Here is a 72,089-nt window from a genome sequence, read left to right as displayed (position 1 = left end):
CCATTTCAGCAACAGCACAAAGCTTTGTAGAGCCTTTGCCATCTCCGCAGGGGCCTCAAGGATATTCATCATTTGCACCAGGTGTGCAAAAATCTTCAACATCTACCACAGGACATGTGGTATCTGGTGGCTCACCTCTGGAACTTTCAATATCTGCCCACCTTATTCCCTTACTTTCTTCCCTAAGCCTTTCGGATACTTCCCTTTCTGTAGAAGGGACTTTTGATCTCTCAAAACGTACAGAGGGTACTCTAGGACATTCTTCTTCATGCCAGGGACCAAATGAGTCTTTGAATTCTGCTCAAAGAGCCCTACACACAGATCCACCTGCTTCAGAATCTTCAGGATCTATGCATTCTTCCAAAGGTCCTATGGTAATTTCTTTATCTGGACAAGGAACACTAGGATCTGCATCATCTTCCCTAGGGCCTTTGACAATGTCTCTATCTGTTCAAGTGAATCCAGGACCGTTGTTATCTGTTCAAGAAGCTGGAGGCCCTTGCCTGTCTTTACAGGGGAATCTGGAAGGTTACACCTGTATGCATGGCAAGCCAGGAATATCCAATTCTTCAACAGATTTCAAATTTTCAGCATCTACTACAGTGAGTCTAGGATCTTCTCCATCTGTCCAATTGGATTTGACAGTGCCACAGCCTGACTTATTATCTCTCAACTCATCCCTGTCTGCCCAGGGTGTTCTAGGAACATTGACATCTACCCAAGGGTCTCCAGAAACTTCCTTGTTATCCCAAGAGCCCCCAGGAACCTGTTTGGATAAAGAGACTGTAGGATATTCACCATCTAATCCAGAAGATCTTGGTCTTTTTGAATCTGCCCTGGGCAAACTAGAAACATTGCCATGTGTGCAAAACACTGCGGAAATAGCACCTGTTGCCCAAGAAATTATAGAGCCTTTGTCACTTGCAAAAAACTCCCTCAGGTTTCAACCTTCTTCATCACTTAGTCCAGAGTCAGAAGAACCCCTGCCATCTACCCAATGCATTTCTATGAGTTCAGATTCTGTGTCAGGGACTGTAGAATCTTTGCCATCTGTGCCAGGGGCTCTGGGGCTTTGAAAACTAATGAAGGTGCTCTGGGTCTTTTAGTATTTGAAGAAAGGATTCTGGGAACACCCACATCTCCACAAGAAACTCTAGAACATTCTCAACCAGCCCAGGGGCTTCTAGAACCTACGCCATCTATCCAAGACACTGTAGAAACTTCCTGTTCAACAGAGTTTCTCGGACTGTCCCTTTGTGCACGTGATGACTTTGTTTCTATCTCTCCTTATAAAGAACACCAGAGGCGTTTCTCTTTTCCCAAGAAAGGCCCTAGACTTTTCAATTCTACCAAAAGGGTATTGAAATCTGTCCCATTTCCTGAAGGGTATATCCAAACTTCGATTTCAGAACTTGATGTCTTAAAACGTATCTCTTCTGCTGAAAGTAGCCTCACATCTTTCAAGTATGCCAAAAAAGACTCAAGTCCCACTTCCAGTTCCCCTCCTAAAGAAGGTGTCATTCCTTCTCCCTCTCCAGGAGATTGCTCCAGACATTCTAATATGGTAGAAACAAGATCAAGACATGCCTCTTTAGACCAATCAGGATTGAAATCTGTGCCATCAGAAGATGAGGGCTGGGAACTCTGCCATTCTTCCAAAATGGGGTTAAGAGGTTGCAATTCTGACAAAAGGGGTGCAAAGCTTAAAACTGAGACCAACAGAAACTTCACCATTTCAGATTCTGCCAAAGGAGCCTGTGGATCCTCACCATCTCCTGAGGAGGGCCTCAGAAGTCCCCCACCTCCCCAAGGCATTCACAGACAGTCCAAGTCTACTAAAACCACATCAAAAGAGGCCCCTTCTGACCAAAGGGACACTCAAGCTTCCAATTCTGAACATGAGAGTTGCAAACCATCTTCTTTGTCAGAAAGAGAGCTCAGATATTCTTTATCTTCCAAAAAAGATAAGAAACCTAAAGCTACTCCCCAAGAGGGCATAGCATCCTCATCTCTACTGAAGAGTGCACACAAACCACTAACTCTCATGAAGAGAGCCTCAGGCATTCCACCTCTCCTCATGAGATTCCCAGACACACTACTTTTACCAGGAGAAGAGAGAGGAATGCCTCTGAAACCCATGGAGCCCTGGAAAGGTCTGCTGCAGACCAAGAAGGCATTGAGTCATCTCAAGATGAAGACAGTCCCCATGGGGGTGTCAAACATTCATCATCACCCCAAGAGGATACCAGCCACCCTGTTTCTACTAAGGAGAGCTCAAAACATGCTCCTATTGTCCAAGAAGGAGAGAAACCTTCCATTAGTTCCAAACGGGAGCACACAGCTTTGGTTCCTATCTTATGAGGATTCATCCCTCCACCAGTTCCAAAAGGGAGTACAACATCACTCCCTGTTAGACAAAGAAATTACAGTCATATCATATGTCAACCAGAGGACATGGTACCTTCCCTCTCCTACCAAGGGAGAGACCCAGCACTCCAATATGAATCTGGATACCCCCTTTATAACCCTTCTAACCTTGGGGGCCACAGATACACACATTTTGTTCGAAGCAATCTCAAAAGGATCCCACTTCAAAGTAGGAGATATACTGGTTATATCTTCTCTTCTAAAGGAGCTATCAGTCCTTCTCAAACTGAACAATATAGATTAAGACTTTCTAGTTCTTACCAAAGGGACATTGGATATGTACGCCCTGTTTCAGGCAGCCTCAGAATGTTTCAGGCTGAAAGAGATAGACTCTCAAATGCCCCATCTAAGACACTGGGTCTTAGAGAAGCTTTTTATGACAGAAAAGTATTCAGAAATGTGTCTTATAATCAACAGTGGGTCACACCTTCAAGTTCTGCCCTAGGAAGCCTCCGAATTTCCTCTTCTTCCCAAGGAGGCATTAGAACTTCCCAGCCTGCCAAATGGAAGTTCTAAGGCAGCCCATGTCAAGAGGGTGGCCTGGGCCCTACTCTCATTTACCATGGCTTTTTCAATTCTTTTTTTAATCTAAAAGTCACCCTTATATTTTCCCACTCTGTGCCCCATATAAACAGCAGGAGTTTAATACTTTTTCTTCTCATCCACCATCTATCAAACTTACAACTTCTATTTCTAGCTGCCTCAGATACACATTGAAGCATCAGGTAAGTTCTTCTGACTAAAAGAATGCTAAGTATTCCCCCTTCTGATTAAGAGTAGCTCACAATTTGTAGTCAAAATGGCATGCTATAAAATGTGCTCTTCATGGAGAAAAACATGTGCTTCTTCTGACCACTGTATATCTAGGCCTACTTGAACTGACCTAGTTGGTGAAAAAAACAACTCCCTCTATTAAAGTTGCACTGAGTGCATCTTATTCTGATCTGATGACCTAATGACCTCCATCCAAATAACAGGACATGGATGTCTGAGGTCCTGATGCCTAAGAGTAGCCTGCAAAGTGATAAACCCAGGAGAATATATATATTTAAATATATTTTATATATTTATATATTATATATAATTATATATGTATATATACATATATATATATATATATATATATATATATATATATATATATAGATTTATATTAAAATTGGTCAGCAGAAATAACAAACCATGCGATGTTCAAAAATAGGCAACTGAGTTATCAGGAGACCTAGCTAAGTACTGCCTCTTAGCGTGTTGGAGATTGATTACACTGCTCCCTGGCCTGCATGATAGGAATGATCTTGGTTCCCATGAAGACTAGATAAGGAAATTTTCAGGCCTTCTCTACTCTCCAACTTGACTCTTGATCTTCCTCTGACACAAGAGTCTTTGCAATTTCTGTTTTCCCCTACATGGTATGAGACTTTTGCCTCTAAAGATTGGTATCCTTAATAGTTTTGGGATAGGTCAACATTCTCATTCTGTCCATGGGTCCTTCAAATTGTGTTTCTGACACAAAAGCAGGAAAACACACACTTCCCCAAATCTCTGAATTGGAGCTCAAATCATTCTCAAGGTTCTCAAGGGGTCCTCAGGCATACTCTGTCTTAACAAGGAGGCTAAATGCACTCCAGTCATTCTCAAGTAGGCATCAGACCTACAGCTTAAGAACTACTGATATTCCAAATTTCTGTATGGATCAAGAGGGACTTTTGACCTGTCCATTGTGAACCAGGGATACTCAGATCTTCCCCAATAGCCTAAGTGACCTTCATCTTAACTGTATAGGACCAATGTGCTTCACAACTTTCAGCAGTAACTCAAGGGTGGTTCAGTTATACCCTCTCAACATCAAATGTGTAACAAATTCCCCAGTGTTCAAGGGAGCATTAACATACAATTCCTTTGAGAACCTGAAACCTCAAACATTCATTAATTGCTCAAATTGACCTCAGAGTTACCACTTCAGAACTAAGGTGTCCCATAAGTCCTCAATGACTTGAAGAGGTCCTAAGACCTATGACATAATAAGCAAAGGACTTCAGACCTTGACAAGAAGGCCACAGATACAGCCCTTTTATGATCAGCATACAATAGAACTGATGAAGTCACAATGGGGCCTCAGATGGACCCTTCTAGAACAAGGACAATTTATGTCTCCAGCTAATAACTCCATCAAGCCATGCCCCCTCAGAAGTAAACAAACCCATGATGACAAGGAGCCTGATACCTAGTTGGAATATCTTCTGAAGAGGGCCTTAGCCTTATTTCCTCTAACCATAGTAGCCCCTTACATTAGGGTATGCCAAAGGGGTCAGCTGACCTTGAATAAATATATTTTATTCTTCCTCTGTCTGCACTGGAGATGTCTGAGACATGCCCCTCTGATGAAGCAAGCTACAGAACTGACTTTGTCACTGAAGAGTGTATCTCAAACATTCAGGCTCACCTGTAGTGTGACCTACAAGGATCCTTGTGACCTAGAATTCACAGGAGCTTCTCTCTTTGTTCAGGGCTGACTCAGGTTTACCACTCAACTAAGAGAGACCAGAAATTCTCTCTCAGATTTTATTGGTTAGGAAATACACCTTAAACCACCAAAAAAAAAAAAAAAAAAAAAAAAAAACAAAACAAACAAACAAACAAAAAAAAAAACCAGACAACCCTGGATTCAAGTCCCATGGCCACTGAATCAAAGGCTCAGCCTGGATCCAAGGCCATTTATATATAGGAAACACAGCCAGGTACTTTGGCCCAATTTTTAGAAGAAACCTCAGATCGATGTTAAGTCAACAATGGAGTCCTCAGAGACAAGAATTTTCTAGAGTTATCTGAAGACGTGGAAGCTTGGATTTCCTGGACCAACCTCCTCTACAGAAGGTAAACAGGAATATTCCCCTACTGTCCAACAGGGTAGAGGGCCTTTCTCCTTTTCAAAATGGTGGTATTTTTCTTCCTCTGATGATTGGGGCCTTCAAAGTCAGCCCTTTGACTCAATAGGCTCTCATAACAATCCCTACTGCTCAAGGGCCTGTGGGATATTTTACCTCTGACCAAGGTGCATTGCTCCCTTTGGTCAAAGTTCACAGAAATCAAGAGGAGAAAGCAAATCCTGGAACCTTATGCTACTTCCTTGAGTAAAGTCACATGACCTGCTGTGAAATCATCTGTCTAGCATAGTTCTGGTTGGTTGGATATAATTCTTAGGAGGCAATCATGCTGAGGTGTGATCACATACCCATGGTGATCATGAATCATGGTAACTCTATTTGCTCTCCTGCTGCTTCAGCTAAAGGTATGGATATTCTAGACTGAAGAACAGTTCGAAGGTGAGGCAATGCTAAGGCCTCATCAGCTAAGGTAAGCAATTTAATTTTTCCATAAAATATTATGGAATTTTTTATACTCGGATCATCTCTCCCATCACAAGGATATCCAGGACCTCCTTTCTTCCCAGGGGTATGCACTCTTTCTACCTTTGATTAAAGAAGCATCATATTTTCCCACTGAAGCAAAGGGAGCCTCAGATCATTCCAGTTTGTCAGAAGTCTTAAACATTCATTTAGTTTGAGGAATCCCATACAACTTCCTGAACATCTCTGTGAGTTTTCATGTCAGTGACTTCTCTGCAGGATCTGTAATCAGAAGAATTTGTGTTAAGTCCATTTCAAATTGGAGGGTGTCTAGATCTCCCTTATTCCAAGAAGATAGAAAGTTTGCTTTTTCCTTGACAGTGTATGTCAAAGATTCTTCATTGCATCATTACTGAACCTACAAAACTGAGCTGAAAGGGAAATCTGGGAAACAATAAGAAAAATATCTGAGGCTCAGTCTACAGTATCAGGAAGCTGTGAACTATGGTTTCACAAACTTCTCGTTCAGCTCAAGGAAAACTGTAGTTTCAGTAATGATGCAATGAAGAATCTTTGACATGCATACTTTGTCAATGAAGAAGCATACATTCTATCTTCTTGGAATAAGGGAGTTCTAGACACCCTTAAATTTGAAAGGGACTTGGTACACATTCATCTGCTTACAGAGCTTACAGAGAAGCCACCGACATGAAAACTCACAGAGATGTTCAGAAGTTGTATGGGATTCCTCAACCTAATTAAACGAATGTTTAAGCCTCCTTTGGACAAACTGGAATGATCTGAGGCTCCCTTTGCTTCAGTAGGAAAATATGATGCCCCCTTAATCAAAGGTAGAAGGAGTGAGTACCCGAGGGAAGAAAGGAGGTCCTGATATCCTTGTGACAGGAGCGATGATCAGAATATAAAAATTCCCATAATATTTTGACCAAGCATCCCCTGACAATGGTTTCCTCAGAGAATCCACTTCTAGTCATAGAATTCTCAGTGCTATTTCTCTAGGAGGTCTTAATGTTTCCCTTCTGATCTGGATGACAAGTCATCCCCAAGTGACTGAAGGGATGGCAGATCACTCTGAATGGACATCCTGGGACATAAAATGATATCCTTGAACCTGACAGTAAAAATCTGAGCCCAGATCTAACTTCTATCTTTAAGATTGACACTTGAAATGGAGCAGGTCCATCTTTGCTGCCCCTGCCTGTGCTGCTGTTGAACACCTTGTGGAGAACTTGGAGCCAGAGATTACCAACCAATTTGTAAGAAAAAAATTTCTCTGTTTCCTGGGAAGCACGCCTCAGAGTCCCAGAACACATGGGTATTCTGGACTGTGAGGACATTTGCACTTGATAAGGTATTTTCTGCACCTTCTTTCAATTCCCATGGTAACCTATTGCCTGAGTGATTATGTGACCTTTCTGCTCTTCCCTATCCTCCCAACATATTTTCTATCTCAAAGTGAGACCCATGACCTTTTCACAAAAGATCAATGTACTTTTTATAACTAACTGATCAGGCATAGTTCCAAAGGTGACTATTTCTGTAAACAAGGGACCCTAGTCCACTCTGATTTGAGGTCCAATAGTTCAAGTTTAGAATCAGAGCCTAGAACCTGTGCCATCTGACACAAGGCAAGTCCACAGAAACGTAATAACTTCCAACATTTCTGCCTAGATCTGGACAGCTGAACAAACTAGATGTAACCTAGCCAGCAACAGTCATCCAAACCCTTGGGAAAAAGAAATGAGTTTCTGCCTGCTCTCTCCCGGAATGAACACAAGCGATACAGATACAAAACTCTGAATTGGAAACGTATAATTGCTGCCAGAAAATTTCTCCACTGTATAAGGTACTGTATAATGGCCTTTACAATTGACAGAAGTGTATATGGCACCTTCACTCTGCCTGAAGAAGATTCTGTTCTCCTTTTTCAACAGGGCCTCAGGGTTAATGTTAACTTACTCCTTCTCACTACAGCGAACAAAATGGCAGAACTCTCCTAGGACTAACATTGCCCTAGACCCCATTTGCCAAATGGGCCCTTAAAACACCTATTATGCCTTACGTGTTCCTTACAAATTCCTATTCCTATAAAGTTGCTTTGAGTCTTTTCTCCTTAAAGGGCTGTCAGATCAAGGGAGCTTTATACCACTCATTCTACATAAAAGAGCATCTAACATTCCCTGTCTGTCTTCCCAGTAGGATTTTGGGCCTATTGTTGACCTCCACCTGCCAAATAGATTTTAGACCTTCAATTTCTGCAAAGGGGGCCCTGGGAAATCAAAATCTATTCAAAAGGGCTCTCAAAACTAGCCCCTGTGTAAAAAGGCTGTTTCAAACCTTCATCCTCTACACCAGGGGACTTCATGTCCACCTGTGCAACTAAAGAACCACCAGACCTTCTCTTCAACCCATGCCTCACAAACACCCCATTAATGAAGTTTTCTTTAAAGCTAACCGCTCTGTCCAAGACATCTTTACAACACATTTGCAAACAATGGTACCTCACATTTCTCTGCTTTTAGATCATAGGATAGAAGATATAAAGATGAAATCGGCTTTCATACCTTGTGCCTCAAAATTGGGCATCAAAAATGCAGAACTGACCTTAATAGTCGCTGTAGGAAGCTGCTGTTAGCTGCGCAGTTGCTAGGCAGATAGGCGTGCCTTAGCCACTGCCAATCCCGAGGCATATTGGGTGGTGAACGAACAGCCAATCAAAAAGTGAATACGTCACTCTAGACTGCACTTAAGCGGGGGACCCGTTCCTCAGTGCTCTCTCTGACTCTGGCACTCTCTCTCTCTGACTCTGACTCACTCTCTCTCGCTCTCTGACTCTGGAGCTCTCTCTCTCTCTCTCTCTCTCTCTCTCTCTCTCTCTCTCTCTCCCTTCCTTCCTTCCGCGTCTCTCCACGTTTCTCCACGTGGGTGATAAAGATTAAAAGCCTTGTTTACAGTAACTACCTGTTCTCTGTGTCTCGTGATTTCTCCGCGGACGCAAAAGCTCCAGGGGGGCTCGTTAGATCTGGTGCCGAAAATCCCGGGATAAGTTCCAGGCGCGAGAATCCAAGCGCGCACAGATTCTCCACGCGAGCGAAACCCACGCGCGGTTTTCCCCGGCGGCAGATCCCTACGCATTAGCCGAAGGAACCCTGAGCTTCGAGAATGGTTAACAAACTGTGGATGTCGGGGTCACCTCCGGAAGGTATGCTTGGGATAGAAACCCTCGTCGCGGGTGGATATTCTCCCATTGCCACCTCAATAGCTAGCTTCTTGTTTGCGTTGCTTTCAGCTATTAGGGCAAGTCAAAAGGTTTCACGAGAGGTCCGTTCCAAGCTATCAGAACCAGAGTGTGTTAGTTTAAGCCGGCGGCGGCATCGCGCACAGGCGCGGCTGCAGCGGCGAAACATGTAGCTGCTTCTCGTGGGAAGGGAAGCCTGAAAAATTGTCTGGGCGCATTTTGCGGCCCGGGAGAGGGTCTTTTTTGTGTTTCTTTCACAGGCGAAAACAATCTAATTCGGCACGTGGCACAAGGCAGTGCGGGCGCGTTCGCGATGGCGGACCGCGGCCTGGAGCCGCTGGCCCCCCCGTGGTGCAGACGCAGCTGCAGAAGCGGGAATCTTCGGAAGACCACAAAGAAGGAAGCTGGATTAGAAGATCTCGGCTGACCCTCCTGCCATTGTGGCTGAGTATATCGATGTGGGATTTAATAAAATCTTAAATTATTCCAGAGGTTTTTAGTTCAAATTTAAGGTTTTAAATAAAAGCAAAATCTCTCAGTTCAGAACTGCGCCTAAACTGGCAGGCAGGCAGGCAGAGAGAGGTTAAGTGCATTTACATTTGAATTAAGACCTGCAGGCTGCGACCAGAAGAAGCAGTTTTCGTTCTGAGTCTAAAGACCAGATCCTAACAAGATAACCTATATTCAAAGCTGTTAAAAATAAGATGCCTTAGATTCCTTTAAAATGTGTAACAATTATTAGAGAATAAAATTGGCTTTTATCCGAAATTCTCATGAGACAAAAAAGATTGGTTATTAAATTAATCCAAAATAAAGTTCAAATTTAAGTTTTATACAACCTAACTTGTCTTATCCAGCTACCATTTCAATAAATGTTTACATAAAAAATATTTTTATACCATTCCTTTACATTTTTGGTAAAGGTAAAAGGTTTATAGGTAATAAATTTACTCATAATGTTTAAGAGCCCATGAAACAATATTTGTTAAAAAATAATTGCTTCAGAATATGGGTAATGTTTTATACTTTACATATATATACAAATTTTGTTGCCTTAATACAAAAAGGGTAAGAGGTTAAATCTTTTGGTGTGTATTATATTTGATTAGTGGATTTTTCTAAAGAAAATTTTTTCTACAAGCTATTGCCTCAATATAGCGAGCTTTTAAAATTTTTAAAATACTTGTTACTTCAAAAAAATATTCAAAGACAGTGTCTTTCAACGTTTGAGTCAATTTGACTTTAGAAATAACTCAGCCATTAAGGCTGGACTTAATTAAAAATATAAAGGCTAAACTCCCAGCGGCCACGTGGTGTCTCACAACCATTTGTGGTGAGGATCTAACGCCATCTTCTGGCCTATGAGTGTACATACAAAGAAAAATAGTTTACTTTAATCTTGAATGACTCTTAATAATTTTTAAAGGTTGTTAAGAGATATTATTTGACTAAAACCTCATTTTAAGCTTACCATAAGAGGATTTAAAACCTCTGTTTAATGTTTTCAAAGGGATACAAGTCCAAAATTAAATCATATATATATTTTCTTGAGTTTATCTTGCTTCAACACAATTTATGTGTTGTAGTCACTGTTTTAAATGTTAAAAGGGGGTATATCTACCTTTGTCTTGTTGAATATGCTTCATAAGGTGCAGTATGTTTCGGCTACAAGATTTAATATCTCTAGCCATTTAAATAACATTAAATTTAATAAGGTGTCTAAAAATACATCTGCACAACCGGTGTTGGTGTGTGTAGACCCTTCATTTTTCTTTATGTTATCCAACCTTCAGAATAATTCTGATATCTTGGATTATAAGAATGTTACATGCTTTTTAGCACAAGGCTAGAATGGATCACTAGATCTAGCCTTGGTTGTGCATGTGCCTACCTTTGTGCCCATCTCAGTACATCGTTATAGAGACTTAAAATAGACTTTGGTCAATCAGAGAGTTGATTGGCTCTAGCCCATGTGAAGGGGCTCACAGATGTGGCTCAAATAAGCTGTGTCAACAGCCCCACATCCAGGTGTTACACCTCTAAGATTTGTGAATGATGCATTTACTTAAAGCCATGATCTTTCTGCTTATTTAAAAGGAAAGTGAAATGGGAAATTGGACCAGATACAGCAGTGATTGCAAATCCGGATTTCCAGCCTTGATGGAGTGTGGATGGAGCCTGTTTCCTGTGGAGATTTTACTTCTTAAAAATAAATTTCTTCTGCCTTTTCTTTCTTTCTTTCTTTCTTTCTTTCTTTCTTTCTTTCTTTCTTTCTTTCTTTCTTTCTTTCTAAAGAGCGGGAATAGGCCTGCTTGATATACAGCTCTATGATGTAAATTAGTATTCATAAATGGTTGGTTTGTAAGCTCAGAGCCCAGCAATATAAGTGACAAGGTAGCTTATAGCCTAAGCACTTGCAAACCTTGGAGCAAGCATCCCTCCCTCAAATTTGACGATCTAGGCTAAAAAATAGCCTATGACAGAGACACTCTCAGTCTATGCACCCCAAGAGCTCAGCTCATTTGCACTGGGTAGATGAGAGGTCTTGTCCAGTCAGCTCTTGCCTAAATAATTGTGATACCTAATAATAGGTTCACAGCCCTCGCACCCCTGGGAGCTATATATATGCTCCATTGCACAGGGATGGGTGTCAATGCCTCTTTACATTTCCTTAGCCCATGCACCCAGAGGACTGGTTTCCATGGCACCTGGAAGGGTAAGGAAAAATCTTCGGGCTATAAGCTCTTGATCGCTTACTCCCCCCCAAGATGGAGTTTGCTTGATCGGGTTTGAGTTCGAATCTTATTTGGTACTACATTTAATAGGCAAAAGGCTGTTTCATATTAATAATTTAAACAGGGGGAGATGTAGGAAGCTGCTGTTAGCTGCGCAGTTGCTAGGCAGATAGGCGTGCCTTAGCCACTGCCAATCCCGAGGCATATTGGGTGGTGAACGAACAGCCAATCAAAAAGTGAATACGTCACTCTAGACTGCACTTAAGTGGGGGACCCGTTCCTCAGCTCTCTCTCTCTCTCTCTGACTCTGACTCACTCTCTCTCTCTCTCTGACTCTGACTCACTCTCTCTCGCTCTCTGACTCTGGCGCTCTCTCTCTCTCTCTCTCTCTCTCTCTCCCTCCCCCCTCCTTCCGCGTCTCTCCACGTTTCTCCACGTGGGTGATAAAGATTAAAAGCCTCGTTTACAGTAACTACCTGTTCTCTGCGTCTCGTGATTTCTCCACGGACGCAAAAGCGCCAGGGGGAAGTGTTAGAAGTGGCATGTAATTAAAATGTTATAAAAGCAAAATAGGGGAGGGGGAATGGGATAGGGGGTTTTAGGGAGGGGAAATGGGGAGAGGGCATGACATCTGTTTTGTAAGTAAAATATCCAACAAAATATTCTAAATTAAAAAATTCATGATGCCTATCAATTATTTGCAGATGTGTGCAGTTTGAACACAGATTTGGGGAAACATCAATGCTTGTTGGAAGATTGAGGTGATCATTGCCTGGACTCTCACAGATTTCACATAGGGTATGCATCTGGGGTGAGGCAATCAGAACATTCCTCCAGTGCACAATGTAGTCTAGAACCTTCCCCTGCTGACCATGGGTGAACTGGATATTTCTGTTCTACAAAATAGGACTGGGGACCTCTAGCTTATGAACCAAGACATTCAGGATTTCTCCTTTGCTGAAGGTTGTCTTAGAACTTCTCATTCTGGGAAGAGGTTCCCAGACTCCTCTGTTGCCCATTTACTTTCACACTCCTTGTTTTTTGAAGTTCCTGAGAGAACTCGGCCTCTGCCCTTCCCTTCACCAACAATGTGGCCTTGGATCTTGTCCACTTCTGCAAGGGAGGATGTGAGCCACTGTCTTTGACCAAAGGAAGCTCCCACGTTCCTTTTTTCCAAAGGTGACATTAGATATGCTCTTTTGAATAATTGTGTATCGTGCCTTGTATCTTCAAGAATTCTCTTATGTCTTTGAACTACCTCCAATGTATACACTATAATAAGAGAGATCCAAGCCTTTCACCTTTCACCATGGTGGCTAAGGAAATATATTGTTTCACTCTAGTTTGAGGTCCCAGGACCTATGTGGAGAATTATTGGCTGGATCCTATGTTATGCTCCATAGCCTAATCACATTGCTGTTGCCCATACATGGACATGTTAAGACAAACTGAAGGAGGCAACCCAGCCAGGGACAGGCATCCAGGGTGTTTGAAAAAGGATTGTCTTGTTGCCTGAACTCCCCCAGACCAAACACAAGTTGTGGAACCTCTACCAACTAAAGAAGAGTTAGAAGCTGAAGAGCAGTGCTGGGACCTTCCTTTACTGAATAAGGTAACAGGGTCATTCATGTCTATCAGGATGCTGCATGGTACTTACCCCTCTCCTAGGGCTTTCTAACCCATCCATACCTTTGCACAACCAGGTCTCAAAGTTTTCTCTTTCTCATAAAGGCCCGAGCACTTTCTTTCTTCCCAAGTTACCTCAGTTTTTTTACTTTACTGAAGAGAATGTCAGACCTCCCTCCTACGACTAAACCTACTGCAGACCTTCCCCATTTGTCCAAGGTGGACTAAAGTACTCATTTAGAGGAAACACCCTCAAACTTTCTGTTTCTTTGAAAGCAGGCCTAAGTCATTTGTCTTCTGGCTAAAGAGGCCCCAGGTAGAGTAAGGCTTATGCCATCCCTTATGTAGAAACCAGAATCAAATCTACTCACATGCAGCCCAGTGTAGTGTAAAAGGAGGCTATGATTTCCTCCTTAAACAACAAGGACTATAGACATCCAGTTCCTGGACAAGGGTGTATTTCTCATGAAACAATGATGACAGAGACCACAGGTTTGTCTCCTATGGCCAAGTGGGTCTCATTCATTCCATCTGTAGTCACAGGAAATTCAGATGTAGCCTCTAGCTATGGGACACCCTAGTTCATAGCTTCATTCCAAGGGCACCTTACACTTGACTTTAAACTCGTCTTACGTTAGTGCCATTCTCTCTGACCAAATTGCCAGGCAAACACAATTGCAACCTCAGAGTGGGACCCCACAAGTTTCTGGGTGTATGACAGAGGGTAGAAAATGGAAAGTGAAAACTAACAGATATGCGATCTATAGGTGGTTGTCAGAAATGCAATGTTCCTGTCTCTCATTTAAGGATATGCACAGACCAATACCACTTTGAGGGAGCATCAGATTTCAGACCACTTCTCATCCTGAAGAAAGAGCTTGCTGATTGTTTCTTGTACTCTTCCCAACAGGATGTACAATATATGGATAATGAAAGCTGGGAAGACTCTTTGGACGCAAAAGATGCAGTACCATACTGTTCTCCCACTACCCAAGGTAAGCTAAATTTCTCCCTTCTGCACAGTAAGAGGATTAGAGCTTGCTATTTGTTTAAACATGGCCAGGCACTTTCTTTCTAAGCAAAGCAGTTCTGGATGACTCCAGATGTTCCATTTATGAATACAGACTACTCAAATTGCATCTATTTTCCAGGCATCACATACCATCTCCTTTGGATGAAGGGTCATCAGCACTTGACTTGGAATGGGTGGCCTTCAGGCCTTTCTGCTCTTACAAATACTACCCTAAACCTTCCCCTTCTGTCCAAGGTCAGTAATAAAAATGACTGGAGTTCACTACTGGGATCTCAGGATTTTCATTGTGCCTAAGGGGACCAAGATCAAAGGGTCCTCAAAGCATCCCCCACCTATATATGGGCCTCAAACATAACCCTCTGATGATGAACTTTAGATCATTTCCCTCTAACCATGGCCACTAAGAAAATACCTGTGTGACCACAGGGGCATCATTTAATTCTGCCCTGTGTTAACAGAGCCTGACACTTCAGTCTTCTGTTTTTCATACCATCCTTCATGCACTTACCCATGTAGCTGATGACAAACTTCAGGAGGACTTAGAGACTGACAATCATGACTGATGAATAATTCTTAGATTGCTGCCTACCACAGTGTAACTGAGGATGCAAATCTTCTAAACTGTGAAGCAGTCCTACCATCCCTGCTCAAGGTAGGCTAGGACATTTTTTCATCCTTAAAAAGGTTTGGGACTTTAAGCAGACTCTAAGTGTGCTTTAATCTTCTACTTCTGAACATCATTGCTTTAGACAATCAAATTCTGTCCATTATATATCAAATGCACCCTCTGCATATAAGAGGGTCCAATATCTATCTTACAGGATGGACAGGGCATGAGATAATCTCTCCCTGCCCAAGGTCTCAAAGTCCACTTTGAGTCAAAAAGGTCCACAATAATTAGAAGGATTTCAACTTCATTTCTGATGAAGGAGGGCACAAAAATTCCACTTAACTGTATCTCACATCCAACACCTCTCATCTGAAGGGGACATCAGAATAACTACTTTTGTTACAGTAGTCCGCAAACGCACACTCTCTGTCCAAGTGGTCTGTAAATGTCATCCTTTCATAGTGAATCTTTGGTGCCTTTCTCTCTGCCTATAATGAGGAGCCTCAGACACTCCATGCCTGCTCATAAATATTTACTCTTACCCTTCTGTCTAGGGGGCAACAACATTTTCTCCTAATGCCCACAGTTCTTGAAATCGTTTAGCCCAAGGTGGACTCATGCCCACCCTCTTTTGAAAGGTGTCAATTGATCTTGTTTTACTGACTTTGTGTGCTGGCTATATCCCAACTGTCTAGGATATCTTCCAAGCTTATTCCTACTACATATATTCTGAGACATTCCTCCACTGAAGAAAGAGGCCTTGGACTTATTTCCTCTGACCAAAAGTTTCATAGCCTAAAGATAACCATTCAACCTGTTGGAATATTGAAACAACTGCAGCCTGGACTTTCCCACAGCACACAAAATATATGGACACTCTAAATACTGAAAAATAATTGGAAAGTAATCGAGCAATACTGAAATTTCCTGTGGTCCACAAGGTATTTACATTTTCTCCAATGAGAAATGGTCTTTATTATTTTATTGAAAATAGAAAGAGATTTTACCTCTGTGACAAATAGGTATAGAATTTCACTTTTCACAGAGTTTCTCAGAAATCCCACTTATGACTAGGGTGCTGTGACACTCTTATTCCCATGAAATCTGGCACATTACCTCGTAGAGGAAGGGCACAACAGTGCTACTTCCAAGCAAAGCTGACCAAGCTCCTCCCCCATTCTACACAGGAAGATTTAGACATTCATAAGAGGCAGTGCTCCAGACCTGGCCTGTGTGATCGAGGAAACACCACAGAGTCACCATCTTCCCAGTGCATCTCTTACACACAACTTCTAATTTCAGAGGTCTGGGAAGCACTGTTCTCACCTAAGAGATCTAAGAGCACTGTGGAGTGAGGTCCCCCTGAAAAGAATATCAAGGCAAGGGTAAATGAGACTACTTTCTTTGTTTTGGTCCCACAGACCCAGACAGTCTGTCCTCCATGCAGAGAAATGCGTGGATGGACATATATTTGAGGAATACACTGAATATGAGGCTACTGCATTCCAGGTTCTTAGAAGACTTCTAAGACATCTGTCATGCCTAGCACCAACTATCGGATGGTATGAATTCGAGATTGTGATTTCAAGTTTGGAGCTAATAAAGGAACATTCTTTAATTCTCAAGGTATCAATCAACCTTCAACTTCTGCTCAATAGTGCTCCAGACGTAAAGAGTAAGAAGGCTGAGCCTCTTCCATACAATCCTGGGGACCTCCAATCTCATCTTTCTACTTAAGAGCATCTTGGATCTATCACATGTCCCCAGAGGGGCAGAAACAATTCCTCCTCTGCACACAGGGAGATTAGATATATCTCCCCTTACCCAAAGTTCTCTTAGTACCCTCTATTACTGCATTGGCTTCTAGACTATTTCCTCTCCCTAATTATACCTGAAATATTCCTCTTCTCACCAAAGGATTCCATGCTGCCTGTTCTAATAGAGAACTACACTCCACCAGTATCCAAAGGGTTCTCAGAACTTCAAACTGTTTTCCTGTGGGAGTGTACTCACTAAGTCGTTCATTGGGTCTCAGATCTTTCCAAACGCCTGCCTCTGATTTTCCAGTGGGTCTCAGATTTCATTTTCCCCAGGCCATCTTCAAATATGCCTTTCTAACCAAGGAGGACATCACATTGTCCTCCTCTGGTGCAGGGTCCTCAGACATTCCCCACCCTATCTTTAGGACCTATATTATTTCCATCCACCCAAAGGGACCTCCAGACCTCCCAGGCTGTAAGTTCCAGAGCCCAAGCTTAGCAAGTGCAGCCCAGAACAGAAGCTCACTGCCTCAAGGCAGAAACCAAAATGATGTGTTCCCCACATTTCATACCTAGACCTAGCAGCTGAACATATGCTTAAGAAGGAGAACCAGTGTGGGACTGTCAGCCAGGTTTTCTGATGGATGCTCAGACTGCTGCCTGACCTAGCACCACATTCACTACAAGGAACTGATATGTCTCTGAGGAGGAGTATGCAAATTTCAAAATCTACCCAACCAAACATGCTAGTTTACCTCTATAAAATGGTCACAGATTTCCACTCTCTTCCCAAGAAACCCTCAAATATTTCAGCTCTGATCCTAGGAATCATGTATTTTCTCCATGGTTTTGGGGGTTTCACTTCTTTCCCATACCCCTCAACAAGATTCAGACTTCTCACCTCTGACCCACTCATCCCTGGTCATACATCTCTGACTAGTCTTGAGGGCATTCAGGGTCTGCATATGAGGCCTTCAATAATGCCCACATTGTCTCACACATACTCTTTCTGACTAATGGGATCTTCAAACTCCACCTCTGGCCAAGGAAACTTCACACAATCCTTTCTCATTAGCTGGGGTCTCTGTAGTGATATCTTTATCCTCCATGCAAACTCTGGTTTTACCTTCTGACCATGCAGCTTTCCCACTTTGCTCAAAATATGTAACACTTACACAATGTGGACAAAGAGGCCTTGATCATTCTCCTACTTATCGATATAGCATTCCTTCCCTCAGGTATGAGATCTCCAGAGGAGCAGAAAGAGGCTGAAATACCATTCATCATCTTCAGAGCTTTCAGCATCAGTGGAGTGGTTCCAACCTTACTGCCCAGACATGGATGGTTGAACTCAAACCTGCTGCTGAATGCAACCTTACTGCAATCACTACATCATCCCTTTGGCAATTTCTGTCACATTATATTGTGATTACACTTTTTCTATAGAAATTAAATCATTTTAAATCACATATCTGAAATGTTTACTGATTTCAACCTGCTTTATGTCTGGTTTTGTTATTTGATGTGCTAATTTGTGGACTTAATGCAAGTGGTCTGTATAGATAACTAAAGCCCAGTAAATTACTCTTCAATCTCAGGCTACTATTCCATGCTTGGAATGTTTGAAAGAAAAAAATACATGTAACATGTTTCACACTTCTGCACCTTCTTCTAAGTATATCTGTGGATGATTGAATGAGGAGTGAATGAACATGTTTCTTTTACTGGCATACCAAGAACATACTTGTGGTTAAGGTAAGTTGACAATGTGATGCAAAGAATAGTTGTCACCAACTCATTTCTTTATGATGTATAATGGAAAATACATTTTGTATACACATTTAATTCTGTAAATGGATGCATGATCAAAAGATCTATGATGGTCTTGTGATCTTAACCTAATATACTTTAGATATTTTAATTTTCCCTCTCAAGGAATACATTTAGTACGTGTAGAAAGATACTTCATGATATTTTCATATAAGATTATATAACTTTTCATACATAAATATGAAGTTCGTTGTAGAAAGTTCTTTAAACCAAGCATTTACTCCACTATTTCAATTTAATCTGTTCCTTGAGTCTATTAATATGTGGCCCTTGGGAATATATCTCCCAAAACTCCATTGCTAATACAGCCATAAAAATACTTTGGATACTGACAGAATCCTTGGAGTGTGTACATATGAAATCACAAAATTTTGTTTATATTCTTTCTGGAATATGTTGTTCTACAATCCAGAATGTCTTTTCCATCATTTTTTAAATCAGTGTTTCCGTCGCTTTGCTGTACTTACAAGAGTTGCTAGAAATGACTGCTGCTTTAGGGGTTAAGTATTTTGTTAGTGGAGATATAACCAGAACTCTAAATAAAACTTTCTGACTGAGTGATAGGTAAATTTAGTTGCGCTATATTCAAAGTTAATTTATCATTGAACCATACCCTTTGTTTTACTGGAAAAGAAAAAGTGGTTTGCTTTTTATGGCTGGGTCACAGTTTGTATAGTAAAGAAATGTTGTAACCTTTATATCTCAATTTTAAGGTTTCCTTATTTGTATTATAGGAAATTGATGATTTTGGAAAAAACACACATATCTTGGAGCAGAGGTTGTACGACAAAATATGTTCAGCAGCACAAATACCTTCTGTAGAAGAAGTGTGTGTGGGAACAGGGACTCCGGTAAAAAAAGCTGGGTCTGCAGAAAGTGATTGACTGACTGGAAATTTAGTGCTTTGGAGACAAGGGACATTTTTTCTCTGTGTAGGTCATTAAGGGTTAAATTATGACCTCATGACATTCACAGTGAGATGCCAGCATATGTTAGAAGGACATGTGGTATACAACTTTCTACCCCTGCATTGCTTGCCTATTGTCATAATGTTGAGGCCTAAATGACTCCTGTGGGATCTGGAAGGGACTAATAAGTTAGTTAAATCACTTATAGCTGTGATGATATCTTTTCAGTGTTAAAATTCTATTGCTACTTCTTCAAAGGTGATCTGGTGTTTAGTACATTGCTTCTTTATTCTCCATATTGATTTATATCCCTATGGCTCAGAATACCCATGTTTTCTCACACTGTTACCCATTCATATTGCCATTCTATAGTTTGAAGCTCAGTTTGACCCAGTATTGGCCAGTGGAATTCATGGTGTCTTCATCTGATGCCTCTGGAGTATTTCCTGAGTCTGAACATTTCACTCTGTGTCTTTGTATAGTACATGGAAAGGTGGGGCACCTGGAAATGTAATGGTAAATGGACAAGCTCACACTTCCACTTTGTGTATATATTCCCTGGCATTGCTGGGTGTGTTCAGGGTTATCAACTAGGAAGAAGAAAGGGATCCTGTATTCCTTCTACTGAAGTAGTCTGGCCAGACAAGCCACCATCATTCCATCCTCTGGGATTTAGCTGCTTTCTCCTCCTGGTTTCCTCTACTCCATGTTTATTTCCTGTGTGTTACCTTCCAGTGTGACAGAGAAAGGTTTGATCTCTGTATCCCAGAAGCATGAGCTCATTGAGAAGATTGCAGTGTTCTGTGGAGATTCCCGGTCCGAATGTATGTATAGAATGTGTGTTTGCTCTGGGAAGGCTTTTTCTCTTCTACCATCCTATCCTAATTAACAGGTTATTCATATCCTGTTTCATGTTCATCAGCAGTCTTTTGAGGTTAAGTGTGATTCCATGTACAAAAACACTGTGCCAACTCAAAAAGAAGGAGGGACAAAGACTCTCTGGAGTAATACTTTTACAGCAGGTGTCCATGAACTCAAGGGTAGTTCCTAAATTAGTGGTCCTCACATGTGGTGTGTGCTGCATGTCTAGCTCTTTCTGGTGTCATTCTTAATATTGTTCCTTCACAATCTTCCCGTGTAAAGTTGAGTTCTTAATACACCCCTTTATTCTCCACATGGGAAGTACTTCTAACTACTTGCCCAGGAAATCTTTGGGATCTTCATATTGAACACAAACACACACACACACACACACACACACACACACACACACACACACACAAACACACCAGTTAAATGGTAATTGCCTTGGCTACCTCAAAGGCAATTTCTAAATGCACTCATAAATCTACCCTTGCTACTCCATGTCCAATCAGGGAAGTGGCCAGTGGCCACTTACCAGAAATTTCATATGGCTCTTTGGCCTTATCTACTGAACCTCCTATGTCCATCCATCATTCACCCCCATGTCCTTGTGATTCCTTTCTCCTCCCTCCTGATGCCTAGCATTTGCAACTCTGTGGTCCTGACCCATCTCTCTTTCACAGTTATTGAACCCTGGCATCTTTATTGATCAACCGAAACCCCATTGGGAACAAAGACCTTTAAATTTTGGACACACATTTCCAAGTTGAATTAAGCATTAGAACCAGTCTCCAACAACCCATGTAATAGTAAAGTCTCCAATTCATATAATCTGTATGTTTAGAGAACAATATCACATCATACCACACCACCACATATAATCACACCAGACCATAGCACATCACCACACACCAAAGCGCACCAGAATGCACCACAACACACCAGAGCATATCACTGCAACACATTACAGCACACTGCATCACACTATAGCACACCCATGCACACCACACTACACCACACAGCACTACAGTATATACATTCTTGCTCCAAACAACACACAGATTGATATAAAGAGCAAATAAAATTTGTACATTGTTAATGCATTTTCTTCAGTCTTTATGTTATAGTGTCTTCCAATATTTCTCTTTTCCCTCTATAGACTTGTCTCTCTTTTAAGAACTTCCTTTTGTCCTGATGAAAACTATGTGTCATGTTAACAAACCAGTTTTTCTTTGTATTTTGTGTGTTAATTCCCTTAAAGTCCTAAAGAATAATTTATCTATACATAGAAATTCAAGGTGGACAGCTGGTTTATTTCAACATTTGCTGTGCCACATTCTCTGGACTATGTGACTTCTTGAAATAAAATGTGTGTGTGTGTGTGTGTGTGTGTGTGTGTGTGTGTGTGTGTGTGTTTATGTATGTGTGTGTGTGTGTGTTTCTTCTACCTGAAACAGGGTAGAACTTTTAACTTTTAAATTTACTCCAAAATTTTCAGCATATCTGTTTTTCTATTGTGTGTCCTTTCACACCTAAATGTACCTTCTGCTTTAATGTCACATATTTTATTGTCCTCTCTCTTTCTATCCTCCTCAAATCTTGTCTACTTCTGTTAGTGGTCCACTTTCTTGATTCATGACCTGCAAAAACACACACAGACATACACACAGACATACACACACACTCGTCCATACACACACTGAAGCCACACTCACAATGCACATATAGTTCTTCATTCAATAAACGAGAAAAAACATGCAGCATTTTACTTTACTGTGTGTGTTTTATCAGTGAGCATTTTGAAAGTTTAAGCCCTGCACTACATTTATTTCTGTATAAGATCATTATTCTTTAGATATTTTTCACTTTTTGTCTCATATGAAGTTAATGTTGCTGTGATAAAAACACAATGGCCAAAAGCAAGTTGGGAAGGAAAGGTTTGTTTGGCTTACACTTCCACATCACTGTTCATCATCAAAGGAAGTAAGGGCAGGTTATCAAACACAGCAGGAACCTGGAGCCAGGAGCTGACGCAGAAGCCATAGAGGGATGCAGCTTACTGACTTACTCACATGTTCAGCCTGCTTTTATATGGAACCCAGGACCACCTTCCATCAATCACTTACTAAGAAAATGCTCTACAGGCCTGCCTACAGCATATTCTTATGGAGGCATATTCTCAGTTGTTTCTCTTTCCTCTCTGATGACCCTGCTTTGTGTAAAGATGACACAAAACCAACCATCATGCATGTGTGTGTGCTATTTCTTACTTTAGTGTGTATTCTTTTGTGGTTTGGTTTTCTTTTACATAGACTTCTAGCTGGCCTGGAATTCACTATGTAGTGCAGGATGACCTTGACCATCTTGTGATCTTCCAGTCTCTGCCTCCTGATTGTGGAAGTCATTATAGTCACACACCATGCAATTCTTCTTGGAGTTTGTTTTTCTAACACACTCACTTTCAGTTTCACATTTAAATAGACACTTTTGTTACAGAGGGGACAATTTGGAGGTCTATTATTCTTAAGAATAAGCTATCATTTTGCAAAGAAGAGCTCAACAATTAGACAGACTGTAAGTTTTGGTAGCTTTCAGGAGAGAAGAGAGTGGTAGGAGAAATAGAGAAAGCCATCCCTTTGGAGTCAGGGTACAAGAGAGCAGGAAGTTTCATCAGTTGAGTCAGTAGTTTACTGTGCTGTAGGTAAATGATGGGCATGCCTAAGCCCTTCATATAAGAAAGAATTCCAGAGTGTCAGAACAGGCAGGCTCAGGATTCTCACTGGTGTCTGAAAAAGAAAAAGGAAGAAAAAACAGACACATTTGACTTAGAATTTTAAAGATTAAGGAGCAGGGAGGATGGCTTTTATAACTTGCAGATGATTCAACAAGTAAAAGTGCTTGTTTCAAAGGCATGCATGCTTCAAGATCTGAGTTCAGATCACACAAATCATGGAAAAAGCCAGATGTGGCCCTCACAATTTATAATCTCAGGATTCCAACAACAAGATGGGTGACAGGGGCATAAGAACTCACTAAAAGCTTGTGTGCCACATACCCTGGAGTATGTGCTGTGTGCAGTATCCTAAAGCAGCAGAAAAAGAGAAACCCTGACTCTAAAGATTGAGGATAGAACTAAATCTAAACTAATATTGTCCTGTGACCTCCACACTTGCACTATGCCATTTACATGCCTGTACACACACACACACACACACACACACACATGGATATCATTGATAGAGGATGCACATGTATATATCTTCTGTACATAGTGACAGTATTGACTGTGTTCAGTTTCATGGAGCAAATGAGTGAGATGGACAAATGGATTCCCTCTGTGTGCTCTGTGTGTGCATGCATGTGCGTGTTGTCATACTAGCTTCTACAACTTCATCATGTCTATTCTTTATAATCAACTTAGACCAGGATTGGGTTCCAATCTCGGCTTTATATTAGATATACCTAAGATACTAAGTTTTATATGCCATGAGAATATAATCCTGCCCATGCTCTTCCCCTCCCCACCATACAGTACATCAGACCTGACTTGCACTGATGTAGTTCTTATGATACCCACAAGGTGGCAGCACTATATTCTTACAATTTAATGAAAGGGGCTGATATTTTACAGAGTAGCAAATATCCCCAAGTTAATGTATTTCTAGTGTGTTGGGAAGCTTTGTGGGTATACTAGAGCAGTTCCATTCATGCATTACCACAAATCTTGTGCTCAACATTTCACTTCATCTCCACTCAGTGTAAAATGAGCAGTTCAAAATATATATACAGGGGCATTTTATGGAGAATATGGTATCCATAGTGGGATTGAATTCTGTGGCTCTCAGGTGTGTTTCCCACATATTCCAACCCCTCTCCAGAATACTACGGTATGGCTACTTAGATCCCTCCCTGTCAGACACCTTCACTCTCTGTCAATCATCAGCCTAGCACTATGTTCCTTGGTGACTTTAAGAGCATCCTGGTGTTTGTGGTCTGTTTTACTATAATTCTTTCATGCTGATCATTTTAACAGGCAAAGTTGGAAATATTTGTTCACGGTGGATTAGGTTTTATTTGTGTGTGTGTGTGTGTGTGTGTGTGTGTGTGTGTGTGTGTGTGTGCCTGTGCTTGTGTCTGTGTCTGTGTGCATGGATGTCCAAGGGAATTGGGAATATATGCCTTTGTTTATACAAATGAGTGTATGAGTGTGTGTGTTTGTGTGCCTGTGCATGTGTATGTGAGTGCCAGTTTGCATGATCATTTCGGGGGTGTTATGTGCCTATGTGCATTTTTGTATACGAATGAGTGTATGAGTGTGTCTGTCTGTCTGTCTGTCTGTTGTCTGTCTGTCAGGCTGTATATGTGTGTGTGGTTCATGTGCACGTTTACATTCATGTGAAGGCCACAAAAGGACTTTGGGTGACTTACTCTATCATTTTCTGATTTATTCACTTGGGAAAAGTTCTGTCACTAGACTTGTAACTAGGCTGGAAGGCAGCAGGTCTCACCCGAAATCCATCTTCACAGCAGAGGGTTAGAGTTGTATGTGTCACTGTGGCCAGCATTTGTGCCTTTGAAAGTCCTGGGGGATGGGACAGTCCTAGAGTACAGGATTAATGTAGGAGACTTGTCAGGAAAGCATATCCTTATCATGAGCAAAATGATCCTTATGACAGGAACAGAAATCTTTCTCTTAGTTTTATGCTTTAAAACTTGCGGATAGGCCGGTAGAGACATTTAAGGAAAACTGATCTACATTTGTTACAGTCTTTGTAACCAGGATATTCTGTTTTTTTTTAAATTGGGTATTATATTTACATTTCAGATTTTATCTCCTTACCCCACTTCCCCCCACCACCCAGAAGCCTCCTATCCCATCCTTCCTCCTCATGCTTCTATGAGGCTGTGCCTCCACCTACCCCCTCCCCACACCCAACTCCTTAAACTCACATCCCCCCCACTCGGTGTTCAGCCTTCATGGGACCAAAAATCTCCTCTCCCACTTATGCCTGACAAGGCCATCCTCCCCTACATATACAGCTGGAGTCATGGGTCCCTCCCTAGTGTACCCAGGCTGGTGGTTTAGACCCTGGTGTGATGTTACTAACCCTGCAGAAAGACATTGTAATTACTTTGTCATGATAGTCCAGTTATTGTAGGAGTGCCATGTTTGAAAGAAGATAAAATTTGTTTCTATTCATATAATTTTTTTTCATTGAATAAAGATTGTTTTTTCCTATAAGCAATAAGGTAAAAATCCCATAAAAGTAGTAAACAAGAATTCATAAATGATCCTGAAAGAAATGATTCAGATCTTTTGAGGCTGTAGGAAGGCAGCTTCCGGAATTGTGGCTTGATATAGGCTTTGATGAGGGTCTGGGTAGACATGGGGATGTAGCTCAGTGGTAGAGCACATGCTTTGCATGCATGGGGTCCTGGGTTTGATTCCCGGTGTCTTCACACTTTTACATTTTTCTTGTCATGGACTTTTTTTTTTTACATAGGGTGTCACAGCCTGGAAACATTTCCATGGAGACGTCAATAAACCGGTGACTATGATAAAAGAGCTCATCTATGTCCATGACAACAGCGTTCCTCTAGAACCCTGATGACATTTCCACGGAGCCTTCCATAGTCTGGGGAGTACAGCATGCTCAAACCTCCAGGAATAGGTTTTGGTCACAGCTTGACCAAAGCTCTGCTTTCATGCTGGTGGCAGTTGCCTAGAGGATGTGCTTTCTCAGAGTGGTGATAGATAACAAGGGTGAATGAGTTCTGCTTTAAGAAAAAGAAAGGGAGGGGTGGATGGAGCATTCCTAGGTACTGAGCAGAGAGAGAAGGAGCATTATGGTTGTCATAGTACCTGGGGTTTTTTGGAGACCTTCAATGGAGACCTAGTTGATGCACCAAGAGAAGCATTCTCTCTTACCAAGATTGTGGGTTCCCAGAGATGAACACTTCAGTCTCCCTGAGGGTGGGAAGACAGATGCAGGGATCCCAGACCAGAGTTGGCTCACTTCTACCTTGGGATTTGTGGCTAGTGAGTCCCCTCCAGAAAGAGAGAGACATAGGGCAGTCTGCCTCTCAGAGGGTGCTGTTCTGTACCATGATGCACAGGTGCCATTTCCGGGGAGGGGAAGTGAGGAAGGGGAGATAGGAGAGAACAGAGTGTGTACACTGTGGTCCCAGTATTCCCCTAGTGAAACCGGTATGAGAGGTGGGACATTAGGTGGAAAATTCTAAACAATAGTTTATGATGGTCCTGTATAGATGTCTCAGATGATTATTTACATATGCAGTTGGCTAGAATACTTTCTTTTCCTTTCTTTACTAATTTTTGGTGGTGTTGGGTTTTGTTCCTTTGTTTTTTTTTTTTTTTAACTTCCAGGTTTGCTTTGTTTTGAGACAGTATCATGGTGTCCTAGCCTGGCTTAGAACTCTAAATGATCCTCTTACCTCAGCTTCGTGGTGATGGGGTTATAATTGTGGAAAACCTATGTGCTTTGGATTAACCAAATTTTAAGAAATTTTAAGTAGTCAGTTATTGTGGTACCCACTCTACCAAGTAACTCTGGTTCTCCTCAGAAGCCCCAGCCATGCTGCTGTCTCCATACCTGACTTGTTAGTGTTGCTAACAAATCCCTTATAAAATGAGCAATCTTACTCAATGCCCCAGTTCACACAACAGCCCATGTGCAACTTCTCACATTTTTCAATTTCTGTTTACTGCTTGACTTTTGGAAGCTTTTTGGCAAGTTCCAGAAAAGTTGCTACTGGATATGAACTGTTCAAACTTTTCCCCTAGTCATGGACTGAAAGCTTCTCATTTTGTAACCAATGGAAACTTTTATATTTTATAGATTTCACCTTCTCCAGTTCTCCAATTTTGGTTTTTCCTTGCTGTTTTGTCTGTGAAATATTCATGTAGCACCACGTGATAGAGACTGTTTTTTTTTTTTCTGTGTTGTGATATATACTTTATTTGATAACTGTGTACTTCCAAATTTATATTTTAATATTTATTATATTTTATGGGAGTGTTGTATCTTCATGTACACCACCATGCCAGAGGCAACAGATTCCCCTATAGATGGTTGTGAGTCACCATGTGGTTGCTGGCATTTTAATTCAGGACCCGTGGAAGAGCAGGCAGTAATCTTAAACACTGTGCCAACTCTCCATGACCAGTATTTATATTTCTGGGTTCGCATATGTGCTTAACTCAGCACTGTTCTCAGACAGACAATCCTTTCTGCATCAAATTGAAATTGCATTCTTATCAAATATCAGTTGTCCAGGATGTCAGGCATAGAACACATGCCCAAAATCCCAGCACCTTGTGGGGTTGTAGCAAAATTATATTCAGGTCTTCTCAACCCAGTCTACACACAAGCTTGATTTGAGCATGGGATTCACTAAGAAATGTTCACTCAAAATAGGCAGTTGTCTATAAAAGTGTGAGTGTAACTATGACTGTTGATTTCAGTCTTTCTGGACTTATCCACCTTGTTCCAATAGCATTCAGGCTTAGTAATCTTACTCTCATATGGAGGTCTCTTTTCAGGCACTGTTCTTCTCTGTCTTTGTTCTGTTTCTTAGCTTCATTCTTCTATACATATATCTGTGAGGTTTGGAATTAGTAAACCCAATTAAAATAAATAGTATTATTCATATTATTGTTGCATTGAACATGTAGAACATTTTTTAAGCAATAGAGATCTTACCAATAATGAATTGTCAGACTGATGAGCATATATTGTGGGGAAGAAATCTCACAGGCGGGGGGGGGGAGGGAGTCTGGTGGCGGCAGGGTCCCAGGGTGGTCAGGCATCAGGGTCCGGGACGGTCTTCCCACATCTCCAGCAGAGGATCCCAAATTCACACAGCTGTCGGTGGGCGGGCCAGCGGCTGCATCGCAAGGTTCTAGGGTTCTAAAAGCTGGGAATCAGGCAGAGAGACCATGTGACAAGTGGAGTCCGGTTTTTCAAAGCTTTATTGTTCATGACATGGTTAATGGATGTAAGTGGTACACGTTTCCTTCCCTCCCCCCAAAGGCCAGGGGAGTCTCATTTTATAGGGAAGGAAAAAGGGGAGGGAATAACTTAATTAGCTACGCCCCTGGCCTTTTGATAATTCATTAATATTTAAATCTCTGGAGGTAGATACTTGTTAATCACGCCCTCTACCTGTGTCCTACTTGACTGAAGGTAACAGGTTAAATTGAGTTACCTAGTCCAAGGCCCAACATCCCACCCTCTTTTCTTTCATAAAAAGAGGGGTGGCACATCACACCACAACATCATATTTTACCACACCACACTATAGCACATCACCACATACCATAGCACACAAGAATGCACCACAACACACAACACACCAGAGAATACCACCGCAAAACACTACAGCACACCACATCACACTATAGTGCACCTCAGCACACCACAGTATACCACTCTACACTACAACATATACATTCTTGCTCCAACCAACACACAGATTGATATAAAGAGGAAATAATATTTGTACATTGTTTATGCATTTTCTTCACTCTTTATGTTGTACTGTCTTCCAAGTGTTTCTCTTTTCCCTCTATAGACTTGTCTCTCTTTTAAGAACTTTCTTTTGTCCTGATTAAAAGTATGTGTCATGTTAACAAACCAGTTTTACTTTGTATTTTGTGTGTTAATTCCCTTAAAGTCCTAAAGAATAATTTATGTACACATAGAAATTCAAGTTGGACAGCTGGTTTATAGCTACATTTGCTGTGGCACATTCTCTGGACTATGTGACTTCTTCAAATAAAGTCTGTGTGTGTGTGTGTGTGTGTGTGTGTGTGTATGTGTGTGTGTGTGTGTGTGTGTGTGTGTGTGATTTCTAACAGAAACAGGGTACAACTTTTAATGGTTTCAACATGATTTCCTTTAATTCTTTTTTCTGGTGTCTAGGTTGACTCCAAAAACTTTGGCATATCTGTTTTTCTATTGTGTGTCTTTTCACACCTAAATGTACCTTTTGCTTTAATGTCACACATTTTATTGTCCTCTCTCTTTCTATCCCCCTCAAATCTTGTCTACCTATGGTACTGGTCCACTTTCTTCATTCATGACCTGCAAAAACACACATACACCGATACACACGCACACACACATACACACAGTCATCCACACACACACTAAAGCCACACTCACAAGGCACATATAGTTCTTGATTTAATAAATGAGAAACAAGCATGGAGCATTTTACTTTACTGAGTGTGTTTTATCATTGAGCATTTTTAAAGTTTAAGCCCTGAGCTACATTTATTTTTGTATAAGATCACTATTCTTTCGATTCACTTTTTGTCTCATATGAAGTTAATGTTGCTGTGAGAAAAATACAATGGCCAAAAGCAAGTTAGGAATAAAAGGTTTGTTTGGCTTACACTTCCTATCATCACTGTTCACCAACAAAGGAAGTGAGGGCAGATTATCAAATACAGCAGGAACCTGGAGACAGGAGCTGATGCAGAAGCCATAGAGGGATGCAGCTTACTGACTTACTCACATGACTTGTTCAGCCTGCTTTTATATGGAACCCAGGACCACCTTCCATCAATCACTTACTAAGAAAATGCTCTACAGGCCTGCCTACAGCATATTCTTATGGAAGAATATTCTCAGTTGTGACTCTGTCCTCTCTGATGACCCTGCTTTGTGCAAAGATGACACAAAACCAACCATCATGCATGTGTATGTGCTATTTCTGAATTTAGTGTGTATTCTTTTGTGGTTTGGTTTTCTTTTACATAGACTTCTAGCTGGCCTGGAATTCACTATGTAGTGCAGGATGACCTTGACCATCTTGTGATCTTCCAGTCTCTGCCTCTTGATTGTGGAAGTCATTATAGTCACACACTATGCAACTTTTCTTGGAGTTTGATTTTCTAACACACTCACTTTCAGTTTCACATTTAAATAGACACTTTTGTTACAGAGGGGACAATTTGGAGGTCTTTTATTCTTAAGAATAAGCTATCATTTTGCAAAGAAGAGCTCAACAATTAGACATGATGTAAGTTTTGGTAGCTGTCAGGAGACAAGAGGGGGATAGGAGAAATAGAGAAAGCCATCCCTTTGGAGTCAGGGTACAAGAGACCAGGAAGATTCATCAGTTGAGTCAGTAGTTAATTGTGCTAGACGTAAATGATGGGCATGCCTAAGCCCTTCATATAAGAAAGAATTCCAGAGTGTCAGAACAGGCAGGCTCAGGATTCTCACTGGTGTCTGAAAAAAAAGAAAAGGGAAGAAAAAACAGACACTTTTGACTTAGAATTTTAAAGAAGATTAAGGAGCAGAGAAGATGGCTTTTATAACTTGCAGATGACTCAACAAGTAAAAGTGCTTGTTTCAAAGGCATGCTTCAAGATCTGAGTTCAGATCACACAAATCATGGAAAAAGCCAGATGTGGCCTCACAATCTATAATCTCAGGATTCCAACAACAAGATGGGTGACAGAGGCATAAGAACTCACTAAAAGCTTTCTTGCCACAAAGCCTGGAGTATATGCTATGTGTAGTATACTACAGCAGCAGAAAAAGAGAATCCCTGACTCTAAAGATTGAGGATAAAACTAAATCTAAACCTAAATTGTCCTGTGATCTCCACACTTGTACCATGCCATTTGCATGCCTATACACACACACACACACACACACACACACACACACACATACACACAGAGAGAGAGAGAGAGAGAGAGAGAGAGAGAGAGAGAGAGAGAGAGATCATTGAGTTTTAGAGACTATGATTTGTGCTTCCCACAATTATAGTTAACTCTGTCATTCTGGATTTCTGATGGGGTTGAGAACATATAGCTATTGACCTTAAGAGAAAAGATTTGAGTGGATGGCCGTCAGCTGACATTCATCCTAAAGCCAGGTTCAGAACTAAATGTTCTAGTTAGAATAGATGACAGAGGAGCTGGTTAGTCAACAAAAGGATGGACTGGGTATTAGGACTATCCTGTACCTCATTGGTACAAATTGGCATAATTATGCTCTAATTGTATTTTGAGAGAAAAGTTTCATTTTAACAGGAAGAGTGATGTGTAGGAGGAGCTAGGGTAGGAGGAGTACAGAGAGGAAGAAAAGGAGTAAGAAGAGGAGAAGAAGAAGGAGAGAAGAAGCTAGGTGATGAAAGAGAAAAAGAGGGGGAAGACAGGGAGGCAGATATTCATGTATCTCCACCAGTCAAAGATAGTTGTTATATCTAGGTCGGTCAGTGGGTTACACCTCTGATTGAACAATTCCACACTTATAAAGTCTATGATTAACAGTTTTTTTTTCAAAAAAGTATAAATGCAAAAAGGGAAAGGGGGCATGGCATATGGGTTTCCTAAGGGGGGTGGGGGTAATGGGGATAGGGGATGCCATCTGAAGTGTAAATAAAATATCTAATAAAAAAATTTAAAAAAGATGTGATGTTGTGGTGTGATGTGATGTTGTTCTCTAAAGATACAGGTTATATGAATTGGAGATTTGGCTATTATATTGGTTGTTCATGATTGGTTCTAATGCTTGATTCAACTAAAAAATGTGTGTCCAAAATTTAAAGGTCTTTGTTCCCAATGGAATTTTGATTGTTCAATAAAGATGCCAGGGGCCAATAACTGTGCAAAGAGAGATGGGTCAGGACCACAGAGTTGCAAATGCTAGGAATCAGGAGGGAGGAGAAAGGAATCACCAAGACATGGGGGAGAAAGACAGATGGACATAGGATGTTCATTAGATAAGGCCAAAGAGCCATCTGAAATTTCTGGTAAGTGGCCACTGGCCACTTCCTTGATAGGACACGGGTTAGCAAGAGTAGATTTAGGAGTGCCTTTAGAATTTGCCTTAGAGGTAGCCAAGGAATTTATAGTTTAAAGGTGTATGTGTGTGTGTGTGTGTGTGTGTGTGTGTGTGTGTTCCATATGAAGACCCAAAGATTTCCTGAGCCAGTGATTGGAAGTGCTTCCCATGTGGAGAACAAAGGGGTGTATTAGGAACTCAACAGTACATGGGAAGATTGTGACTGAATGATATTAAGAATGACACCAGAGAGAGCTGGATATGCAGCACACACCACATGGGAGGACCACTAATCTAGTACCCACCCTTGAGTTCTTGAACACTTGCTGTAAAAGAATTACTCCAAAGAGCCTTTGTCCCTCCTTCTTTTTGAGTTGGCACACTGTTTTTGCACATGGAATCACAATTAACCTCAAAAGACTGCTGATGATCATGAGACAGGATATGGATAACCTGTTAAGTAGGTAAGGATGGTGGAAGAGAAAAAAAACCTGCCCAGAGCTAACACACATTCTATACATCCATTCAGGTCAGGAATCTCCACAGCACACTGCATTCTTCACAATGAGCTCATGCCTCTGGGATACAGAGATCAAACCTTTCTCTGTCACACTGGAAGGTAAGACACAGGAAATAAACATGGAGTAGAGGAAACCAGGAGGAGAAAGCAGCTAAGTCCCAGAGGATCAAATGATGGTGGCTTGTCTGGCCAAATTTCTTCAGTAGAATGAATACACACACGATCACTTTTTTTTCCTAGTTGATAACCCTGAACACACCCAGCAATGCCAGGGAATATATACACAAAGTGGAAGCATGACCTTGTCCATTTACCATTACATTTCCAGGTGCCCTGCCATTCTATGTACTATACAAAGGCACAGAGTGAAATGTTCAGAATCAGGAAATACTCCAGAGGCATCAGATAAACACAACAAATTCCAATGGCCAATACTGGGTCAAACTGAGCTTCAAAATGTAGAATGGCAATATGAGTGGGTAATAGTGTGAGAAAGATGGGTATTCTGAGCCATACTGATATATACTCAGTGAAAAAAAAATGTCCCTTGTCTCAAAAGCACTAAAGTTCCAGTCAGTCAATCACTCTCTGCAGACCCAGCTTTTTACTTGGAATCCCTGTTTCCACACACACTTCTACAGAAATTACTTGTGCTGCTGAATATATTTTGTCATACAACCTCTGCTCCAAGATACATGTGTTTTTTTTCAAAATCATCAATTTCCTATAATACAAATAAGGAAACCTTAAAATTGAGATATAAAAATTACAACATTTATTTGCTAGACAAACTGTGACCCAGCAGTAAAAAGCAAACCGTTTTTTTTTCTTTTCCAGTAAAACAAATGGGACGGTTCAATGATAAATTAACTTGGAATATAGCCCAACTAAATTTACCTATCACTCAGTCAGAAAGTTCTATTTTGAGTTCTGGTTATATCTTCACTAACAAAAATACTTAACCGTTAAAGCAGCAGTCATTTCTAGCAACTCTTGTAAGTACAGCAAAGCAAGGGAAAAAAATGGTTTAAAAAATGAAGTAAAAGACATTCTGGATTATAGAATAATATATCCCACAAAGAATATAAATAAAGTTTTGTGATTTTATATGTACACACTCCAAGTATTATGTCAGTATACAAAGTATTTTATTGCTGTATTAGCAATGGGATTTTTTGGGATATATTCCCAAGGGCCACATATAAATAGAGTCAAGGAACAGATTAAATTGAAATCCTAGAATAAATGCTTGGTTTTATAAACTTCCTACAACGAACCTCATATTTATGTATAAAAAGTTATAGAATCTTATATGTTAATATCATGAAGTATTTTTCTACACACACTAAATGTATTCCTTGAGAGGGAAAATTAAAAAATCTAAAGTATATTAGGTTAAGATTACAAGACCATCATAGATCTTTTGATCATGCATCCATTTAGAGAATTAAATGTGTATACAAAATGTATTTTTCATTATACATCATAAAGAAATGAGTTGGTGACAACTATTCTTTGCATCATATTGTCAACTTACATTAACCATGAGTATGTTCTTGGTATGCGTGTAAAAGAAACACCTTCATTCAGTTCTCATTCAATCATCCACAGATATACTTAGAAGAAGGTGCAGAAGTGTGAAAAATGTTACATGTATCTTTTCTTTCAAACATTCCACACATGGAATAGTAGCCTGAGATTGAAGAGTACTTAACTGGGCTTTAGTTATCTATACAGACCACTTGAATTAAGTCCCCAAATTAGCACATCAAATAACAAAACCAGGCATAAAGCAGGTTGAAATCAGTAAACATTTCACATATGTGTTTTAAAATCATTTAATTTCTATAGAAAAATTGTAATCACAATATAATGGGACAGCAATTGCTGAAGGGATGATATACTGATTTCAGTAAAGGTGGCATGAAACAGCAGGTTTGTGTCCAACCATCTATGTCTGAGCAGTAAGGTTGGGACCACTCCACTGATGATGAAAGCTCTGAAGATGATGACTGGTATTTCAGCCCTTTTCTGCATCTCTGGAGATCTCATACCTGAGGGAAGGAATGTTATATTGATAAGTAGGAGAATGATCAAGGCCTCTTTGTCCACATTGTGTAAGTGTTACATATTTTGAGCAAAGTGGGAAAGCTACTAGGTCAGAAGGTAAAACCAGAGTTTGCACAGAGGATAAAGATGTCAATCCAGAGAACCCAGCTAATGAGAAAGGATTGTGTGAAGTTTCCTTGGCCAGAGGTGGAGTTTGAAGATTCCATTAGTCAGAAAGGGTACGTGTGAGACAATGTGGGCATTATTGATGGCCTCATAAACAGACACTGAATGCCCTCAAGACTAGCCAGGGATGTATGACCAGGGATCAGTGGGTCAGAGGTGAGTAGTCTGAATGTTGTCCAGAGGTATGGGAAAGAAATGAAACCCCAAAAGCTATGGAGAAAATACAAGATCCCTTGGATCAGAGGTGAAATACTTGAGGGATTCTTGGGAAGAGATTGGAAATCTATGATCTTTTTATAGAGGTAAACTAGCATGTTTGGTTGGGTAGAGTTTGAAATTCCAATACTCTTCCTCAGAGACATCTGTTCATTATAGTGAATGTGGTGCTAGGTCATGCAGCAGTCTGAGCATTTATCAAAAAACCTGGGTGACAGTCCCACACTGGTTCTCCTTCTTAAGCATATGTTCAGCTGCTAGGTCTAGGTATGAAATGTGGGGAACACATCATTTTGGTTTCTGCCTTGAGGCAGTGAGCTTCTGTTCTGGGCTGCACTTGCTAAGCTTGGGCTCTGCAACTTACAGTCTGGGAGGCCTGGAGGTCCCTTTGGGTGGATGGAAATACTATAGGTCTTAAAGATAGGGTGGGGAATGTCTGAGGACCCTGCACCAGAGGAGGACAATGTGGTGTCCTCCTTGGTTAGAAAGGCATATTTGAAGATGGCCTGGGAAAAATGAAATCTGAGACCCACTGGAAAATCAGAGGCAGGAGTTTGGAAGGATCTGAGGCCCAATTAAGTACTTAGTCAGTACACTCCTACAGGAGAATACTTTGAAGTTCTGAGAATCCTTTGGGTACTGGTGGACTGTAATTCTCTATTAGAACAGGCAGCATGGGATGCTTTCGTGAGAAGAGGAATATTTCAGGTATAATTAGGGAGAGGAAATCGTCTAGAAGCCAAGTCAGTAAAAGAGGGCACTCAGAGTACTTTGGGTAATGGGAGACATATCCAATCTTCCTGTGTACAGAGGAGGAATTGTTTCTGCCCCTCTGGGGACATGTGATAGATCCAAGATGCTCAAAATTAGAAAGATGAGATTGGAGCCCTCCAAGATTATTTGGAAGAGGCTCAGCCTCTCTTATTCTTTATGTCTGGAGTACTACTGAGCAGAAGTTGAAGGTTTATTGATACCTTGAGAATTATAGAACGCTCCTTTATTAGCTCCAAACCTGAAATCACAATCTAGAATACATATCATGTGAATGTCCTTGCTAGGCATGACAGATGTCTTAGAAGTCTTTTAAGAGGCTGCAATGCAGTAGCATCAGGTTCAGTGTCTTCCTCAAATATATGTCCATCTATACATTCCTCTGCATGGAGGACAGACTATCTGTGTCTGTGAGACCAAAACAAAGAAAGTAGTCTGATTTTCCCTTGCCTTGATTCCCTTCTCTTTGGGACCTCAGTTCACAGTGCTCTGAGATCTCTTAGGTCAGAAAAATGCTTTCCAGACCACTGAAATTAGAAGTTGTTTGTAAAAGATGCACTGGGAAGATGGTGATTCTGGTGGGTTTCCTCAATCACACAGGCCAGGTCTGGAGCACTCCCTCTTATGAATGTATAAATATTCCTGTGTAGAATGGTGGAGGAGCTTGGGCAGCTTTGCATGGAAGTAGCACTGTTGTGCCCTTCCTCTACAAGGTAATGTGCCAGACTTCATGGGAATAAGAGTGTCACAGCACCCTGGTCATAAGTGGGATTTCTGAGAAACTCTGTGAAAAGTGAAATTCTATACTCATTTGTCACAGGGGTATAATCTCTGGCTATTTTCAATAAAATAATAATGGCCATTTCTCATTGGAGAACATGTAAGTACCTTGTGGAGCAGAGTAAATTTCAGGATTGCTAGATTACTTTCCAAATATCTTTCAGTATTTAGAGTGTCCCTATATTTTCTGTGCTGTATCAAAGTCCAGGCTGCAGTTGTTTCATTATTCCAACAGGATGAATGGTTATCTTTAGGCTATGAATCTTTTGGTCAGAGGAAATAAGTCCAAGGCCTCTTTCTTCAGTGGAGGAATGTCTCAGAATATATGTAGTAGGAATAAGTTCAGAAGATATCCTAGACAGTTGGGATATAGCAGGCACACCATGTCAGTAGAACAAGATCAATTGACACCTTTCAAGAGAGGGTCGGCAGGAGTCCACATTGGGATAAAGGATTTCCGGAAATGTGGGCATTAGGAGAAAGTGTTGTTGCCCCCTAGACAGAAGGATAAGAGGAAATCTTTATGAGTAGACATGGAGTGTCTGAGGCTCCTCATTATAGGCAGAGATAAAGGCATCAAAGACCCACTATGAAAGGATGACATTTACAGACCTCTTGGACAGAGTATATGCATTTGAGGACTACTGGGACAAAAGTAGTTATTCTGATGTCCCTTCCAGATGAGAGGTGTTAGATGTGAGATACAGTTAAGTGGAATTTGTGTGCCCTCTGTCATCAGAAATGAATTTGAAATCCTTCTTGATCACAGAGTGTAATTATTGAGGACCTTTTTGCCTCGAAGTGGAGTTTGAGGCTTTGTGCAGGGAGAGATTATCTCATGCCCTGTCCATCTTGTAAGATAGATATTGGACCCTCTTATATACAGAGGGTGCATTTGATTTATAATGAACAGAAGTTGGTTATCTAAATCAATGATGTTCAGAAGTAGAAGATTAAAGCACACTTAGAGTCTGCTTAAAGTCCCAAAGCTCTTTAAGGATAAAAAAAATGTCCTAGCCTACCTTGAGCAGGGGAAGTAGCACTGCTTCACAGTTTAGATTTGCATCCTCAGTTACACAGTGATAGGAAGCAATCTAAGCATTATTCATGAGTCATGATTGTTAGTCTCTAAGACCTCCTGAAATTTGTCATCAGCTACATGGGTAAGTGCATGAAGGATGGTATGAAAAAGAGAAGACTGCAGTGTCAGGCTCTGTTAACACAGGGCAGAATTAAATGTTGCCCCTGTGGTCACACAGGTATTTTCTTAGAGTCCATGGTTAGAGGGAAATGATCTAAAGTTCGTCATCAGTGGGTTATGTTTGAGGCCCATATATAGGTGGGGCATAATTTGAGGACCCTTTGATCTCGGTCCCTTTGGGCAAAATGAAAATTCTGAGATCCCAGTAGTTTACTCCAGTCATTTTTATTATTGACCTTGGACAGAAGGGGAAGGTTTAGGGTAGTATTTTTAAGAGCAGAAAGGCCTGAAGGCCACCTATTCCAAGTTAAGTGCTGATGACCCTTCATCCAAAAGAGATGGTATGAGATGCCAGGAAAATAGATGCAGTTTCAGTAGCCTGTATTCATAACTGGAACATCTGGAGTCATCCAGAATTGCTTTGCTTAGAAATAAAGTGCCTGGCCATGTTTAACCAAATAGCAAGCTCTAATCCTCTCACTGTGCAGAAGGGAGAAATCTAGCTTACCTTGGGTAGTGGGAGAACATTATGGTACTGCATCATTTGCATCCAAAGTGTCTTCCAAGCTTTCATTATCTGTATATTGTACATCCTGTTGGGAAGAGTACAAGAAACAATCAGCAAGCTCTTTCTTCAGGATGAGAAGTGGTCTGAAATCTGATGCTCACTTGAAGTGGTACTGGTCTGTGTATATCCCTAAATGAGAGACAGGAAGATTGCATTTCTGACAACTATCTATAGACTGCATATTTGTTAGTTTTTGCTTTTCATTTCCTGCCCTCTTTCCTACACCCAGAAACTTGTGGGGTCCCACTCTGAGGTTGCAAATGTGTTTGCCTGGCAATTTGGTCAGAGAGATTGGCACTAACATAAGACAAGTTAAAAGTCAAGTGTAAAGTGCCCTTGTAATGAAGCTATGAACTAGGGTATCCCATAGCTAGAGGCTACATCTGAAGTTCCTATTACTACAGATGCCTCTGGAGTATTTCCTGAGTCTGAACATTTCACTCTGTGCCTTTGTATAGTACATGGAAACGCGGGGCATCTGGAACTCAGGATATCAGTCACCCTGTTCCTACTAAGGAGAGCTCATAACATGTTACTAATGTCCAAGAGGAAGAAAAACATTCCACTAGTTCCAGACAGGAGCCCACAGCTTTGGTTCATGTATTATGGTGATTCATCCCTACAACAGTTCCAAAAGGCAGTGCAACTATATTCCTTGTTTGTCACGGAAATTTCAGACATGACATTTGTCAACCAGAGAACCTGGTACCTTACCATTCCTATCAAGAGTGAGACCCAGCATTCCAATATGATCCTGGATACCCATATTGGGACCCTCTCGCCCTAGGAGACCAAAGATATACACATTTTCTTTGAAGCAATCTCAACCAGAACTCAAAAGAGAACTTTCTGAATAAGTGATAGGTAAATTTAGTTGGGCTATATTCCAAGTTAATTTATCATTGAACCGTCCCATTTGTTTTACTGGAAAAGAAAAAAAAAAAGGTTTGCTTTTTACTGCTGGGTCACAATTTGTCTAGCAAATAAATGTTGTAATTTTTATATCTCAATTTTAAGGTTTCCTTATTTGTATTATAGGAAATTGATGATTTTGAAAAAAACACATGTATCTTGGAGCAGAGGTTGTATGACAAAATATATTCAGCAGCACAAGTAATTTCTGTAGAAGTGTGTGTGGAAACAGGGATTCCAAGTAAAAAGCTGGGTCTGCAGAGAGTGATTGACTGACTGGAACTTTAGTGCTTTTGAGACAAGGGACATTTTTTTTTCACTGAGTATATATCAGTATGGCTCAGAATACCCATCTTTCTCACACTGTTACCCACTCATATTGCCATTCTACATTTTGAAGCTCAGTTTGACCCAGTATTGGCCATTGGAATTTGTTGTGTTTATCTGATGCCTCTGGAGTATTTCCTGAGTCTGAACATTTCACTCTGTGCCTTTGTATAGTACATGGAAAGGCGGGGCACCTGGAAATGTAATGGTAAATGGACAAGGTCATGCTTCCACTTTGTGTATATATTCCCTGGCATTGCTGGGTGTGTTCAGGGTTATCAACTAGGAAAAAAAAGTGATCGTGTGTGTATTCATTCTACTGAAGAAGTTTGGCCAGACAAGCCACCATCATTTGATCCTCTGGGACTTAGCTGCTTTCTCCTCCTGGTTTCCTCTACTCCATGTTTATTTCCTGTGTCTTACCTTCCAGTGTGACAGAGAAAGGTTTAATCTCTGTATCACAGATGTATGAGCTTATTGTGAAGAATGCAGTGTGCTGTGGAGATTCCTGACCTGAATGGATGTATAGAATGTGTGTTTGCTCTGGGCAGGTTTTTTTTTTTCTCTTCCACCATCCTTACCTACTTAACAGGTTATCCATATCCTGTCTCATGATCATCAGCAGTCTTTTGAGGTTAATTGTGATTCCATGTGCAAAAACAGTGTGCCAACTCAAAAAGAAGGAGGGACAAAGGCTCTTTGGAGTAATTCTTTTACAGCAAGTGTTCAAGAACTCAAGGGTGGGTACTAGATTAGTGGCCCTCCCATGTGGTGTGTGCTGCATATCCAGCTCTCTCTGGTGTCATTCTTAATATCGTTCAGTCACAATCTTCCCATGTACTGTTGAGTTCCTAATACACCCCTTTGTTCTCCACATGGGAAGCACTTCCAATCACTGGCTCAGGAAATCTTTGGGTCTTCATATGGAACACACACACACACACACACACACACACACACACACACACACACATACACCTTTAAACTATAAATTCCTTGGCTACCTCTAAGGCAAATTCTAAAGGCACTCCTAAATCTACTCTTGCTAACCCGTGTCCTATCAAGGAAGTGGCCAGTGGCCACTTACCAGAAATTTCAGATGGCTCTTTGGCCTTATCTAATGAACATCCTATGTCCATCTGTCTTTCTCCCCCATGTCCTGGTGATTCCTTTCTCCTCCCTCCTGATTCCTAGCATTTGCAACTGTGTGGTCCTGACCCATCTCTCTTTGCACAGTCATTGGCCCCTGGCATCTTTATTGAACAATCAAAATTCCATTGGGAACAAAGACCTTTAAATTTTGGACACACATTTTTTAGTTGAATCAAGCATTAGAACCAATCACGAACAACCAATGTAATAGCCAAATCTCCAATTCATATAACCTGTATCTTTAGAGAACAACATCACATCACACCACAACATCACATCTTTTTTAAATTTTTTTTATTAGATATTTTATTTACACTTCAGATGGCATCCCCTATCCCCATTACCCCCACCCCCCTTAGGAAACCCATATGCCATGCCCCCTTTCCCTTTTTGCATTTATACTTTTTTGAAAAAAAAAAAACTGTTAATCATAGGCTTTATAAGTGTGGAATTTTTCAATCAGAGGTGTAACCCACTGACCGACCTAGATATAACAACTATCTTTGACTGGTGGAGATACATGAATATCTGCCTCCCTGTCTTCCCCCTCTTTTTCTCTTTCATCACCTAGCTTCTTCTCTCCTTCTTCTTCTCCTCTTCTTACTCCTTTTCTTCCTCTCTGTACTCCTCCTACCCTAGCTCCTCCTACACATCACTCTTCCTGTTAAAATGAAACTTTTCTCTCAAAATACAATTAGAGCATAATTATGCCAATTTGTACCAGTGAGGTACAGGATAGTCCTAATACCCAGTCCATCCTTTTGTTGACTAACCAGCTCCTCTGTCATCTATTCTAACTAGAACATTTAGTTCTGAACCTGGCTTTAGGATGAATGTCAGCTGACGGCCATCCACTCAAATCTTTTCTCTTAAGGTCAATAGCTATATGTTCTCAACCCCATCAGAAATCCAGAATGACAGAGTTAACTATAATTGTGGGAAGCACAAACCATAGTCTCTAAAACTCAATGATCTCTCTCTCTCTCTCTCTCTCTCTCTCTCTCTCTCTCTCTCTCTCTCTCTCTCTCTCTGTGTGTGTGTGTGTGTGTGTGTGTGTGTGTGTGTGTGTGTGTATATATAGGCATGCAAATGGCATGGTACAAGTGTGGAGATCACAGAACAATTTAGGTTTAGATTTAGTTTTATCCTCATTCTTTAGAGTCAGGGTTTCTCTTTTTCTGCTGCTGTAGTATACTACACATAGCATATACTCCAGGCTTTGTGGCAAGAAAGCTTTTAGTGAGTTCTTATGCCTCTGTCACCCATCTTGTTGTTGGAATCCTGAGATTATAGATTGTGAGGCCACATCTGGCTTTTTCCATGATTTGTGTGATCTGAACTCAGATCATGAAGCATGCCTTTGAAACAAGCACTTTTACTTGCTGAGTCATCTGCAAGTTATAAAAGCCATCTTCTCTGCTCCTTAATCTTCTTTAAAATTCTAAGTCAAAAGTGTCTGTTTTTTCTTCCCTTTTCTTTTTTTTTTTGAGACACCAGTGAGAATCCTGAGCCTGCCTGTTCTGACACTCTGGAATTCTTTCTTATATGAAGGGCTTAGGCATGCCCATCATTTACCTACAGCACAGTAAACTACTGACTCAACTGATGAAACTTCCTGCTCTCTTGTACCCTGACTCCAAAGGGATGGCTTTCTCTATTTCTCCTACCCCTCTCTTCTCTCCTGAAAGCTACCAAAACTTACAGCCTGTCTAATTGTTGAGCTCTTCTTTGCAAAATGATAGCTTATTCTTAAGAATAATAGACCTCCAAATTGTCCCCTCTGTAACAAAAGTGTCTATTTAAATGTGAAACTGAAAGTGAGTGTGTTAGAAAAACAAACTCCAAGAAGAATTGCATGGTGTGTGACTATAATGACTTCCACAATCAGGAGGCAGAGACTGGAAGATCACAAGATGGTCAAGGTCATCCTGCACTACATAGTGAATTCCAGGCCAGCTAGAAGTCTATGTAAAAGAAAACCAAACCACAAAAGAATACACACTAAAGTAAGAAATAGCACACACACATGCATGATGGTTGGTTTTGTGTCATCTTTACACAAAGCAGGGTCATCAGAGAGGACAGAGAAACAATTGAGAATATGCCTCCATAAGAATATGCTGTAGGCAGGCCTGTAGAGCATTTTCTTAGTAAGTGATTGATGGAAGGTGGTCCTGGGATCCATATAAAAGCAGGCTGAACATGTGAGTAAGTCAGTAAGCTGCATCCCTCTATGGCTTCTGCATCAGCTCCTGGCTCCAGGTTCCTGCTGTGTTTGATAACCTGCTCTTACTTCCTTTGATGATGAACAGTGATGTGGAAGTGTAAGCCAAACAAACCTTTCCTTCCCAACTTGCTTTTGGCCATTGTGTTTTTATCACAGCAACATTAACTTCATATGAGACAAAAAGTGAAAAATATCTAAAGAATAGTGATCTTATACAGAAATAAATGTAGTGCAGGGCTTAAACTTTCAAAATGCTCACTGATAAAACACACGCAGTAAAGTAAAATGCTGCATGTTTTTCCTCGTTTATTGAATGAAGAACTATATGTGCATTGTGAGTGTGGCTTCAGTGTGTGTATGGACGAGTGTGTGTGTATGTCTGTGTGTATGTCTGTGTGTGTTTTTGCAGGTCATGAATCAAGAAAGTGGACCACTAACAGAAGTAGACAAGATTTGAGGAGGATAGAAAGAGAGAGGACAATAAAATATGTGACATTAAAGCAGAAGGTACATTTAGGTGTGAAAGGACACACAATAGAAAAACAGATATGCTGAAAATTTTGGAGTAAATTTAAAAGTTAAAAGTTCTACCCTGATTCAGGTAGAAGAAACACACACACACACACATACATAAACACACACACACACACACACACACACACACACACACACACATTTTATTTCAAGAAGTCACATAGTCCAGAGAATGTGGCACAGCAAATGTTGAAATAAACCAGCTGTCCACCTTGAATTTCTATGTATAGATAAATTATTCTTTAGGACTTTAAGGGAATTAACACACAAAATACAAAGAAAAACTGGTTTGTTAACATGACACATAGTTTTCATCAGGACAAAAGGAAGTTCTTAAAAGAGAGACAAGTCTATAGAGGGAAAAGAGAAATATTGGAAGACACTATAACATAAAGACTGAAGAAAATGCATTAACAATGTACAAATTTTATTTGCTCTTTATATCAATCTGTGTGTTGTTTGGAGCAAGAATGTATATACTGTAGTGCTGTGTGGTGTAGTGTGGTGTGCACGGGTGTGCTATAGTGTGATGCAGTGTGCTGTAATGTGTTGCAGTGATATGCTCTGGTGTGTTGTGGTGCATTCTGGTGCGCTATGGTGTGTGGTGATGTGCTATGGTCTGGTGTGATTATATGTGGTGGTGTGGTATGATGTGATATTGTTCTCTAAACATACAGATTATATGAATTGGAGACTTTACTATTACATGGGTTGTTGGAGACTGGTTCTAATGCTTAATTCAACTTGGAAATGTGTGTCCAAAATTTAAAGGTCTTTGTTCCCAATGGGGTTTTGGTTGATCAATAAAGATGCCAGGGTTCAATAACTGTGCAAAGAGAGATGGGTCAGGACCACAGAGTTGCAAATGCTAGGCATCAGGAGGGAGGAGAAAGGAATCACAAGGACATGGGGGTGAATGATGGATGGACATAGGAGGTTCAGTAGATAAGGCCAAAGAGCCATATGAAATTTCTGGTAAGTGGCCACTGGCCACTTCCTTGATTGGACATGGAGTAGCAAGGGTAGATTTATGAGTGCATTTAGAAATTGCCTTTGAGGTAGCCAAGGCAATTACCATTTAACTAGTGTGTGTTTGTGTGTGTGTGTGTGTGTGTGTGTGTGTGTGTGTGTGTGTGTTTGTGTTCAATATGAAGATCCCAAAGATTTCCTGGGCAAGTAGTTAGAAGTACTTCCCATGTGGAGAATAAAGGGGTGTATTAAGAACTCAACTTTACACGGGAAGATTGTGAAGGAACAATATTAAGAATGACACCAGAAAGAGCTAGACATGCAGCACACACCACATGTGAGGACCACTAATTTAGCAACTACCCTTGAGTTCATGGACACCTGCTGTAAAAGAATTACTCCAGAGAGTCTTTGTCCCTCCTTCTTTTTGAGTTGGCACAGTGTTTTTGTACATGGAATCACACTTAACCTCAAAAGACTGCTGATGAACATGAAACAGGATATGAATAACCTGTTAATTAGGATAGGATGGTAGAAGAGAAAAAGCCTTCCCAGAGCAAACACACATTCTATACATACATTCGGACCGGGAATCTCCACAGAACACTGCAATCTTCTCAATGAGCTCATGCTTCTGGGATACAGAGATCAAACCTTTCTCTGTCACACTGGAAGGTAACACACAGGAAATAAACATGGAGTAGAGGAAACCAGGAGGAGAAAGCAGCTAAATCCCAGAGGATGGAATGATGGTGGCTTGTCTGGCCAGACTACTTCAGTAGAAGGAATACAGGATCCCTTTCTTCTTCCTAGTTGATAACCCTGAACACACCCAGCAATGCCAGGGAATATATACACAAAGTGGAAGTGTGAACTTGTCCATTTACCATTACATTTCCAGGTGCCCCACCTTTCCATGTACTATACAAAGACACAGAGTGAAATGTTCAGACTCAGGAAATACTCCAGAGGCATCAGATGAAGACACCATGAATTCCACTGGCCAATACTGGGTCAAACTGAGCTTCAAACTATAGAATGGCAATATGAATGGGTAACAGTGTGAGAAAACATGGGTATTCTGAGCCATAGGGATATAAATCAATATGAAGAATAAAGAAGCAATGTACTAAACACCAGATCACCTTTGAAGAAGTAGCAATAGAATTTTAACACTGAAAAGATATCATCACAGCTATAAGTGATTTAACTAACTTATTAGTCCCTTCCAGATCCCACAGGAGTCATTTAGGCCTCAACATTATGACAATAGGCAAGCAATGCAGGGGTAGAAAGTTGTATACCACATGTCCTTCTAACATATGCTGGCATCTGACTGTGAATGTCATGAGGTCATAATTTAACCCTTAATGACCTACACAGAGAAAAAATGTCCCTTGTCTCCAAAGCACTAAATTTCCAGTCAGTCAATCACTTTCTGCAGACCCAGCTTTTTTTACTGGAGTCCCTGTTCCCACACACACTTCTTCTACAGAAGGTATTTGTGCTGCTGAACATATTTTGTCGTACAACCTCTGCTCCAAGATACGTGTGTTTTTTCCAAAATCATCAATTTCCTATAATACAAATAAGGAAACCTTAAAATTGAGATATAAAGGTTACAACATTTCTTTACTATACAAACTGTGACCCAGCCATAAAAAGCAAACCACTTTTTCTTTTCCAGTAAAACAAAGGGTATGGTTCAATGATAAATTAACTTTGAATATAGCGCAACTAAATTTACCTATCACTCAGTCAGAAAGTTTTATTTAGAGTTCTGGTTATATCTCCACTAACAAAATACTTAACCCCTAAAGCAGCAGTCATTTCTAGCAACTCTTGTAAGTACAGCAAAGCGACGGAAACACTGATTTAAAAAATGATGCAAAAGACATTCTGGATTGTAGAACAACATATTCCAGAAAGAATATAAACAAAATTTTGTGATTTCATATGTACACACTCCAAGGATTCTGTCAGTATCCAAAGTATTTTTATGGCTGTATTAGCAATGGAGTTTTGGGAGATATATTCCCAAGGGCCACATATTAATAGACTCAAGGAACAGATTAAATTGAAATAGTGGAGTAAATGCTTGGTTTAAAGAACTTTCTACAACGAACTTCATATTTATGTATGAAAAGTTATATAATCTTATATGAAAATATCATGAAGTATCTTTCTACACGTACTAAATGTATTCCTTGAGAGGGAAAATTAAAATATCTAAAGTATATTAGGTTAAGATCACAAGACCATCATAGATCTTTTGATCATGCATCCATTTACAGAATTAAATGTGTATACAAAATGTATTTTCCATTATACATCATAAAGAAATGAGTTGGTGACAACTATTCTTTGCATCACATTGTCAACTTACCTTAACCACAAGTATGTTCTTGGTATGCCAGTAAAAGAAACATGTTCATTCACTCCTCATTCAATCATCCACAGATATACTTAGAAGAAGGTGCAGAAGTGTGAAACATGTTACATGTATTTTTTTCTTTCAAACATTCCAAGCATGGAATAGTAGCCTGAGATTGAAGAGTAATTTACTGGGCTTTAGTTATCTATACAGACCACTTGCATTAAGTCCACAAATTAGCACATCAAATAACAAAACCAGACATAAAGCAGGTTGAAATCAGTAAACATTTCAGATATGTGTTTTAAAATGATTTAATTTCTATAGAAAAAGTGTAATCACAATATAATGTGACAGAAATTGCCAAAGGGATGATGTAGTGATTGCAGTAAGGTTGCATGCAGCAGCAGGTTTGAGTTCAACCATCCATGTCTGGGCAGTAAGGTTGGAACCACTCCACTGATGCTGAAAGCTCTGAAGATGATGAATGGTATTTCAGCCTCTTTCTGCTCCTCTGGAGATCTCATACCTGAGGGAAGGAATGCTATATCGATAAGTAGGAGAATGATCAAGGCCTCTTTGTCCACATTGTGTAAGTGTTACATATTTTGAGCAAAGTGGGAAAGCTGCATGGTCAGAAGGTAAAACCAGAGTTTGCATGGAGGATAAAGATATCACTACAGAGACCCCAGCTAATGAGAAAGGATTGTGTGAAGTTTCCTTGGCCAGAGGTGGAGTTTGAAGATCCCATTAGTCAGAAAGAGTATGTGTGAGACAATGTGGGCATTATTGAAGGCCTCATATGCAGACCCTGAATGCCCTCAAGACTAGTCAGAGATGTATGACCAGGGATGAGTGGGTCAGAGGTGAGAAGTCTGAATCTTGTTGAGGGGTATGGGAAAGAAGTGAAACCCCCAAAACCATGGAGAAAATACATGATTCCTAGGATCAGAGCTGAAATATTTGAGGGTTTCTTGGGAAGAGAGTGGAAATCTGTGACCATTTTATAGAGGTAAACTAGCATGTTTGGTTGGGTAGATTTTGAAATTTGCATACTCCTCCTCAGAGACATGGGTTCCTTGTAGTGAATGTGGTGCTAGGTCAGGCAGCAGTCTGAGCATCCATCAGAAAACCTGGCTGACAGTCCCACACTGGTTCTCCTTCTTAAGCATATGTTCAGCTGCTAGGTCTAGGTATGAAATGTGGGGAACACATCATTTTGGTTTCTGCCTTGAGGCAGTGAGCTTCTGTTCTGGGCTGCACTTGCTAAGCTTGGGCTCTGGAACTTACAGCCTGGGAGGTCTGGAGGTCCCTTTGGGTGGATGGAAATAATATAGGTCCTAAAGATAGGGTGGGGAATGTCTGAGGACCCTGCACCAGAGGAGGACAATGTGATGTCCTCCTTGGTTAGAAAGGCATATTTGAAGATGGCCTGGGGAAAATGAAATCTGAGACCCACTGGAAAATAAGAGGCAGGCGTTTGGAAAGATCTGAGACCCAATGAAGGACTTAGTGAGTACACTCCCACAGGAAAACAGTTTGAAGTTCTGAGAACCCTTTGGATACTGGTGGAGTGTAGTTCTCTATTAGAACAGGCAGCATGGAATCCTTTGGTGAGAAGAGGAATATTTCAGGTATAATTAGGGAGAGGAAATAGTCTAGAAGCCAATTCAGTAATAGAGGGTACTAAGAGAACTTTGGGTAAGGGGAGATATATCTAATCTCCCTGTGTGCAGAGGAGGAATTGTTTCTGCCCCTCTGGGGACATGTGATAGATCCAAGATGCTCTTAAGTAGAAAGATGAGATTGGAGGTCCCCAGGATTGTATGGTAGAGGCTCAGCCTTCTTACTCTTTACGTCTGGAGCACTATTGAGCAGAAGTTGAAGGTTGATTGATACCTTGAGAATTAAAGAATGTTCCTTTATTAGCTCCAAACTTGAAATCACAATCTCGAATTCATACCATCCGATAGTTGGTGCTAGGCATGACAGATGTCTTAGAAGTCTTCTAAGAACCTGGAATGCAGTAGCCTCATATTCAGTGTCTTCCTCAAATATATGTCCATCCACGCATTTCTCTGCATGGAGGACAGACTGTCTGGGTCTGTGGGACCAAAACAAAGAAAGTAGTCTCATTTACCCTTGCCTTGATATTCTTTTCAGGGGGACCTCACTCCACAGTGCTCTTAGATCTCTTAGGTCAGAACAGTGCTTCCCAGACCTCTGAAATTAGAAGTTGTGTGTAAGAGATGCACTAGGAAGATGGTGACTCTGTGGTGTTTCCTCGATCACACAGGCCAGGTCTGGAACACTGCCTCTTATGAATGTCTAAATCTTCCTGTGTAGAATGGGGGAGGAGCTTGGTCAGCTTTGCTTGGAAGTAGCACTGTTGTGCCCTTCCTCTACGAGGTAATGTGCCAGATTTCATGGGAATAAGAGTGTCACAGCACCCTAGTCATAAGTGGGATTTCTGAGAAACTCTGTGAAAAGTGAAATTCTATACCTATTTGTCACAGAGGTAAAATCTCTTTCTATTTTCAATAAAATAATAAAGACCATTTCTCATTGGAGAAAATGTAAATACCTTGTGGACCACAGGAAATTTCAGTATTGCTCGATTACTTTCCAATTATTTTTCAGTATTTAGAGTGTCCATATATTTTGTGTGCTGTGGGAAAGTCCAGGCTGCAGTTGTTTCAATATTCCAACAGGTTGAATGGTTATCTTTAGGCTATGAAACTTTTGGTCAGAGGAAATAAGTCCAAGGCCTCTTTCTTCAGTGGAGGAATGTCTCAGACTATATGTAGTAGGAATAAGCTTGGAAGATATCCTAGACAGTTGGGATATAGCCAGCACACAAAGTCAGTAAAACAAGATCAATTGACACCTTTCAAAAGAGGGTGGGCATGAGTCCACCTTGGGCTAAACGATTTCAAGAACTGTGGGCATTAGGAGAAAATGTTGTTGCCCCCTAGACAGAAGGGTAAGAGTAAATATTTATGAGCAGGCATGGAGTGTCTGAGGCTCCTCATTATAGGCAGAGAGAAAGGCACCAAAGATTCACTATGAAAGGATGACATTTACAGACCACTTGGACAGAGAGTGTGCATTTGCGGACTACTGTAACAAAAGTAGTTATTCTGATGTCCCTTTCAGATGAGAGGTGTTGGATGTGAGATACAGTTAAGTGGAATTTTTGTGCCCTCCTTCATCAGAAATGAAGTTGAAATCCTTCTAATTATTGTGGACCTTTTTGACTCAAAGTGGACTTTGAGACCTTGGGCAGGGAGAGATTATCTCATGCCCTGTTCATCTTGTAAGATAGATATTGGACCCTCTTATATGCAGAGGGTGCATTTGATATATAATGGACAGAATTTGATTGTCTAAAGCAATGATGTTCAGAAGTAGAAGATTAAAGCACACTTAGAGTCTGCTTAAAGTCCCAAACCTTTTTAAGGATGAAAAAATGTCCTAGCCTACCTTGAGCAGGGATGGTAGGACTGCTTCACAGTTTAGAAGATTTGCATCCTCAGTTACACTGTGGTAGGCAGCAATCTAAGAATTATTCATCAGTCATGATTGTCAGTCTCTAAGTCCTCCTGAAGTTTGTCATCAGCTACATGGGTAAGTGCATGAAGGATGGTATGAAAAACAGAAGACTGAAGTGTCAGGCTCTGTTAACACAGGGCAGAATTAAATGATGCCCCTGTGGTCACACAGGTATTTTCTTAGTGGCCATGGTTAGAGGGAAATGATCTAAAGTTCATCATCAGAGGGTTATGTTTGAGGCCCATATATAGGTGGGGGATGCTTTGAGGACCCTTTGATTTGGTCCCCTTAGGCACAATGAAAATCCTGAGATCCCAGTAGTGAACTCCAGTCATTTTTATTACTGACCTTGGACAGAAGGGGAAGGCTTAGGGTAGTATTTGTAAGAGCAGAAAGGCCTGAAGGCCACCCATTCCAAGTCAAGTGCTGATGACCCTTCATCCAAAAAAGATGGTATGTGATGCCTGGAAAATAGATGCAATTTGAGTAGTCTGTATTCATAAATGGAACATCTGGAGTCATCCAGAACTGCTTTGCTTAGAAAGAAAGTGCCTGGCCATGTTTAAACAAATAGCAAGCTCTAATCCTCTTACTGTGCAGAAGGGAGAAATTTAGCTTACCTTGGGTAGTGGGAGAACAGTATGGTACTGCATCTTTTGCGTCCAAAGAGTCTTCCCAGCTTTCATTATCCATATATTGTACATCCTGTTGGGAAGAGTACAAGAAACAATCAGCAAGCTCTTTCTTCAGGATGAGAAGTGGTCTGAAATCTGATACTCCCTCAAAGTGGTATTGGTCTGTGCATATCCTTAAATGAGAGACAGGAACATTGCATTTCTGACAACCACCTATAGATCGCATATCTGTTAGTTTTCACTTTCCATTTTCTACCCTCTGTCATACACCCAGAAACTTGTGGGGTCCCACTCTGAGGTTGCAATTGTGTTTGCCTGGCAATTTGGTCAGAGAGAATGGCACTAACGTAAGACGAGTTTAAAGTCAAGTGTAAGGTGCCCTTGGAATGAAGCTATGAACTAGGGTGTCCCATAGCTAGAGGCTACATCTGAATTTCCTGTGACTACAGATGGAATGAATGAGACCCACTTGGCCATAGGAGACAAACCTGTGGTCTCTGTCATCATTGTTTCATGAGAAATACACCCTTGTCCAGGAACTGGATGTCTATAGTCCTTGTTGTTTAAGGAGGAAATCATAGCCTTTTTTTACACTACACTGGACTGCATGTGAGTAGATTTGATTCTGGTTTCTACAGAAGGGATGGCATAAGCCTTACTCTACCTGGGGCCTCTTTAGCCAGAAGACAAATGACTTAGGCCTGCTTTCAAAGAAACAGAAAGTTTGAGGGTGTTTCCTCTAAATGAGTACTTTAGTCCACCTTGGACAAATGGGGAAGGTCTGCAGTAGGTTTAGTCGTAGGAGGGAGGTCTGACATTCTCTTCAGTAAAGTAAAAAAACTGAGGTAACTTGGGAAGAAAGAAAGTGCTCGGGCCTTTATGAGAAAGAGAAAACTTTGAGACCTGGTTGTGCAAAGGTATGGATGGGTTAGAAAGCCCTAGGAGAGGGGTAAGTACCATGCAGCATCCTGATAGACATGAATGACCCTGTTACCTTATTCAGTAAAGGAAGGTCCCAGCACTGCTCTTCAGCTTCTAACTCTTCTTTAGTTGGTAGAGGTTCCACAACTTGTGTTTGGTCTGGGGGAGTTCAGGCAACAAGACAATCCTTTTTCAAACACCCTGGATGCCTGTCCCTGGCTGGGTTGCCTCCTTCAGTTTGTCTTAACATGTCCATGTATGGGCAACAGCAATGTGATTAGGCTATGGAGCATAACATAGGATCCAGCCAATAATTCTCCACATATGTCCTGGGACCTCAAACTAGAGTGAAACAATATATTTCCTTAGCCACCATGGTGAAAGGTGAAAGGCTTGGATCTCTCTTATTATAGTGTATACATTGGAGGTAGTTCAAAGACATAAGAGAATTCTTGAAGATACAAGGCACAATACACAATTATTCAAAAGAGCATATCTAATGTCACCTTTGGAAAAAAGGAACGTGGGAGCTTCCTTTGGTCAAAGACAGTGGCTCACATCCTCCCTTGCAGAAGTGGACAAGATCCAAGGCCACATTGTTGGTGAAGGGAAGGGCAGAGGCCGAGTTCTCTCAGGAACTTCAAAAAACAAGGAGTGTGAAAGTAAATGGGCAACAGAGGAGTCTGGGAACCTCTTCCCAGAATGAGAAGTTCTAAGACAACCTTCAGCAAAGGAGAAATCCTGAATGTCTTGGTTCATAAGCTAGAGGTCCCCAGTCCTATTTTGTAGAACAGAAATATCCAGTTCACCCATGGTCAGCAGGGGAAGGTTCTAGACTACATTGTGCACTGGAGGAATGTTCTGATTGCCTCACCCCAGATGCATACCCTATGTGAAATCTGTGAGAGTCCAGGCAATGATCACCTCAATCTTCCAACAAGCATTGATGTTTCCCCAAATCTGTGTTCAAACTGCACACATCTGCAAATAATTGATAGGCATCATGAATTTTTTAATTTAGAATATTTTGTTGGATATTTTACTTACAAAACAGATGTCATGCCCTCTCCCCATTTCCCCTCCCTAAAACCCCCTATCCCATTCCCCCTCCCCTGTTTTGCTTTTATAACATTTTAATTACATGCGACTTCTAACACTCCCCCCTGGCGCTTTTGCGTCCGTGGAGAAATCACGAGACGCAGAGAACAGGTAGTTACTGTAAACGAGGCTTTTAATCTTTATCACCCACGTGGAGAAACGTGGAGAGATGCGGAAGGAGGGGGGAGGGAGAGAGAGAGAGAGAGAGAGAGAGCCAGAGTCAGAGAGCGAGAGAGAGTGAGTCAGAGTCAGAGAGAGAGAGAGAGTGAGTCAGAGTCAGAGAGAGAGAGAGAGCTGAGGAACGGGTCCCCCGCTTAAGTGCAGTCTAGAGTGACGTATTCACTTTTTGATTGGCTGTTCGTTCACCACCCAATATGCCTCGGGATTGGCAGTGGCTAAGGCACGCCTATCTGCCTAGCAACTGCGCAGCTAACAGCAGCTTCCTACATCTCCCCCTGTTTAAATTATTAATATGAAACAGCCTTTTGCCTATTAAATGTAGTACCAAATAAGATTCGAACTCAAACCCGATCAAGCAAACTCCATCTTGGGGGGGAGTAAGCGATCAAGAGCTTATAGCCCGAAGATTTTTCCTTACCCTTCCAGGTGCCATGGAAACCAGTCCTCTGGGTGCATGGGCTAAGGAAATATAAAGAGGCATTGACACCCATCCCTGTGCAATGGAGCATATATATAGCTCCCAGGGGTGCGAGGGCTGTGAACCTATTATTAGGTATCACAATTATTTAAGCAAGAGCTGACTGGACAAGACCTCTCATCTACCCAGTGCAAATGAGCTGAGCTCTTGGGGTGCATAGACTGAGAGTGTCTCTGTCATAGGCTATTTTTTAGCCTAGATCGTCAAATTTGAGGGAGGGATGCTTGCTCCAAGGTTTGCGAGTGCTTAGGCTATAAGCTACCTTGTCACTTATATTGCTGGGCTCTGAGCTTACAAACCAACCATTTATGAATACTAATTTACATCATAGAGCTGTATATCAAGCAGGCCTATTCCCGCTCTTTAGAAAGAAAAGGGAGAGAGCAGGCAGAAACTCATTTCTTTTTCCCAAGGGTTTGGATGACTGTTGCTGGCTAGGTTACATCTAGTTTGTTCAGCTGTCCAGATCTAGGCAGAAATGTTGGAAGTTATTACGTTTCTGTGGACTTGCCTTGTGTCAGATGGCACAGGTTCTAGGCTCTGATTCTAAACTTGAACTATTGGACCTCAAATCAGAGTGGACTAGGGTCCCTTGTTTACAGAAATAGTCACCTTTGGAACTATGCCTGATCAGTTAGTTATAAAAAGTACATTGATCTTTTGTGAAAAGGTCATGGGTCTCACTTTGAGATAGAAAATATGTTGGGAGGATAGGGAAGAGCAGAAAGGTCACATAATCACTCAGGCACTAGGTTACCATGGGAATTGAAAGAAGGTGCAGAAAATACCTTATCAAGTGCAAATGTCCTCACAGTCCAGAATACCCATGTGTTCTGGGACTCTGAGGCGTGCTTCCCAGGAAACAGAGAAATTTTTTCTTACAAATTGGTTGGTAATCTCTGGCTCCAAGTTCTCCACAAGGTGTTCAACAGCAGCACAGGCAGGGGCAGCAAAGATGGACCTGCTCCATTTCAAGTGTCAATCTTAAAGATAGAAGTTAGATCTGGGCTCAGATTTTTACTGTCAGGTTCAAGGATATCATTTTATGTCCCAGGATGTCCATTCAGAGTGATCTGCCATCCCTTCAGTCACTTGGGGATGACTTGTCATCCAGATCAGAAGGGAAACATTAAGACCTCCTAGAGAAATAGCACTGAGAATTCTATGACTAGAAGTGGATTCTCTGAGGAAACCATTGTCAGGGGATGCTTGGTCAAAATATTATGGGAATTTTTATATTCTGATCATCGCTCCTGTCACAAGGATATCAGGACCTCCTTTCTTCCCTCGGGTACTCACTCCTTCTACCTTTGATTAAGGGGGCATCATATTTTCCTACTGAAGCAAAGGGAGCCTCAGATCATTCCAGTTTGTCCAAAGGAGGCTTAAACATTCGTTTAATTAGGTTGAGGAATCCCATACAACTTCTGAACATCTCTGTGAGTTTTCATGTCGGTGGCTTCTCTGTAAGCTCTGTAAGCAGATGAATGTGTACCAAGTCCCTTTCAAATTTAAGGGTGTCTAGAACTCCCTTATTCCAAGAAGATAGAATGTATGCTTCTTCATTGACAAAGTATGCATGTCAAAGATTCTTCATTGCATCATTACTGAAACTACAGTTTTCCTTGAGCTGAACGAGAAGTTTGTGAAACCATAGTTCACAGCTTCCTGATACTGTAGACTGAGCCTCGGATATTTTTCTTATTGTTTCCCAGATTTCCCTTTCAGCTCAGTTTTGTAGATTCAGTAATGATGCAATGAAGAATCTTTGACATACACTGTCAAGGAAAAAGCAAACTTTCTATCTTCTTGGAATAAGGGAGATCTAGACACCCTCCAATTTGAAATGGACTTAACACAAATTCTTCTGATTACAGATCCTGCAGAGAAGTCACTGACATGAAAACTCACAGAGATGTTCAGGAAGTTGTATGGGATTCCTCAAACTAAATGAATGTTTAAGACTTCTGACAAACTGGAATGATCTGAGGCTCCCTTTGCTTCAGTGGGAAAATATGATGCTTCTTTAATCAAAGGTAGAAAGAGTGCATACCCCTGGGAAGAAAGGAGGTCCTGGATATCCTTGTGATGGGAGAGATGATCCGAGTATAAAAAATTCCATAATATTTTATGGAAAAATTAAATTGCTTACCTTAGCTGATGAGGCCTTAGCATTGCCTCACCTTCGAACTGTTCTTCAGTCTAGAATATCCATACCTTTAGCTGAAGCAGCAGGAGACCAAATAGAGTTACCATGATTCATGATCACCATGGGTATGTGATCACACCTCAGCATGATTGCCTCCTAAGAATTATATCCAACCAACCAGAACTATGCTAGACAGATGATTTCACAGCAGGTCATGTGACTTTACTCAAGGAAGTAGCATAAGGTTCCAGGATTTGCTTTCTCCTCTTGATTTCTGTGAACTTTGACCAAAGGGAGCAATGCACCTTGGTCAGAGGTAAAATATCCCACAGGCCCTTGAGCAGTAGGGATTGTTATGAGAGCCTATTGAGTCAAAGGGCTGACTTTGAAGGCCCCAATCATCAGAGGAAGAAAAATACCACCATTTTGAAAAGGAGAAAGGCCCTCTACCCTGTTGGACAGTAGGGGAATATTCCTGTTTACCTTCTGTAGAGGAGGTTGGTCCAGGAAATCCAAGCTTCCACGTCTTCAGATAACTCTAGAAAATTCTTGTCTCCGAGGACTCCATTGTTGACTTAACATCGATCTGAGGTTTCTTCTAAAAATTGGGCCAAAGTACCTGGCTGTGTTTCCTATATATAAATGGCCTTGGATCCAGGCTGAGCTTTTGATTCAGTGGCCATGGGACTTGAATCCAGGGTTGTCTGGTTTTTTCTTGTTTGTTTGTTTGTTTGTTTTGTTTTGTTTTTTGTTTTTTTTTTTTTTTGGTGGTTTAAGGTGTATTTCCTAACCAATAAAATCTGAGAGAGAATTTCTGGTCTCTCTTAGTTGAGTGGTAAACCTGAGTCAGCCCTGAACAAAGAGAGAAGCTCCTGTGAATTCTAGGTCACAAGGATCCTTGTAGGTCACACTACAGGTGAGCCTGAATGTTTGAGATACACTCTTCAGTGACAAAGTCAGTTCTGTAGCTTGCTTCATCAGAGGGGCATGTCTCAGACATCTCCAGTGCAGACAGAGGAAGAATAAAATATATATATTCAAGGTCAGCTGACCCCTTTGGCATACCCTAATGTAAGGGGCTACTATGGTTAGAGGAAATAAGGCTAAGGCCCTCTTCAGAAGATATTCCAACTAGGTATCAGGCTCCTTGTCATCATGGGTTTGTTTACTTCTGAGGGGGCATGACTTGATGGAGTTATTAGCTGGAGACATAAATTGTCCTTGTTCTAGAAGGGTCCATCTGAGGCCCCATTGTGACTTCGTCAGTTCTATTGTATGCTGATCATAAAAGGGCTGTATCTGTGGCCTTCTTGTCAAGGTCTGAAGTCCTTTGCTTATTATGTCATAGGTCTTAGGACCTCTTCAAGTCATTGAGGACTTATGGGACACCTTAGTTCTGAAGTGGTAACTCTGAGGTCAATTTGAGCAATTAATGAATGTTTGAGGTTTCAGGTTCTCAAAGGAATTGTATGTTAATGCTCCCTTGAACACTGGGGAATTTGTTACACATTTGATGTTGAGAGGGTATAACTGAACCACCCTTGAGTTACTGGTGAAAGTTGTAAAGCACATTGGTCCTATACAGTTAAGATGAAGGTCACTTAGGCTATTGGGGAAGATCTGAGTATCCCTGGTTCACAATGGACAGGTCAAAAGCCCTCTTGATCCATACAGAAATTTGGAAGATCAGTAGTTCTTAAGCTGTAGGTCTGATGCCTACTTGAGAATGACTAGAGTGCATTTAGCCTCCTTGTTAAGACAGAGTATGCCTGCGGACCCCTTGAGAACATTGAGAATGATTTGAGCTCCAATTCAGAGATTTGGGGAAGTGTGTGTTTTCCTGCTTTTGTGTCAGAAACACAATTTGAAGGACCCATGGACAGAATGAGAATGTTGACCTATCCCAAAACTATTAAGGATACCAATCTTTAGAGGCAAAAGTCTCATACCATGTAGGGGAAAACAGAAATTGCAAAGACTCTTGTGTCAGAGGAAGATCAAGAGTCAAGTTGGAGAGTAGAGAAGGCCTGAAAATTTCCTTATCTAGTCTTCATGGGAACCAAGAACATTCCTATCATGCAGGCCAGGGAGCAGTGTAATCAATCTCCAACACGCTAAGAGGCAGTACTTAGCTAGGTCTCCTGATAACTCAGTTGCCTATTTTTGAACATCGCATGGTTTGTTATTTCTGCTGACCAATTTTAATATAAATATATATATATATATATATATATATATATATATATGTATATATACATATATATAATTATATATAATATATAAATATATAAAATATATTTAAATATATATATTCTCCTGGGTTTATCACTTTGCAGGCTACTCTTAGGCATCAGGACCTCAGACATCCATGTCCTGTTATTTGGATGGAGGTCATTAGGTCATCAGATCAGAATAAGATGCACTCAGTGCAACTTTAATAGAGGGAGTTGTTTTTTTCACCAACTAGGTCAGTTCAAGTAGGCCTAGATATACAGTGGTCAGAAGAAGCACATGTTATTCTCCATGAAGAGCACATTTTATAGCATGCCATTTTGACCACAAATTGTGAGCTACTCTTAATCAGAAGGGGGAATACTTAGCATTCTTTTAGTCAGAAGAACTTACCTGATGCTTCAATGTGTATCTGAGGCAGCTAGAAATAGAAGTTGTAAGTTTGATAGATGGTGGATGAGAAGAAAAAGTATTAAACTCCTGCTGTTTATATGGGGCACAGAGTGGGAAAATATAAGGGTGACTTTTAGATTAAAAAAAGAATTGAAAAAGTCATGGTAAATGAGAGTAGGGCCCAGGCCACCCTCTTGACATGGGCTGCCTTAGAGCTTCCATTTGGCAGGCTGGGAAGTTCTAATGCCTCCTTGGGAAGAAGAAGAAATTCGGAGGCTTCCTAGGGCAGAACTTGAAGGTGTGACCCACTGTTGATTATAAGACACATTTCTGAATACTTTTCTGTCATAAAAAGCTTCTCTAAGACCCAGTGTCTTAGATGGGGCATTTGAGAGTCTATCTCTTTCAGCCTGAAACATTCTGAGGCTGCCTGAAACAGGGCGTACATATCCAATGTCCCTTTCGTAAGAACTAGAAAGTCTTAATCTATATTGTTCAGTTTGAGAAGGACTGATAGCTCCTTTAGAGGAGAAGATATAACCAGTATATCTCCTACTTTGAAGTGGGATCCTTTTGAGATTGCTTCGAACAAAATGTGTGTATCTGTGGCCCCCAAGGTTAGAAGGGTTATAAAGGGGGTATCCAGATTCATATTGGAGTGCTGGGTCTCTCCCTTGGTAGGAGAGGGAAGGTACCATGTCCTCTGGTTGACATATGATATGACTGTAATTTCTTTGTCTAACAGGGAGTGATGTTGTACTCCCTTTTGGAACTGGTGGATGGATGAATCCCCATAAGATAGGAACCAAAGCTGTGTGCTCCCGTTTGGAACTAATGGAAGGTTTCTCTCCTTCTTGGACAATAGGAGCATGTTTTGAGCTCTCCTTAGTAGAAACAGGGTGGCTGGTATCCTCTTGGGGTGATGATGAATGTTTGACACCCCCATGGGGACTGTCTCCATCTTGAGATGACTCAATGACTTCTTGGTCTGCAGCAGACCTTTCCAGGGCTCCATGGGTTTCAGAGGCATTCCTCTCTCTTCTCCTGGTAAAAGTAGTGTGTCTGGGAATCTCATGAGGAGAGGTGGAATGCCTGAGGCTCTCTTCATGAGAGTTAGTGGTTTGTGTGCACTCTTCAGTAGAGATGGAGGATGCTATGCCCTCTTGGGGAGTAGCTTTAGGTTTCTTATCTTTTTTGGAAGATAAAGAATATCTGAGCTCTCTTTCTGACAAAGAAGATGGTTTGCAACTCTCATGTTCAGAATTGGAAGCTTGAGTGTCCCTTTGGTCAGAAGGGGCCTCTTTTGATGTGGTTTTAGTAGACTTGGACTGTCTGTGAATGCCTTGGGGAGGTGGGGGACTTCTGAGGCCCTCCTCAGGAGATGGTGAGGATCCACAGGCTCCTTTGGCAGAATCTGAAATGGTGAAGTTTCTGTTGGTCTCAGTTTCAAGCTTTGCACCCCTTTTGTCAGAATTGCAACCTCTTAACCCCATTTTGGAAGAATGGCAGAGTTCCCAGCCCTCATCTTCTGATGGCACAGATTTCAATCCTGATTGGTCTAAAGAGGCATGTCTTGATCTTGTTTCTACCATATTAGAATGTCTGGAGCAACCTCCTGGAGAGGGAGAAGGAATGACACCTTCTTTAGGAGGGGAACTGGAAGTGGGACTTTAGTCTTTTTTGGCATACTTGAAAGATGTGAGGCTACTTTCAGCAGAAGAGATACGTTTTAAGACATCAAGTTCTGAAAGCGAAGTTTGGATATCCCCTTCAGGAAATGGGACAGATTTCAATACCCTTTTGGTAGAATTGAAAAGTCTAGGGCCTTTCTTGGGAAAAGAGAAACGCCTCTGGCGTTCTTTATAAGGAGAGATAGAAACAAAGTCATCACGTGCACAAAGGGACAGTCCAAGAAACTCTGTTGAACAGGAAGTTTCTACAGTGTCTTGGCTAGATGGCGTAGGTTCTAGAAGCCCCTGGGCTGGTTGAGAATGTTCTAGAGTTTCTTGTGGAGATGTGGGTGTTCCCAGAATCCTTTCTTCAGATACTAAAAGACCCAGAGCACCTTCATTAGTTTTCAAAGCCCCAGAGCCCCTGGCACAGATGGCAAAGATTCTACAGTCCCTGACACAGAATCTGAACTCATAGAAATGCATTGGGTAGATGGCAGGGGTTCTTCTGACTCTGGACTAAGTGATGAAGAAGGTTGAAACCTGAGGGAGTTTTTGCAAGTGACAAAGGCTCTATAATTTCTTGGGCAACAGGTGCTATTTCCGCAGTGTTTTGCACACATGGCAATGTTTCTAGTTTGCCCAGGGCAGATTCAAAAAGACCAAGATCTTCTGGATTAGATGGTGAATATCCTACAGTCTCTTTATCCAAACAGGTTCCTGGGGGCTCTTGGGATAACAAGGAAGTTTCTGGAGACCCTTGGGTAGATGTCAATGTTCCTAGAACACCCTGGGCAGACAGGGATGAGTTGAGAGATAATAAGTCAGGCTGTGGCACTGTCAAATCCAATTGGACAGATGGAGAAGATCCTAGACTCACTGTAGTAGATGCTGAAAATTTGAAATCTGTTGAAGAATTGGATATTCCTGGCTTGCCATGCATACAGGTGTAACCTTCCAGATTCCCCTGTAAAGACAGGCAAGGGCCTCCAGCTTCTTGAACAGATAACAACGGTCCTGGATTCACTTGAACAGATAGAGACATTGTCAAAGGCCCTAGGGAAGATGATACAGATCCTAGTGTTCCTTGTCCAGATAAAGAAATTACCATAGGACCTTTGGAAGAATGCATAGATCCTGAAGATTCTGAAGCAGGTGGATCTGTGTGTAGGGCTCTTTGAGCAGAATTCAAAGACTCATTTGGTCCCTGGCATGAAGAAGAATGTCCTAGAGTACCCTCTGTACGTTTTGAGAGATCAAAAGTCCCTTCTACAGAAAGGGAAGTATCCGAAAGGCTTAGGGAAGAAAGTAAGGGAATAAGGTGGGCAGTATTGAAAGTTCCAGAGGTGAGCCACCAGATACCACATGTCCTGTGGTAGATGTTGAAGATTTTTGCACACCTGGTGCAAATGATGAATATCCTTGAGGCCCCTGCGGAGATGGCAAATGCTCAACAAAGCCTTGTGCTGTTGCTGAAATGGTCAGAGATCCTTGTTCAGATTCCAAAGTTCCTGTTGTCTTTTGAGCAGGGTGGGTATATCCCTCACACATTGGAGTAGTTGGTGAATCTGCCAGTGTGCAGGGTGTAGAGGTGCACTGTGTTCCTGTACCTTGTGTATGTAAAGGACTTGAAAACCTTTGGGGGGATGTAGAATGATGGGCAGAACTTTGCTTAGATGTGGATTGACATACTGTCCCCTGTGTAGATAAACAGGGACCCACAGCTCCATGAGCAGAACCTGAAGATGCTTGAGTTCCCTGTTCTGTAGAGGAAAGACCCAGAGGATTATAAGAACCTTCACAACATTGTAATGTATTTATCATTGCCTGGGCTGAGATCGAAAGTTTCAGAAGCCCCTGGGATGATTGCAAAGGTGCTAGACACCCTTGACTGGATGCAAAAGTTTCTGCCCCTACTTGGATAGAAGATGAATGTCTACCAGGTTCTGGAGGTGATGGTGGCAAAGTTCCTAGAGTCACTGACACAGGTTGAGAAGATGCTACATCCTCCCTCACCAGGGGCGAATGGCCCAAGGTACTCTGTGTTTCTTTGTCTTGCCCCACAGAAAAAGTTTCCTCTGCTGCCCTTGAAAGTTCCTTGGGCTTTTGAGAAGATAGCAAAGCTCCTAGAACCCCTGGAGCAGGTCCAGTAGTCTGTGGGGAACATGATGTGCATTGTCCAGTATGTTGAGCAGGTGGAGAAAATGTAAGAGCCCTCTGGGAAGGAGTGGGATGTTTCAAAGACTTTGGAACAGATGACACAGTTTCTATATGCTTTTGTTTGGATGTGGACGTTCTCAGAGACTCTTGGGCAGATAGGGAAGTTCCCAGAACCCCTTGTGCAGATGACAAAGATCCCAAAGTTCCTTCTGCAGATAAGGGAATTCCCAGAGGCACTTGGGCACATGGAAAAGTTCCTAGTTCCTGCTTGTCACTTTCTTTATAACCTAGAGTCCCTGAGCTAGGACACAAAGGTTCTTTAATCCCCTGGGCAGCTATGGGCTTTCCCAAAGTGGTTTCTGCACAAAGGGAAGCTTGTGCACACACCTGAGTAGATGCTGGTGGTAATGGAGAAATTTGTGCCAATGCATGCGGTTCAAGAGCTGCTTGGGAATATAGGGAACTTGACACAGTTTTTGTCAAAGATGATGGAGGGGCTGGACTGGCTTGTTTTGGTGAGGTTTGACCAAAAGGCGTCAGGGCATGGGGCAAAGTTCCTGTAGTCCTCGGCACACACTGTGACCTTCCTAAAGAACCTGAGACAGAAGACAAATGCCTATGAGTAGTACGCTGGGCAGACTCAGATGTTCCCAGAGTCTTTTGAGAAGATGATGACTGCTGGAGAGAATGTTGAGTACATCGTGACTGGCACAGAGTTGCCTGAGCAGATATGCAAAGTTTGGTAGACAGAAAATGTGCTAGATCACTGGAGACTTCTAAAGAAGATTCCTGAGATCCATGATCATATAGTGAATGTCCTGTAGGCTCTGAGGGACATGGCAAATGGCCTGTAGTCCCTTGGAAAGAAGGTGAGGTATCCTGAGATTCTACCTTGTGTGATGAGTACCCTAGCTCTTTTTGGGTAGATGTTGAATTCTCTGGAAACTCTGGGGTAGATGGCAAAGAACCCACAGTTTCTTGGACAGCCATAGAATGTTCTAGAGGCCATTGTTTACATCCCACAGTTGTGAGAGTACCTGCTGTCGTTAGGGGAGCTTTCTGAGCACATTGTGCAGATGATGAAGGTTTCACACTCCCTTTGGAAGATAACAATGGTTTTGTAGTTTTGGTACTAGAAGAAGATCCTTGTTTAGATGGCAAATTTTCTAGAGTCCTAGTTTCAGATTTGGGCAGTTGCCTAGCCCCTCTCAGAGACAGAGAATGTTTTTCAGCCCCTTGATTAGATGGCAATACTTTTTCCTTCCTATGGGCATGTTGGGTAGATCCTAATGCCCCTTTATGACATGGTGAAGGGCCTCCAGTCCCTTGTGCTGATATAGATTGTCCCAGATTGTCATTTTCTGATTGGTATTCTGTCCCTTCCCCTTGTTCAGATACCAAAGGCTCTAGGGTACCTTGTGCAGAAAGATTTTTAGATGCTTTACAAGGCGTGGAAGTTTTCAGAGATGTTTGGGGTAATGGCACACATTCTAAACAATTTTTTTTAGATGTGGACTTTCCCTTAGACCCTTGGATCTTTAGAAAAGGTTGCGTAGTTTTGAAGTCTATTTTGGAAAGTGACAACTCACTTTGAGCATGGCAAACATGTTCTGGAGCCTTTGGGAGAGATGGAAATATTCCCTGAAGCCCTGGAGCAGATGGTAAACATACTAGAGCTTTTGGGGTAGACAGAGAAGGCCACTGAGCCTTTTGGGAAGATACGGATTGTCCAGCATGCCCTTGGGTAGATTGGCAACTTACCATAGTCCCTTGGTCATTTGTGGAACATTCCAAGGCCTTTGGGAGAGACATAGATGGTGTGGGACTCACCTGAGGATTCGTTACAGCTTTTGAAGTTCCTTTGGCAACAGGAGATGTTGCAAGCCCCCGTTTTGCAGAAGGAGGAAGGTCGAAACTGTCTTCATCAGATGGGAAACTTCTGAAGCCTCCTTTGTCAGAAGGATCAACTCTTAACCTGTTTTTCCTAGAAACTCGATGCCTGGGGACCACTTTGTTAGAGAGAGAACGTCTACCAGTTCCCCCCAGAGAAGGCATGTAAAAGGAACACTCTTGGGTAGGTGGAGATAATTGTAGAGCACCCTGTTGAGATATAGTACATCCTAAGGCCTCTTGCTGAGATGGAGAAGGTCTTAATGTGCCCTGTGTACCTGCGCAAGTCTTGACTGTGGCTTCAGCATGTGGGGAAGGTACTAGAGCTACCTGTGTAGATGTGGTCTCTCCTAGAGCACCATGGACATATGTGAGAGGTCTAAGAGCCTCATGGGCAGGTAGGGAAGTTTCTAGACCTCCTCCTTGTGTACATGTGGAAGTTCGAAGGGAACATTCTTCAGCTGAAGAAGGGGATAACACCTTTTGTATAGAAACATCAGGCTTCATGGCCATTTGGATGGGCAAAACAGCTTCCAAGCCCCCTTTGGAAGAAAAGGTAGAATCCAGAGCCTTTAAAGTATTTGGAATATGTTCTGGAGACACTTGTGGGCATGGAGAATGACCAACGGCCCTTTGTGCAGATGAGGAAGAGTCTATAGCACCTTGTGTAGTTGGAGAAGATGGCTGATACTCTTGAAGAGATAGGGAAGTTCCCATAGCCTCCTGTGAAGTTTGGGGAGATCCCATGGATTCTTGTGCATAGGTGGAATCCAAGGAATTCCCTTTGTTAGATGTACAGGATGCTACAGACCCTTGTGTATGCATATCACGTCCCACAGCCCCTCTTACACATGGGATTGGATCCAGAACATTCTGCACAGGTGGAATATGTCTTAGAACAACTTTTGTAGATGTGCCACATCCATAAGCCATTTCTAAAGATGGAGCTGTTTCTAGAACTCCTTTTGTAGATGTATTCTGTCCCACAGTCCCTTCCTCAGTTGGGTTAGTACTTGGAGAAATTTGTACAGGTTTGGAAAACCCTAGCATATCTGATGTGTTAGTAGAAATTTTTAGAGCCTCTCCTACTGATACGGAATGATCTAGATTCCCATGGGGAGGCAGGGAAGGTTGGATTGTCTCAGCACACTGTACAAGTATGGAGCTTGCATGGCTCACTGGCAGTGTTTTGGTACAACCTTGACTCTTTTGGTCCTGATGACAAGTCAGGAGGGCCCTTTTGGATGGTAGGGGGTATATGAATAATTCTCTGTCAGATATGGACATTTTGAAGCCCAGCTGTTTAGAAGGAGCATCTTTCATTGTCCAATTGCTGGAGTGGGAATTTTCAGGATCCCTTTTCACAGAAGGAGAATCCGTTATTCTCCTTTTATGTGGGAGAGCAGACTTGAGAACATGTCTTTGACCATCTCCTGTAGAGGGAGACAATCCTAGTGCTCCCCTGACAGATTGGGACGGTCTCAGAACCCCTGGTGAAGATGGCGAAGGTGCTAGATGACTTTGTGTGTGTGCAGAAGGCACAAGAGTCCATTGGGTGGCCTCGGGTGTTCCCACCACATCTTGTGTCTGTGTGGAACTCTCAAGAACTCCTTCTGAAAATGACAAAGGTCCTTGAGCTCCTGGTGTAGATGTTGGAAGTTTTTTCTCCACTTGGGCAGGTGTGAGCGTTGTGAGGCTCACATGGGAACTTGTGATTGCATTTAGCCCCCTTTGGACGGTAAGAGATGATCTAAGCCCATTTTTTAATGGTGTGGGACTTTGAAAGTCCTCCTGGATTAAAGGGGAAGTTCTGAAATCCCCTTGGTCAGCAGGGTCAGTTCTCAAGCTCACTTTACTAGAAGCAGATTGCTTAGGGCACTTTGGGGATGAGGGGGAACATTTTTGGCTGTCTTTGTGAGAGGACTTATCTCTCTGCCCTGCTTTGGCAGCTGTCAAACATGTTAAACTCTCCTGGGAAGAAGTGGTACGACTTGCTCCATTTGTGAAAAATGAGAAGTCACTGATCTTACTTTTGGGAGAAGAAGGTTTGGAGCTGTCTTTTTCTGATTGGGCCTGTTGTAGGTCCCCTTGACCAGAGGGGTCTTGCCCAACATGCTTTGGAGGAGAAGTGGAAAGTTTGGAGACCTGTAGGGTAGCGGATAAACTTTTGAACCTCCTTCTGGAAGAGGAGACATGTATGATTTTTCTTTCAGGACAAGTGGAAAGTCTTTGGGATGCCTGGGCAGATGTGGAATGTCCCACAGACCCTTGAAAACCTTTGGTTAGTTCCAGAACATTTTGGTGGGATACAGACCATCCCTGAGCATCTGGAGGAGAAGTGGAAGATCCCAGAACTCCTTGGCTAGATAGGGAAGGGTGTAGGGAACCTTGAATGTTTGGGGAAATTACCTGTTCACATTGGCCTGCAGAAGACTCAGCAGAAGATGACCCAGGCACAGCAAAAGAATCAGCGGAAGATGACCCAGGCACAGCCTAATAGTCAGCAGAAGATGTTCCAGGCACAGCAGAAGAATCAACACAAGATTTTCCAGGCAGAGCAGAAGAATGAGCAGAAGATGTCCCAGGCACAGCAGAAGAGTCAGAAGAAGGTGACCCAGGCACAGCAGAAGAATCAGCACAAAATGTGCCAGGCACAGCAGAAGAATCAGCAGAAGATGGCCCAGGCACAGCCGAATAGTCAGCAGAAGATGTTCCAGGCACAGCAGAAGAATCAGCACAAGATTTTCCAGGCAGAGCAGAAGAATGAGCAGAAGATGGCCCAGGCACAGCAGAAGGGTCAGCAGAAGATGACCCAGGCACAGCAGAAGAATCACCACAAGATGGTCCAGGCACAGTAGAAGAATCAGCAGAAGATGCCCCAGGCAGAGCAGAAGAGTCAGCACAAGATGTTCCATGCACAGCAGAAGAATCAGCACAAGATGTTCCAGGCACAGCAGAAGAATCAGCACAAGATTTTCCAGGCAGAGCAGAAGAATGAGCAGAAGATGGCCCAGGCACAGCAGAAGAATCAGCAGAAGATGTCTCGGGCACAGCAGAAGGGTCAGCAGAAGATGACCCAGGCACAGCAGAAGAATCACCACAAGATGGTCCAGGCACAGCTTAAGGGTCAGCAGAAGATGTCTCGGGCACAGCAGAAGGGTCAGCAGAAGATGACCCAGGCACAGCAGAAGAATCAGCAGAAGATTGCCCAGGCACAGCAGAAGAATCAGCAGAAGATGGTCCAGGCACAGCAGAAGGGTCAGCAGAAGATGGCTCAGGCACAGCAGAAGTGTCAGCAGAAGATGTCCCAGCAACAGTGTGATCTTGTTTGAAGTTTGAACTGGCATCTTCACTACTGTGTTTTATAGATGTTGCAGGTACGCTGCAACCCAACTGGTCAAAGTCCATAGGTTCTTCAAACCCAGTAGACACTACCCGGCTTTTCTTCACCTTCCCAGGTATGGGCACAGAAGATGAGGCCACTCTTTTTCTGGTGGCAGGCTGTAAAACAGATGGTCTGGTTTCCCTAGTCAGTGGGTTACTCATGCCCTCAGGAACCCTCAGAGGCAGTGGAACTTTCAATGTCCTGTTCTCTTTCAGATCCCTCAGAGGTTCCAGGGTACTCTTATTGGCTGAAGCCTTTATAAGATCTTTGAGTTCCTGTAGCTTTTCTGTAACCTTAGCGTCCGGTTTCTTGAATCTCTGGTCTTCATAGGGCTTTGTGCACCTGAACTTGTGCCTAGTCGGTCTAATGAGTCCCGGAGGTACAAAGTCCCTCGGGTTTCTGCTGATCAAGTGCTTCCCCCATTGGGGGACACTGAAGGGGGTCCCAGGCCGTGGAGGTTGGGAACCCTGCAAGTGCTTCCCCCCTTGGGGTAGGGTGTGAATATCCGGTTGGGGGACACTGAAGGGAGTCCCAGGCCGTGGAGGCTGGGAAAACAGAGGTCTACAGTCAGAGGGTAAAGTCCTTGCTGAGGCTCGCTGGCCTCTCTCCACACGTCTGGCCATTTTGAGTCATTAAGGAAATTGAAAGAAGAAATGGGAAAGTGTCTACTACCCCTTGAAGGGGCAGCGAATGTACTTGCCAATGGTGATTCACAGAAAGTAGCAGTTAAGCAGGATGTATCATTTGAGATCGACTTTCTCTCACGAGATCTGTGGATGTGTAAAGGAGGCGAGGGACACTGAACTAGAGTGACCTTTGTTCTCGAGAATCAAGCAAAGCTCCAGAGAGGCTGTCCTTGGACGTGTACAGGACTGTCTCGAGCTGCCTCACCTGGCAGTTCTGCTTGCAGTAGCAGGGCAATCATCCAAGTGTTCTGAATGAGGAGGGACACTGAGGACCGTCTTCATTAGAGTCCAGAGTGCTACCTGGTCTGGTGCCCACTGTCAGTGGCCATGACAAGGAATTGTTGGAGCATCATGATTGGAAAGGGCAAGGGGTGCTTAGGAGACTGTGCTCTCAAGTCCCATTTGTGCCAGGATAGAACCCTCTAACCGGAGGCCATCGATGTTGCAGTGATGTCTGTTGGAGCCTCGTAGCTGGATGGGAAAGGCTGATCCAGATCCTTGCTAATCAGAGTCTGTGGGGGCTAGACAGTCACTTGCATTTGTGTTACGGAAAGAACAAGTGTGAGAATTTGAATAGAGCTTAGAATGTATGGAATGATATTACAGAAAGTATTCTGTATTTTAAAGATGATCTATTCTAGATATATTTATGACAACTCTGAGCCTTCCTGGATGCAGAAAGACATCTCTAACTGACTAAATAATACTTACTCTGCAATATTTCTATTGTGCAAATAATATGCTATTATAGGTATTGTTTGGAAAATAAGAATAAACAATAGTCTCCTTAGAGTACAGATGCAAGTTGTATTTCAAACACTTCCATCTGTGTTTGACTAAGTGCATTAGATTCAGAACACAGATGCTGTTGGACTCCTGAATGTAGCACCTATGGCCTTAAACAATTGCTTAGCCTGTCCCAGTTTACAGGTTGAGTTCCTATAACATTTACATGTTTGGGTTACTTTTGAAAGGTCATCCAATTCTCCTGAAGACACAATAAACTAATGACTCACATTAGTGGCTCTGCCTGGGCCGATCGGTTTCATTCCAGTGACACAGCTGGAGCATAGTTGCACAGAATGATTTTTGAAACCCTTAGCCAAGTTGATTCTTTGAAAGGTCATGTTTGTATATCAGTTGATACACTGAGAATGTGTAAAATTGCTTATACGTATGAAGATACCATTTTACTGACATGAGAAACTTGATTTGGTTGGTTCAAATACCTTGCCAGTGTATTTGAGCAGTTTTTGATCTTGATGGATGAAGGGCATTTGTTTGGGTGCTATATTTCATTTTTTGTGAATGATTTCTGTTTCCCTTTGGCTACACAACTAATAAGCCTTGCATCATTCAGAAGCATAGGGGCACTTTCCTATCATCTAATTATTTCCCTGTGCCATTAGCTTGGTGCTTTGCTCCATTCTTTCTCCTTGGAATTTCCAAATGCTTCATTACCCACTTTCTTGGTTTAACCCCAATATATCCCAATAATTTCAATTTTAAAGGCATCTGCTGCCAGGAAAATCCGTTCTTTTCTTACAGTCTGGGGTAAATTCTGTTCTTGACTAATTCTGTCTTTACAGTGCTTATCCTCATACTAGTACATATCATAACTTTTGTCTTGCTTATCTGAATTTCCTGTTGGTCTTTGACAATCTTTGAAGAGATTGAATTTACATACAAGAATATTCCTGCTAGGCATGAAGAACTTGCTGCAGGGTAAAATGGACAGGATATTATAGGTATCAATTCAGATAATAAACACCTTTTAAGAATTGATTTGTCAATTCTAATGTCAGCACAAAATGGGTTTCTCAATTTAAGTTACAGTGACTACGTTTAGTTCACATAATCTACCAAGGTAAATTGAGTAGTGGTTTATATGTCCACGAATGACTGCTTTAAACATGGTAATATTTAAAAGAAATTTCAAATTTTCACTTTGAAATTAAATGTCTGAAGATGATTACTTGATTTATGATTGGCTAAGATTTCTGTGAATTATTTTACATACTTGTGAATGTTCCCTAAATAATATCATTATTAATAATAACATTGTAAACTTGTTCAAATAAAACAACTTTTTGCATAGTAAATTTAGAAATGAAATAACTGAATAGTATATCTTGTAGCATTTAACTCAGTAATTAATATTCAATGGACTGCTCTCTGCAAACTGAATCTGGGGATCCATTGCTGTGGAAAATACCAACACAAGTCAGCGAACATGAAGAAAGCAGGCTGTTGCCTACACAGGGCAGTTACTCTTACATTCTAGTGCTTTTGATGCAGGAAGATACTCTGGAGCCTAACAAAAGAGAAATGTAAACACTAACTCAGCCACAAAATCTTTGATATGAATCTGTTGTGCTTACAAGATATGCTAGGTTTATGTTGGTAGAGAACTTGTGCGAGTGAACAAACAGTAACTGATTTCACCTAAGGTGCACTCCTCAAGATGGAACCCATATGAAAGACTGCTCATGTGACCAAGAACCTGAGACTAGATAGCCCAGATACCTAGGGTATAGTCAAATAATAGTGGTCTACAAAAGAAGAGAAATGGAGTGATGAAATGACTCCTACTGATACTTTCCTATTCTCATAGATCAGTACCTTATTTGGCCATCACCGCTTCACTCAGAGGCCAGGGAATGCTGCAGAAAGGCAGGAAGAATGTAAGAACCAGACAGGGATTGAGGCCACTAGAGACCCTTAGAGTCTACTGAACAGGGCTCATATAAACTCAGAGAGACTGAAGCATCAAGAACAAGGCTTTCTCTAGTCTGAAGGAAGGAAGTCATATATATATATATATATATATATATATATATATATATATATATATATACGTCATATATACAAATATGTATGTGTACATATATACATATATACATACATATATACACACACACATATATATACATACACATACATACATATGTATACATGTATGCATACATATATATAATATATATTATATATATACATATATTATATATGTATATATAATATATATTATATTATATATATTATTATGTATATATATATACATATATTATATATATGTATGTATATGTATACACACACATATATAATATATAATATATATAATATATAATATATAATATATATGTATATGTATACACACACACACACACACATATATATATATATATATATATATATATATATATATATATATACACATATATATGGTTTTGTTATACACAGTATTGGGACTGGTTAGACAGGTAACTCAGCTATGCCAGCTAATCTGTTTGATCCTCAAGATGTGCATCATAGAAGGAAAGACAATGTACTTCTGACTTCCATATGTATGTTATGTGCCCTTTAAAACTTAAATAATAATGTTACACAGATAGATGTCAGATGCTGTGCAAGAGGAACAACAAAACCATTAGAACTTATGGCCTGTGGCCCATCATTAGCCCAAGCACTGTGGGTGTGCCTGAGAGAGGCAGAGCCCCGAGGACTATATTTCCTGAGGACTTCATGTGATTGTGGAGTTTCACTCTGCTTGCTACCCTCACATCACACCCATCATAATCTATAAGTTGTATGAATATTCTAAGGGGGAGTGTCCTAGACCCTCATTGGACAATGTCGTTCTCACCCAA

At 41.5% G+C, this 72,089-nt stretch overlaps 2 long non-coding RNA genes, 1 other non-coding gene and 1 pseudogene across 21 annotated transcripts; 2 read left to right on the top strand and 2 right to left on the bottom strand.

Moving 5' to 3' along the window:
- The first annotated feature begins 7,378 nt into the window (after positions 1–7,378).
- LOC143433779 (uncharacterized) lies at positions 7,379–18,266 on the top strand. Of its 12 annotated transcripts, none has more exons than XR_013070140.1 (10): positions 7,379–7,641; positions 11,709–11,749; positions 12,473–12,566; positions 12,816–12,947; positions 13,112–13,380; positions 14,305–14,389; positions 14,546–14,661; positions 15,733–15,978; positions 16,459–16,663; positions 18,036–18,266. It is a non-coding gene; the product is annotated as an uncharacterized LOC143433779 (long non-coding RNA). The 12 variants fall into 12 exon arrangements; XR_013070137.1 differs by lacking the exon at positions 11,709–11,749 and adding an exon at positions 8,797–11,220; XR_013070135.1 differs by having other exon boundaries at positions 8,797–11,749.
- A 7,521-nt stretch (positions 18,267–25,787) lies between these two features.
- Positions 25,788–25,859, top strand: Trnaa-ugc (transfer RNA alanine (anticodon UGC)). The gene has a single exon. It is a non-coding gene; the product is annotated as a tRNA-Ala (tRNA).
- A 21,452-nt stretch (positions 25,860–47,311) lies between these two features.
- Positions 47,312–54,244, bottom strand: LOC143433917 (uncharacterized). Of its 8 annotated transcripts, none has more exons than XR_013070142.1 (9): positions 53,009–54,244; positions 52,628–52,759; positions 52,195–52,463; positions 51,186–51,270; positions 50,914–51,029; positions 50,497–50,632; positions 49,598–49,843; positions 48,913–49,117; positions 47,312–47,542 (listed from the first exon to the last, which is right to left on the bottom strand). It is a non-coding gene; the product is annotated as an uncharacterized LOC143433917 (long non-coding RNA). The 8 variants fall into 8 exon arrangements; XR_013070143.1 differs by having other exon boundaries at positions 50,497–50,571; XR_013070146.1 differs by lacking the exon at positions 50,497–50,632 and having other exon boundaries at positions 53,009–53,102; positions 53,818–54,244.
- A 3,328-nt stretch (positions 54,245–57,572) lies between these two features.
- On the bottom strand, positions 57,573–60,144 carry LOC117701276 (uncharacterized; annotated as a pseudogene).
- Positions 60,145–72,089: the final 11,945 nt, after the last annotated feature.

This window comes from Arvicanthis niloticus (assembly GCF_011762505.2).
Source record: "Arvicanthis niloticus isolate mArvNil1 chromosome Y unlocalized genomic scaffold, mArvNil1.pat.X SUPER_Y_unloc_25, whole genome shotgun sequence".
Classification (NCBI taxonomy): domain Eukaryota; kingdom Metazoa; phylum Chordata; class Mammalia; order Rodentia; family Muridae; genus Arvicanthis; species Arvicanthis niloticus.
This window is presented reverse-complemented; position numbering and strand designations above follow the sequence as displayed.